Source organism: Myxine glutinosa, chromosome 5 (genome assembly GCF_964187855.1).
Source record: "Myxine glutinosa chromosome 5, kmMyxGlut1.1, whole genome shotgun sequence".
NCBI lineage: Eukaryota > Metazoa > Chordata > Myxini > Myxiniformes > Myxinidae > Myxine > Myxine glutinosa.
The window spans coordinates 163,592,410-163,664,498 of record NC_136265.1 but is presented as its reverse complement, the minus strand read 5'-3'; positions in this window follow the sequence as shown (position 1 = coordinate 163,664,498).

Below are 72,089 nucleotides of genomic sequence, written 5' to 3'. Positions count from 1 at the left end.
GACCTTGAGCAAATGAGAGTGTGAAGAGAACAGAGAGAGGGAGTGAAAGAGTGGAAGAACAAGATTTTAGGACCCGTGGGCTGATGCCGTCAGGTCCAGTTGCAGAATCAGAGTCGAGGGTTGACAGAAACTTTTCCACCTTGTCAGGAGGAAAGGACACAGAGTCCAGGAGCAGCTGGGTACGACTGGGTACGGTGGGTACAGAGAGGGATGGGTTTGGGACACCTCCGCTTTGGTGGCGGAGGTAATAAGTAGCTGATACCCTAGAACCCCCTGTCTTTTGGGTGGTATGAGAAACACATCTGTGCAATATGAAAGCTAAATCTTGAACGGTTTATGAAATATCGCCTGCACAAGCCAAGTTACCGAGATGGTTGCTAGGGCAGCTTCGGGACTAAGCTCACTTTTTGCACCTGGTACAAAGCGGAGCCCACACCACTTCGGACAGACAAGCACGCCGCCATCTATGTGCGATTAGCCAAACAAAAAAAGAGCATCAATAATATGTCATTCACCAAACAGCCCAAACCAGACCCGCCTGGATCGGTGTGATTATATCCGTGTCGGTTACGTGAAACAATAGGGGGTAAATAAATAAATAAATATTTATAAATATCGGGCGGGAAACACGTGCATTCGAGCGCAGCCCGAACGGGACCTTTTAATTAGCGAGTGCTCCCAACGACATCTGTGAAATTTCCCTCGCACCCCTGAAATAACACCCACGGGAGCGGCGCAACGCATTGTTATTATTCGTTCGTGTGTTTGATCGTTACAGCCGCGCCGCCAAGTCCAGGGCTCGGACCAACCAACCTTTCTGTTTGGTCATCATTAAGTCTTTGAACAATTTAACATCCACGTCCACCAAGCACGAAATACGGACACGTGCAAAAGCGCCACTTTAGGTTTCCATGGTGGTGTAGCGACTTGTAGTTTTACTTGCATAATTTTCTACACTAGTACACCCGCTAACTACGGGAGGGGCAGGAAGGGTCATTCCTCTTTGGGGTATATAGATTACAATAGATCTATGGTCGGGTCTCAAGAACATTGGGTGTGTTCATTTACCAAGATTCTTGTGAAGAGATCGCCAAGTGGTTTAAGCATTCGAGCAAGCACTCCATTCAAACCCGTTAAGGAACGGATGGCTTGGCAAGCACTAGCTAGCATCTTGGCAAATGAGCACAACCCGGGCTTCCTCCCTTTCAGTTTCGTGTTAAACAGCAGGAGCGAGTTTCAAAAAGCCGCCAGGAAGCACGCCATGTTAGCGCCAGGAGGGGTCATGCTATTAACCCAACCCTTGTGGGATTACATAGAGCAAAGTAGATCTTCGCTCAGTTCTGTAAGTAAAACATACCTCACAGATGTCGGGATTCCTCCAAATTTCTTTATTTAGTGTTACCAGCAATGGTACCCGCCCTATGGGCGGGGCTTCAATTGGGAAACCCAAATGAAAAGGTAAAATATCAGAAATTGAAGGCTTTATTTATTTTAAATGATTTATATCACACGCAAATCATCAAAATCTAAACAGTATCTTTAGAATTTCAATAAAAGCCACATCACTGTTCATATCGGTAAATATTATTCCATCGTGTTTCAAATCGTGATATCAACTGTACGCTTTTCTTGAAAGGAAAAAAAATGGAATGATTTTGTAACTCTTCTTCAGCTTAGAACTTCAGGATCGACGACATTGCTGATAAAAGTTCCTTTTCTCTCTTTGAAGTTCTTGGCAAACATTTTTATATTGTCGCTGCTGCCAACGCGACTCATGGCGACATAAAGCTGTCCACGGCTGAAGAAATCTGTCTTTAGGTAGATGCCTACCTTTTCCAATGTCTGACCTTGAGCCTTGTTACTGGTCATTGCAAAGCAGAGTCGGACAGGGAATTGTTTTCGCTGCATCTGGAAGGGGAACAGGTTTTCGGATGGAATGATTGGAATCCTCGGTATAAAGATCTTGTTTCCAGCATGAGGCCCAGTAGCTAGTGTCGCATCAATGAGATTCGGCATCAGGTTGTCCACGATGTAACGACTCCCATTGCAGTGGCCATTTTTAGCGTAAAAGTTTCGCAGCAGCATGATCGGAGCTCCCTTCTTGAGGCAGAGTTTGTGAGGAGGCATTCCTGATGCGCATATCGAGTTAAGGAATTCTACTGGATATTGGTGTCTGTTCTCTACTTCCATTATCTTGTCGCTGCTCAAGTAGACAGACTCCTTCCCAGGGTATTGCCACAGTACGATCGCATTCACTTCATCAACCGCCTCATTCGTAGGACAGAGGATGGATGGTTCGGCTGCAAAGCCAGTTCCTGTCAGCATGCAAGGTGCTCAGGTTGCTGAATATGATGTCAGTGAGGCTCTTGACGTTTTCTCCTTGGGTCAGGTCGTCCTCCTTGACTTCAACTTTGAACTCGCCGATTTCTGCATCAATGGGTAGCCTTCCCTCTCCAATTCGCAAAAGTTCATTGGCAAACTCTTCATCTCCACCCACTTCCTGTGTTATGCACCCGCATGTTCTTTGTCAGCCGATGCACCTGGACTTGACTCTAGAGGGGGGACTGCTTCAGGGTTGCAGCAACCGTGTCAGCACGGCCTCCTCTTCGGATGACAGGCAGGATCTGTCTCCAGTCTCCAGAGAAGATGATGGTGATACCTCCAAAAGACCGATCTGTCTCACGGATATCACGGAATGTCCGGTCCAATGCTTCGATGATACGCCTGTCACACATGGAGCCTTCGTCAATGACCAAGAGATGACATTGCTTGATCAATTGCCCTGTACTGTCTCTCTTGGTGATGTTGCACACCGAGTCCTCCTTGATTGACAGTGGTACTTTGCAGCGAGAGTAAAGTGTACGACCTTCCGGGTTGCTGCAATTCCACTCATTGCTGTGGCGAACGCAACTTTCTTCTCAGAGCGAACTTGAGCCAGCAGTATACAGATGAGAAAGGTTTTTCCATTACCTCCAGGAGCATCCAAGCTGAACAACTGACCCTTCTCATTCCTCACCGAGTCGATGACTGCTTCATATAACAGTTGGTGCTCCTCATTCAGCTTTAGCTGATTCTCAGTGACGCACCCTTCCAGTTCTTGCACATTGTAGTTGGTCTCTTCTTCGATGATTCTCGCCTGCTCAAGATGCTCCGCAAGGGCCCTGTTCGGTTTAGGAAGCTGGAAGTCTTTCTCCAGATCAAGCCCATGTCACTGAACAATCATTTGAATCTGCAGCAGGGTGGTATGCACTGCAGCTTCTGTTGGTTCCGGCAGGTTGTGCTTGTGAAGGAGATCTTCCATCAGTATCCCCTTGTGGCGGTTCCAGAAATCCAACGGATTCGCAGGTCGCACAAAGATCAGGATGTGAGCGAAGACCTCACGCAGTGCGGATCCACATCTGATGGAGACAGCTTCTTCCATCGCTCGGTCAATTTCAGAGTCATCATCGAGGAGGCCCATGGCAAGGCAGGCAGCTTGGTAGGTGGGTTGCTCCACTCCATTGTAGGCTCTCAGGTCTCTGTAGGACTTTGGTCTGGCCACCGTGTGAAGCAACATCCGCATGTAGAAAAGCTCGCTCTGCCTTGCAGTCAGGTTTATGACTGGAATCCTTCCAATCATGTCTGAACAGGCTTGGTTGGCATCCTCATCACTGCGATTCAGTTTCGTCACATGAGCCTGCTTCTTCCAGGTATTCTGCACCCACCTGAAGTGCTTAAATACATCAGGGTAGGTGATCTTCACTTCGGTATTCTGGTTCAGCTTGAAGAATTCTGTGAGCTTTGTTTTCGGTAGACCATTGTCGACGATGTCATGCAGATCTCCTGGTTGGAACAGGATGAGTTGCTCATCTTCCAAGTGGATTGGAAGCTTCTGCACGGGAGGCTTCATCTGCTGGATAGGGAATTCGTACAGGCACCAGTAAGCTGCAGAGGCACTGATGTATCTCGCATCCACGAAGCACTGTATTTCGTCATTGATGATATATCTTTCTTCTCCATTGGCCAGCTTTATGGTAACACGGTCGCTGCCCTTGGTCACATATTTATATATGTATTTGACACTGGATACTGAGTTCACAACCTCGACGTTTATGTGGGCGTTGTATTTCAAAGACAGCAGCGGGTTGAAGGGCACAATCCATTGGTTGTTGATCTCGACATCCTATCCTCGCACCTTATTCTTGTGTGTCTGACCACCTTGGGCTGGTGAACGGCACCGATAGATTGGTTACGTAGAGTCCGTCACCATGGTATGCTCTACAAAGCGTTTTGGGAAGTTTTTCTCGCGTCCCGTTGTGGAGATATGCATGGTGAACTTTGGTTTAGAGCACCGCACGGCCCATGGATGTTGTTGTGTGTGATTATATCATGTAGTTTTGGGTTGATATGAGGATCAGGAATCTCGGCTGACACGATGCGATCAATGTCCTTGGGCTCACGTGGCTTGTCTTCACGTGGGAGTCCACATTTCTGATCCTCCTTCATGCCGAAGTAGCCCACCACTTCTCTAAGCATTCCGCTCTTCAGATCCGCCATGAGAGATTTAAGCTTGATACTGAAGACACATGCAGTTAGGTCAGGCCGGTCGCAGGGCTGCTCTTCTGGGAAAAGTGAATTTGTGATCTCTGGCCACTGTGGGTTGCAAGTAAACATCACAAACAGATCAGGTTTCCCAAGGGATCGGACAATGGCCATAGCATCTTGAAAGGCTTCAGCGTACCATCGAGGATAGCCATAGATGGATGGTGGTAGGATAATCTTTGTTCCAGCCTGCATCTCTTCTTGGTGATCTATAGCATCCATCAGGCCTTGGTACTTGTCTGCATGGATCGTCTTCTGGTTGTTCCTTGCCCACCGAAGTCTTGACGCTACAGCCTTGGCATACTGATCGCATGCGTACTGCTGAGTAAGTCGTCGACACCTCATGACCTGATTGAAATTTTGATCTCTGATCTGAAGGTGGAAACTTGCGAACTCACTTGGGGATATAGTGCCTCGGCCTTTTGCATGAAGGATGTCGATCTTGAATCCTTCTTCACCATGGGGGAACATCAGCACATAGTGAAGAGGATTGTAGCTCCGGTGCAGCTCCGTGATGGTTTGAAGTCTACCTCCGCGCTTATAGAGGATGACGTTCAAATGGTCCACATGCTCACCGGGTATGATGATGGCTACCTCGCTTGCCTGCGGGAGGTTGTTACGTCGAGCATGCTCACCCAAAGGCCGCTTTATTGCATCCAGAACCATGGTGATGTTGTTGTCTGCTTCCATCAACTCAAGGGCAGATTTCAGAGACTGGATGTAGGGATTGTTCTGATGCAGCCAGTCTTGGAGAGTCTTCAGAATGTCAATATTACCATTGAGCTGTTCATTAAATCGCATTCGGTTTTCCAGTTCATCACTGTCATGGAACCATATTTGAGCGAACGTTGGATGCGATTGATCACTTTCTGGCTGGAGTGGTCCAATGCGATGGTAGACTTTACCTTGAAGCTTCACCATGGGGCTGAATCCTGGCATGAAGTGCTCCTTGATTCCGATGAATGCCATGGCCAAGGCATTGTTGAACTGGCGTATCTTCTCAATAAACTCCTTTCAGTCGAACAGAACTTTGAAAGCTTCAGAGTAGGTCTCGAACAGATTGATTGCAATTTTGCCCTTCTCACAGCAGAATCCAGGTAGTTCGTCATTCCAGCAGTGGGCCTTGCAGAAGGGGCACTTACGTCCTGTATCATACAGACTTGGCAGCTTGTGACCCTGCTGCTTTGCTGGATAGGCAGCTTCTTCAAAGTGCTGGACATCAAACACTGCTCCAATCCTCCTCTTTTGCATTAGAGCCACTTTAAGCTGGACTTTCCTAGCGCTCTGGTGTGCAGCTGTGTTACGATCTTGTTCAGCAGATCTGTATTCCTCGGACTGCCCCCGAGACTGGTGTGCAGCTGTGTTCCATCCTTGTTCCTGCTTCCGATAGTCCTCGTCTAGGCGAGCCTTCTTTCTTGCAACAGCTTCCTTGGACGTTTTCGTTAATGAGGCTTTCCGTTTGGTAGGAATTTTAACGGTTTATCTGAAACAGTACCCGCCCAGAAACACGTACCAGAGAAAACAAATCGTTTGGGCAATGGCCTCTCCAATATTCGATGTGTTCACGGTTTGAATTACGCTGAGGTAATGTGAAGGCGTTTATAAACGTAATTTCGTAATGTTTTTCGTTTTTATTTTCGTAATCGTTTGATGAACGTTTAATGTGTAATGAACGTTTAATGAATGTAAGAATAATGTTTAATGGTCATTAAATGAATGAATAAATGAATGAATGTCATGAATGTAATGAATAATGCCATCGCGTCGCGTTGGCAGCAGCGACAACATAAAAATGTTTGCCAAGAACTTCAAAGAGAGAAAAGGACCTTTTAGAGAGAAAAGGAACTATTATGAGCAATGTCGTCTATCCTGAAGTTCTAAGATGAAGAAGAGGAACAACATCATTCCATTTTTTTCCTAAAGAATTTTCCTAAAGAAAAGCGTACAGTTGATATCACGATTTGAAACACGATGGAAGAATATTTATCGATATGAACAGTGATGTGGTTTTTTAAAATTGAAATTCTAAAAATACTGTTTAGATTTTGATGATTTGCGTGTGATATGATTTAACGGATGTTTATATAAATCGTTAAAATGATCATTTGCTCCTCCCAATTTAAGCCCCGCCCTTAGGGCATGTACCGTTGCCAGCGGGCGGGTGGGTACAGATCATTGGACTCCCCAACATTTGCTGTGTTCATGGTTTTAATTACGCTGAGGTAATATAAAACACGTATGATGCATTATGCCTATTTTACTGCAGTGGTTCCAGGAATACTCACAAAAAATCGTTACGATCGGTGCAGTCGCACGTTTATGTAACATTTGAGAGCAGGGACCGAGAGACATGGAGACATCGAGAGCGTATAAGAGATTGAATTTCTTTTTTTTGACGTGGAATGAGTTGGAGAGGAAATTGAGAAGAGCCTTTTAAATAGGAAGAAAAACAGCGTGTTGTAATATACCACTGAATAAAACACTGAAGGGGAATGGTTAAACATATTTAAATAATATTTAAACAGAACCGTGAACAATCTTATATGCACAAAACACCAACGGGGGGTCGGTTTGTCTTTCTGTGTGATCAATGTTCGCTCTTTCACGAGCCTCGATCTTGTATACAAAAAAACAAAAACAAACAAAAAAAAATGTGTGAAGATTGCGCCCCGAATCTAACACGGAAGTGGCCGCTACAACTGTTTCGCAGTCGCTTTGCACAAGCTGACGTGTTTCTTTCGTTTTTGTTTTTTGTTTTCGGAGCCGCACGTTTATATAGGAAGAGTTCGTCAGGAGTCGATATACTCTCTCCTGGTACGTATAATTTCAACAAAAGCCACATCACAGTTAATATCGGTAAATATTATTCCATCGTGTTTGGAAAAACTGGAAAATTTGAAAACTTGGAAAACCTGGAAAAACAATATACGATATAGCCTATTTTACTCCCAGGGGTCCCAGGAATACCCACCCAAAATATCGTTGCGATCGGCAGAGCCGTTTTTGCGGTACCTTCGAACGGACGGATGGACATTTGGTGAATTATAATAAGAAGTAAGATATATGTATACATAAATAAATATATAAAAATATATACACACTTTATAACTCGTCAAAATGTTATTACACCACTCTAACGTGCTGGCCCAATGGATAAAGCATCAGACTGGGCTGGGGATTGTGGGTTCAAATCTGTCTGGATTGAATATTTTTCCCTTACTTTTTCAAGTTTTTTATATCGACTTGAATAATGAGCAAATAAACATCTTGTACGATGAGCAAATGCATTTTGTTCGTATTTAAAACGTAAGTATTCTTAAACCTGAATTTCAGCGTCATTATGAGCATTGTACCATATCAAATTGCTTATTTTATGGAAATCAAGGGAGGAGGCGCAAAGTGCCTTCCTTTTTTTGCGATGGTTTCTCTGTATGCAACTTTAACATGGGGACTGAAAATTCGTTTCTCGGCTTCTACTGGTATATTGTATAAATAAATATACATATATGTATACACACTTTATACCCCTTTAAAATATAAAAATAAAATAATTTTTTTATTATAATATGCTGCCTCAATGACCTAACGGATAAAGCATCAGACTCCTAAGCTGGGGATTGTGGTTTCAATATCCCATCTGGGTTGAATATTTTTTCCCCTTACTTTTTCAAGTCTTTTATATCGTCTTGAATAAAGTCTTGTACGATGAACAAATGCATTTTGTTCGTATTTAAAATGTATCTTGTGAAAAATGCCAGGGGCATAGAATAGGCCCCTTTAAATGGGATGTGCCATGTGGCAAACTATATGAAAGAAGGGACATTCTTGGGTAAAATGCCAAGGGCATAGAAATGGCCCCTTTGTATAAGGGTATGTGCCATCTGGCAAAGTATAGAAAAGAAGGGACATTCCATTGCTTGTAGAAAATGCCAAACAATACAAAATAAGGGCCATTCAAAAAATCTCGTGTGCATGCTGGACTACCCTTGTGTTCTGAGGAGGAACCAAGTAATGCTCTAGAAAAGTTCATATAAAGGGGCGCCCTACATCTGGCAAATAAAATATATTTACTTCTTCATGCAGGTGTATGAATCAAATTGGCGCTTAATATCCTGTGCATGTTAGAGATTCAACAAGTCAGAAATAAACGTATAAGTTTATTCAAACAACACAAACATTGAACATGTGGCAAGAGACTGGTGGCCAATGGCCACTGGCCATGACAGGACGACCCTGGTTTCCCAGACCCGGAATGGTACGTAATACATCATGGATAATTCCGGAAATGGTTATGTAACTTCTCACACGTGTTAAACATGTTCAATTAACAAAACAAACGGATTACCCACTTCATTTATTTCCCTCCAAGGGTATTCAAGTGAACAAATCGGTCAGCGTGGGAAAGTTGGCAGCGACCAAGCACATACGCATTATTTGCTAATACATAAATAATTTAATTGAGACGAGACACCTGACACTTAATTGCAAACACAAAGACACAATTAATAAAGTGCTACACTCAATACATGCAGAGTAATCAACCTCCCACTAAGCCTCACCCCTCTGCACACGTGCACGCACACACACACACTCAGTCATGCACGCAGAACCAGGTGAGATAATTAGGGGGCTGTGTAGTTCATCCCAGAATGATTCTGGAGGTACTGGCAAAGTCCACTAAAAGTAGCTGGAAACATAGTGTACCTCTGTTAGTGCGAGGTAAAAGTTAGCAAGCGAGTGCGTCTATTAAAACGCGGGCCTTAGAAAGTGTGGGTAGGTGGGAGGGTAGAAATAAGCTCCAGACATCTGACCTCCGGTGAGTCTTATAAACTGGGCGGCGAGAAAGACAAAGATGTCACAGCGCACCATCCTTTTTAGGACCACCCCTTCTCCAACTTTAAGATGATGATGCCGGTCAATGGCGTGCCATGTTCGTGCATAGCTACAGTCTCAGTGAATCGATGGCGGCGATGTCGCCAAGCAGCACTGGCCAATCGTGTGGCACTCTGATCACTGCCACTTTGGGTTATCCATCCTGGAAGGCCCGCCCTTCACTCGCTGAAGGTCAGATGGCTTGAACTTCTTTCTACCCTCCACCCTAACCCCACTCCAGCTGTGTGCGGCAACAATGTACCACAGCACACGCTGTGAGCCACTGGGCAGCCGTGATGGTGTGGGTGATGCCAATAGTGCCTCCCTTTTGCCAAGCTACTGCCTGGTCAGACTCGAGAGACACAAGAGATAATCTTCCCCTAACTACTATAAAATGACTCAGGCCCAACAGCCCACTTTACCCTTACACACGTCCTTTGTACAGTCTTCAAAATTTCCTATTAAGAACCCCGTGAAACACGTCCTTTGCTAAAGCCTTAAACTAACTACAACCCCCTCCCTTAACCTCAACTACGAAGTTTTCCTTTTTAACGGATAACATAAAACCGCTTTCACCTCTGGAGGTGTACCTCACCTATGGAGTTGTGGACAGTACTTTTTGAAAAGATTAGGCCATTGCCCACCAGTACCCTGTCCAACTTCCTGCTGTGGTTGTGGTGAACAGCCCCAATGCATGTCCTGATGTACAATGCAATAACAGGAACACAGAGGACTGCAATTGCAAGAGAATAAACAGGACTGCGACCACCCTCCTCAGCCCCACTCTGAGTCACCACCGACCCAATATAATTACTAGATGTTACGGGGTCCTCCCCTATCCCCTGGTCTCGGTAAACCTCCGAACCCCGAGAGGGTCCCCGGCAGAAAGATATGTTATCCTTGGTTGAAATCAATCAATAATGAAACCCTCAATGAAACCATCAAATGAAACAATCAAATCAATAATGAAACCACACCAAGGGTTATGAACAAACAATAATATATTATAAATCACACCGGAATCACGACACAAATAATAATAGTAATTCACCCTACAATCCCTATCTTAAGATGGTACCACCTTATCTAGTCCTTCAACCCAAACTCACGGCACTCCCCCAATGTCTCTGTACCCCTCCAAGGCGAAGTCGATTCGCTCCAGCGATCATTGGATCAATGTCCGATCAAAATCAATTGAGGCGTGGACGATCGAAGCAACCCAGAGGTCACGTGGTCCAACACCCAGCAAAATAGCGGTGGAATGGAAAACCTCCCAAAAACGCGCTCCGATGTACACGTTTGCGGTTCAATCAGCGAGTCTCCTTATAATCCTCCAAAAGCCACTTTCTGGCACAGCCGTCCCCGGCAACCCACCGGGGAATAATGCCCGACCGACGCGACAAAAACCTCCTTTACTGAAGGCAGCGCGCGTGGTGAAATGGCGGACGGCTTTCACTCGAGCCGGGGCTTCGAGGCAAGGATACTCCGGAACCTCAATGCAGATACCCGACTACGCAGGCTCCACAGCACTCCGGCGATATCACCTATCGTAAGAACTTCCTTTCAATGACTCAAAGTTCACTCGCACTGTACGCTTGACCGCTCGGTACGGAGCTTCAACCAAGATCGTCTTTTTTCTTCTCTCCACGCCTCTTCCTCTTCGCTCCCTCCGTCTTCCGGCTCACCATCCGATTTCCGGCCACATTTTTACCAGGAGCGCTTTTTAACCTTTTCACCACAATAACCATTTCCTTTAAACAATAATAACCGCTGTTTCCTTTCCAACCCCGATAAGAATAATACGACATCACTAGCAAGGTTATAAGTGGATGACAACCACACCCACGGAAGGGCCGAATCCGTAACACTTCCCCCCCCCTCAAGAAAGAAAGTTCGAACACCGCGAAAACTTTCTTTGTAGACAAATTCTTGAAACCCACACAAGTAAATTCACAACCCAAATCCTCAATTCCCATGAGCAACAATAATCAATGTTTCCCCAAAAATAAAGCAACAAACTTTCACACAACCCACAGAGCTTTCCCAAAATTAATTCACTCTGGACAAAGCGTCAGCCATGACATTGTCCCGGCCCTTTACATGTTCAATTTCCAAGTTGAACCCCTGGAAAGCCAAACTCCATCTCATCACCCTCTGATTTTACTTTTCGTTTCTTTTGAATGAAGGTTAAGGGGTAGTACTCAAAAACCCAAAGTCAAACAAATCTACAGCACTTTTCCCAGGAGGCCAAGCTGAAAGCCAGGTTCCATGGTGGTTGGGTGGTGAGGCCTGGAAGTATTCACTACATGGACGCCTTTAGGAACGTGGAGTTCACGGTTAGTCCATGCAGGAAAGTTCACTACATGGACGCCTTTAGGAACGTGGAGTTCACGGTTAATCCGTGTAGGGAATTTCACTACATGGACGCCTTTAGGAACGTGGCGTTCACGGTTAATCCGTGTATGAATCTTGGCTCGGCTGCTCTGCAGCATTCAGTGCTTCAACTCTTTCTAACTTTCCTAACAATCACGGTTGGACCACTTGTCACTGTAGTCACATGAATGGCGGTCTCCTTCTCGGCCACTGCTCTGATAATCCTTCCTTCGGGAGCTGCCATAACTCTGGAAGCCTCCATAATAATATCGATTGCGGCCACCACCACAACTACTCCGTGGTCCTCCTCTGTAGCCCCCTCGACCCCTAGGAAATGCCTTCCCTACTGTGATGGTCCGACCATCCAACTCCTTGCTATTCAGATCCTTTTCTGCAACTCTGGCGTCCTTTGAGTTTTCCAACGTGACAAAGCCAAACCCTCTTGACTTTTGTGTCTCCCTGTCTTTTATCAGCAGCACTTCCAAAAGCGGTCCATATTTGCTGAAGGCAGACTTCAGAACATCTTCCTTTGTTTTGGAAGTTCAGTCCCCCTACAAATAACTTGCTACATTTGTCGCCATCCCGAACTGGGGTGGTGTTATTTTCCCTACTGGGCTTTTTAACAACCATCGGGTTACCATAAACTTGACCACCGGCCAAATCATTCCCGATAACAACAGATACTCCCTCTACAGGAAGAGTGGCTTGTAAACCTACGGTGACCAGTCCTGACACCAAATCGGACTCCAAATGGATGGCATGAAGTGGAGCTCTAACACAGCCACCAAATCCCCTGTAAATGAACACTATCACCAGTTGCCGTCTCCTCTGGCAATGGCAAGATGCCTTCAAGCATTAAAGATTGATGTGCTCCTGTGTCCCTCAACACCCTAACAGGTCTCCGGTTAGTCGAGGCTCCATCCAGTGACACAAACCCCTCTGAAATAAATGGTTGGTAACCCTTTTGAGGGAGATTTCTCACAATGGCCATTGCATTTGGAGTCGTACTAGTCGAACTCCGCTCCTGATTTTCCTTTCCCAGAGCATAACAGTGGGACATCAAGTGTCCAGGTTTATGGCAAAAAGCGCAAGTAGGCCCGGAGGAGAACCTCGTGGTCTGCCAAGGCATGGGGGCGGCGGTCTGCCTCGAGCCCCCCGGACGATAGGTCTGTCTTGGAACCGCAGTCTTCTGATTTCTAGAAGTCGTGGTATCAGAGTGGTCCTCATTTTCATCTCGAGGCCGCCCCCATGAATTTTCGTTCTCCGCCCCTGATGTACCATAGCTCCCCTGGCTAGGTCTGGGCGAGAAGTTCGGTTTGTGTAACCCCATCCTGTGTGTTAAGGCATAGTCATCTGCCATGGTTGCTGCCTCATACAGCTTTGGTACTTTCCTTTCCTCCAGATGAACTTTAATGTCCTCGTGGACACACTGTTGGAATTCCTCCACCAGGATCAATTGTCGCAATAGTTCGAAGTCTTTCCCAACTCCTTTTGAATCACACCACCTATCAAACATGGTTTCTTTCAATCTGGCAAACTCCACATGGGTCTCACTCTCCCTCCTCCTGACATTCCGGAATTTTTGCCGGTAAGCTTCCGGGACCAATTCATAGGCTTTGAGAATGTGTTTCTTCAATACCTCATAATCTGCACGTTGGTCAATCGGTAAAGCGAATAAATATCTTGAGCTTTACCCACCAGAACACTTTGCACTAGTATGGACCAGTACTCCTCAGGCCCGTTTAACAGTCGAGCCACTTTCTCAAAGTGTGGAAAAAACTTGGCGACCTCCTTTTCATTGAAGGGTGGAACCAGCCTCACATGTCTGCCAACATCCCAGGTGTTCTGGCTCGGTGTCGAACCAGTCAGCAGGGATGGTACCTCTACCCGTTCTCTCCTTAACTCCAGCTCCTTGACTTTAATTTCCTGCTGACGCGCCAATTCACGGTCTTTTAACTCCCTGTCGGCTTTTCTCTCCTCTGCTTTGAGTTCCCTTGCAGCTCTCCTTTCCTCTGCTTGTTCCTTTTCTCTTCTCTCTTCTGCTTTCCTTTCCTCTGCTTTTAATCTTTCCTGGAGTTCTCGTTCCACTCTCCTTTCCTCTGCTTGTTTCTCTTCTCTTCTCTCTTCTGCTTTCCTTTCCTCTGCTTTTAACCTTTCCTGGAGTTCTCGTCCCTGTGCGGCTCTTCTTTCCTCGCTCTGCAATTGCAACTCCAGTTTCCAGAGCTCCACCTCTTCTGGTTCCTCGGGTAACCAATCCCAGGCTACCCCTTCCCATGTTCCTAATCCCACCATAGATTGTATCACCACTGTCTGCATCTCTGCCTTCCTCATATTAGTTCGGACCTCCAAGCTAAAATGTTTGGCCAATTTCAAGAGGTCTGATTTTCCTAACGCTCTGAACTGTCCTTCACTATGGGTCACTGTAAACTTCTCTACGTCAAACTCCATGGTGACTACTGTTAACACCTGTTAACCTTCACACAAGAATTATTATTTTTGGAAAAATTTGGGAATGTTGGAAAAAGTTCCAAATTTGGGAATTCTGGGAATGTTAGGGAATTCTTTCCCGGACTAAATTTAGGAAATTTTATATCCCGGACGCAGACCCAATTTCGAGCCCACGAATATCAATTGGACGAGCCCCCAATTTCTGTTACGGTGTCCTCCCCTATCCCCTGGTCTCGGTAAACCTCCGAACCCCGAGAGGCCCCGGCAGAAAGATATGTTATCCTTGGTTGAAATCAATCAATAATGAAACCCTCAATGAAACCATCAAATGAAACAATCAAATCAATAATGAAACCACACCAAGGGTTATGAACAAACAATAATATGTTATAAATCACACCGGAATCACGACACAAATAATAATAGCAATTCACCCTACAATCCCTATCTTAAGATGGTACCACCTTATCTAGTCCTTTAACCCAAACTCACGGCACTCCCCCAATGTCTCTGTACCCCTCCAAGGCGAAGTCGATTCGCTCCAGCGATCGTTGGATCAATGTCCGATCAAAATCAATTGAGGCGTGGATGATCGAAGCAACCCAGAGGTAACGTGGTCCAACACCCAGCAAAATAGCGGTGGAATGGAAAACCTCCCAAAGACGCACTCCGACGTACACGTTTGCGGTTCAATCAGCGAGTCTCCTTATAATCCTCCAAAAGCCACTTTCTGGCACAGCCGTCCCCGGCAACCCACCAGGGAATAATGCCAGGCCGACGCGACAAAAAACCTCCTTCACTGAAGGCAGCGCGCGTGGCAAAATGGCGGACGGCTTTCACTCGAGCCGGGGCTTCGAGGCAAGGATACTCCAGAACCTCAATGCAGATACCCGATTACGCAGGCTCCACAGCACTCCGGCGATATCACCTATCGCACGAACTTCCTTTCAAGGACTCAAATTTCACTCGCACTGTACGCTCGACCGCTCGGTACGGAGCTTCAACCAAGATCGTCTTTTTTCTTCTCTCCACGCCTCTTCCTCTTCGCTCCCTCCGTCTTCCGGCTCACCATCCGATTTCCGGCCACATTTTTACCAGGAGCACTTTTTAACCTTTTCACCACAATAACCATTTCCTTTAAACAATAATAACCGCCGTTTCCTTTCCAACCCCGATAAGAATAATACTACATCACCAGCAAGGTTATAAGTGGATGACAACCACACCCACGGAAGGGCCGAATCCGTAACATAGACCAAGGCAAGAAGGATGCACCATTGCACCAATCGAAACCACCTCGAGATAAAACACGGACATTCAGCAAGCTCATTTGGAAACATTTCAAGGAGGCGTGAAACCAAAGAGTGATTGGCAGGAGCAACTCCAGACATCGATGTTACCCCTTCCCAGGGTCATGTGACCTTCAATTGGTGCCACAATAGATCATCTGTCCTGTCCTGGGTTACTCGAGATACGTCATTTTCAGAATCAATTTTGTATTGAATGTAATGCCATGAATGAACAAATATGATATTTATGAATCGAAATAATTTTTTTAAATGTGAATTCATCTCACCTCGATGTATTAAATTCTCCCACCCCTGCAGTCAAAGGTCGGGGACATATTACAAATGATTACGTCACTGGTGGTTCCAACGTCAAAATTGATAAAAAGAGCAAAAGTGCATGTATTTCAACTTGGAAACAAACTGGATTTCCGGACTTTTGCTGCATTTCTTAAAAAGGTAAAAACATTTTTTAAATCTTTCATCCTTTCCACTGGATATTAGTTTGGGTTTAATTTTGACCAGCAATGACATCATCACACAAGCCCAAATGTTTGGAACTTTCCTGCATGTTTCATGAAACATGTGTCTGTTCAGTGCAAGGGTTTCATACATATACTTTCAATGATATACTCACAGTGGGGAGTAGGCAGATACAGACATACCACAAAGCCTGTAGTGGGGATGTTTGGGAAGAGAATGAACATGGTGGATTAGTAAGGGAAGCAATGCTCATGGGTGAGGTTGCAAGATATAAAATAGTATCACCTTGAAACTTAGAAGAGAAGAACAGCATTGGATCAACGGAGGCAATTCCACAGACGGGAGAAAAGAGCCACAAAGGAGCACCGGTGTGCAGGAAGATTGGACTTGGGAAGGTTAACAAGGAGGGATTGTAGGAGGAACGCGAGTTTGCTGGAAGGGGAGGGGTGGAGGGATGAAAGGGCCGGGGACGTGAGACAAGTTGACAGACGGGAGAAACCCAAGAGGCCGCTGACCTGTTTTGCAATGTGAGAGCAACAGACCTTGAGCATCAGCTTCCTGATGTATGATGTGCATGGCTTTGCTCTCCACTGTGTCAATGGGTGAGAGACAGGTGGTGCGAGGCCACAGAAGAGAGCAACACTCGATATTGTAGACGACATAAAAATGCCTCGTACAGGGTGTTTCACAAAAAACGCAACCCTGCGTTCTGTTCTGTGAAATTTTAATTTTTTAATCCAATTTTTTTTTCTATTGTATGTTTTTGCATGAACCATCGTTTGGAGGAAAAACTGCAAGCATCTGAGTTATACTGTTAATTTCAAAGATGGCATGGACAATTGAACAAAGGATCTTCATTGTGGAGTCTTACTTTGCCACAAAGTCATTTAAACAGACTCAAACATGATTCAGAAAGAAGTTGAAGACCAGATTAGCCGTTCTTTTTGACGAGGGAGATACCCGTGCTACTCACGGGTGGGAGGCCAGCAGCAAACAGGCAATGCAGATACGGCGAATGCTAAAGCATGAAACCAATAAATTCCACATTCCTGTAACACCTTCAGTCGCACGTCAGACATGGACAGCAAGTTCGTGAAGGACTTCCATGAAAAACGTACCCGTTCGCAAACAAACGGGTACGTTCACGTATAGAAACGTCGATCATGGGACCGTGGCGAATCTGCATATGGCGATCCACGAAGTTCACGTTCAGAAAGTAGAAACCATCGCGGCATGTCGTCATTCACTTGAACTCGATATCTCTTTTTTTATTCCAAACAACATAACTCCAATTAATCACAAAATAAACTTTTAACAACATCGTTAATGTTTCATTCATTGTAAAAACTACCAAATCAACAGTTAAAAGGATTTTGAGCTGATAGGTGTTACGGCCTTGGCAAGATCGATGGAGACAGCGATCTGTTAGCGTATTCACTGCCCAAATAGCTATGTGGAATTCTCTCATGTAGAGATTAAATGTCGTTTGAACTTTGGCCGAGGTCATTATTTACTTTTAATGATGTGTATATACGAATGATGTTTAATGATGTTTATATTGGTTTTGGGTCGTCCTTTCCACATATCTCGTGGGATTGTAAGTTCGAGAGACGGCCGCGATGGCGGGGAGCGGGGGGGGGGGGGGGGGGGGTTGGAATTTTCTCAAGCACGGATTCAACCCGTGTCCTTGTAAAAAGGTCTTTGTCCAAAGTCACCGAGTCCAATCAGTGCAGCTATGCAGCGATCGGTGCAGCCGTTTGTGCGGCACCCGGGAAAACAACATCGTCACAATGAAAACATTGTCACAATGAACGTTATGCGAACGCGAATGTTATGCGGGAGTCCAAACCTGAGAATGCTGGAGACCAAAGCTGAAATTGGGAAAACTAAATAGCCTATTTTACTCCTGGAGATCCCAGGATTATCCACCCAAAATATCGTTGCGATCGGTTCAGCAGTTTTTACGGTACCTTCGAATGGACAGACAGACAGACAGACGGACGGACATATGGTGAATTATATTAAGATTCAGTTAATGTTGGCTACCTTCCAGGTAGATCAGAGATGTCCCAGTGTTGAGGACGTAATGAAGAGGACAGACAGAGGAAATGCCAATTCTGTGGAGGATGATTTGACAACATGGGCACTGATATCATCTAGGCGAATTGCAGAGGTGATGTGAAGGTCAGCCAATAACTTCTCAATATACAGTATTATCAGAAGGAAGGCTTAGTGTGCAGGTGGAATTTTGAAAAATGGGACGGGGAGGGATAGGTTGGAGACTCACCACCATCATGGCAAAAACAGAGCTTAAACACTCTGTCTTGACCCAAGCAGATTCTACTGTGATTGGATCTGTATTGAGGGAGGAAATTGTGGTACAGTATAATCACTCCTGTTGATAGCAGGAAGGTTACTGTCTCATATTCTCACCAACAGACTGATACCATTTGCGGAAGAATTTCTACCGGGATTTCAGTGTGGTTTTAGAACTAATCGTGGAATCTCGTCCAAAATTCATTTTTATAGCTTGGCCTATACAAGAGAAAAGCAGAAAACACCATGAAGATTGGTACATAGCTTCTGCCAGGTGATTTAAAACTTTCAACTCCATTAACCAAAATGCCTTGTGGGGGACACACAAGTGGTACAGTATAATCATTCAACTGCTCCTGAATTTTTTTACTTCAACATTTCAGCTGCTCCTGAAAATACATAGTCATCCTCAAATAATTTCATGATGATGTGGAGAGGAAAGTTGTGGAAACCAATACGAACCCTTTCCCATTGCGACCGACGTAAAGCAGGGATGCGTGGTAGCGCCAACCTTGTTTTAAATTATTATGGCTGGTTTTTATTACTCAAGTCACCTCGGACGATATAGAAATACAATATCGAATAGATGGCAAACTATTAAATTTGGGACTTCAATCAAAAACTAAATTCTCTCTCCACAATATCCGAACTGCGGTACGCAGTCGACTGTGCCATTTTGCTCAGTGTCCTGCCAATATTTCAGTAAATATATTGTATTGAGGCCAAAACAAAACCATTCTTTTGGCCTCAATATAAATGTTGCGAAGACCAAGGTTCTTTTGCAACCGGTTTCAAACTCCAGCGCCCGCTCCCACTTCAACCATTACAATAAATGGCACGACATTAGAATCAGTTGAGCATTTTCCATTCCTTGGTACTATTATCTCAAGAAATGCCAACACTGACGGAGATGTCCAGGCTCATATAAAATTTGCCTATGCAGTGTATCGTTGTTGGAAATCTGGCGTTTTCAATAATAAAGATTTGAAAACGACAACAAAAAACAGGTTTACAAGTGGTAATAACACAACTCTCTTATATGGCTGTGAGACCTGAATTATCTACCGACAACATATAAAGTCACTTGAGCGAGTCCATCAACCCATCAACGCTTTCTCCGCTCGATTCTCTGTATTTGATTGGAAGACAATGTTGCTGTTTCCTCCTTGGCTAATAGTGGCAGTTTAGAGTCCTTGGAAATAAAAGGCCAGCTGCGATGGACCGGTAATCTGTGTCGTATGCCAGAATCGAAACTACCCAAACATGTCCTACACTCCCAGCTACCGAAGCAGAGAAAAGCCGGTGGACAATGGAAACGATTCAAAGATGTTTTGAAGACTAATATATGAAGAATTGTGGAATAAGTGTGAACACTAGGGAAGAAACCACTGCTGATTGTACTGGATGGAAGACAATGCGTTCACAAAGAGTTTAAAAGTTTGAATGTGAAATAATGCAGCATTAGGATGAAAAATGCAAGCAACGGATGGAGTGTCAACTACATCCCACAACGACGGCATCATTTGACTATGCACTGTGGGCGCACCCGCAGCTCCTGCATTTGTCTCAGCAGTGATCTAAGAGTGCATCAACATGGAGGTCATTTATGACTGCTGCCCATTGACTTGTTTGAAGGCCATGATTCATGGAGGTCTGCAATGAGGCAGCTACATTGAAGCAATTTCATTTGTTAACTTGGAAGGCAAACACCATAAAAGTGTTTGTGTTCTGAAACAAGCAATACATTTTTAGCAGTTACAAATGAAAGCTGAGATTTCTCTTTCTCTCTCCTTTCTCCATCTCCCTCCTCCAAAGCCCAGTGACATTTTCTCAGGTCTGTCACTTGGTGTATGCTCATCTTCCATCTCCTCCCTCAATAATGGCTATCCTTTGAGGTCTGAGGATGATGTCTGTCCAGCAAAAGTGATGTCGAACATGATGATGGAATGGTGATCATATTGATTAAGACCAGAAGGATAGATGCAGCTAAGAAGGGATGCACCTGTGCATCAACTATAGTACAGCAACACTTGAAAAACTCCAAAGAGGAATCATTGTCTTGGCAGATTAGATGTGACACCAATCGCACTCTTCATGGTAGAACACAAACCATGCCAGCCAGGGGATGAGCGACCCCATGATTGTGTATTTGTGCAATGACTGTTGAACGCGTACGAGTACAATGAAGAACTTGTATTGATCGTGAAGGTTAGTGTCGTTCTGCATCAGTGGACAGGTAAACAATGTATGCCATCAACAGAATGTTGGTCGACGAATGCTAACCGTGTGGGAACCAAGGATAAGGTGACATTTGGGGTGCGAACCATCCGTACTTCTTTTTTGCTCAGAAGGCTTTTTTAAAATGCACACCTAGATCAATTTTCTGTTGATTCCATCCATAATTATTAAATACTAAAATTGTATTTGCCTTTATTATGTCTCCTTTTTGCCTACATCTTCATCTATCTTTATGACATGAGTCTAAGTTTCTATTTCTCTTTCTGCTTTTATTTCTCCCTTTGCTTCTTTATATTTCTACCATTTTAAAAGTTTTGGTAATTTTGGATTGATGGTGTCCTTTGTGCAAAGTTATAAACTTCCTTCCCTGTACATCTTGTCTACACACTGGCTTGAAATACCCTCTCCCCTAAACCGAAATCACAAATACCTTTTTTTTTTCTTGCTGATGAAGCCTTGACAATTCAGAAAGCTATTAAACAAAAGTGAATATTGGTGGTATAAGATCTGGAAATTCCAATAAGAACTAGCAAGTTAGGAAGATACAGGGGGGTAGTCATTACCTCGTGCATGCGAAGCGAAAAGCGGGGTTAAGCAATTGGTTAATGTCTGTCCGTCCGTCCGGCCGTCCATCAGAAATATCAGTTTATGACCGAGGAACAACTTCATTTAAATTGAATGCTTTATTTTGAACACAAATTGGAACATGAATCGGAAAATTAACTTGTAGGTTAGCAGTATTTTGGCTCTGAATTTGTCCCGATCTCGCATGTGCAGAGAGGAGTGAGATAAAAAAAATACTCTGTCTGGCAGTCAACCAACAACAATAACAACAACAACAAGTCAACCAAAACTGGAAATCATTCCAAACAGAAAAACTTACTGTTTTTAAGGATGTCATAAAGGATACAAATAACAGGCACAAAGAACTAATGTAACGTATTACAAAAGGTGGTGTAATAGACACTCTGTAAAATGGTGGCAAACTTCCAGAATTAATGTTTTTAGATGATCCTTACAATCTTCATTCTATTTCAATTTAATTACAAACTTGAACACTGCAGAACACAAATCGCCTTCTTATTGCTTCCAAAACCTCCACTTTTGCAGTAACATGGACATGTTAAATAAGGTGGTGTATAAGACTGCAGCAACGGTGCTAAACCTCCAGAATTTTTTTATACAACCTTTAAAATCATTATTTACTTTTATTATTTATTTTTAAAAACTTTCCACACCAACACGAGAAGTTCAAATGTTAAGATGGGAGAGCTTGATGCCAAAGTAGATAGTGAGGAATATAATATAGTTACATTAAGTGAGACTTGGTTTAATGAAGAGTAATTGGTGGACGGGAGGGTACAAGATGTATCGGTGTGATAGGACAGAGGAACTTGGAGGTGGTGTAGCAATCTGGTACGTATTGCATCTAGAGAAAGGGATAGCATGAAGGAAATAAATAATGTAGAGGTTTTTGTGTGGATTGAGATTTGCGATCGTAAGAACAGCAAGATACTTGTAAGATGCTTTTATTGGACTCCTGGTGTGAAGGAAGAGCAGGAAGGAAGGGTTAATGAATAATTCAGCAAGATATGTAATAAGGCAAGAGTATGGATTTTGGGGGATTTTAACTTGCCAGGGATAAATTGGGTCCAGGAACAGGGAAAGGACAGAGTAGATGATGATTTCCTAGATCTAGTCCAGGATTGCTTTTTATCCCAGTTTGTATGTAGGCCCACTCGGGGGAGTGCAGTGTTCGATTAACGATCATTGGCGATCATTGAGGTGGCGAAGGGTTTTTAGAGGATATCTAAGTAGGAATGGAGGAAGTAAAAGAAGAAGCTAATAAAAGGGAAAAGAAGATAAAGCTCCAGGGCTAGATAATATACATCCAAAGGATTTTGAGGGAGGTGGCATAGCAGATAACCATGGTGATAGCGGATATATTTACCTGCTCATTGGAGTCAGGACAGGTACCAAAGGATGAGGAGTAGCAAATGTAACACCGTTATTACAGCGTGCGCGAAGCGAAAAGTGGGGTGAAGAAATTCACTTTGTCTGTCTGTCTGCAGACGTCGGTCTATGATAGAGGAACTACTTGATTCCAGTTGAATGTTGTATAGTTTGAACACTGTAGAACACAAATCGGAAGATGAACTGGAACATGAACCTGCAGTTGAGCAGTACTTTGGCTCTGAATTTGGCAAATTGTATGGAATCTCGTCCTGATTGCACGTGTGCACAAAGGAGTGACGTAATTGTTTTACTACGTCTGTCTGTCTGGCAGTGAAAACAAAATTGAAAATAATTCCAAACAGGAAACTTACTGTTTTTAAGGACGTCAAAAAGGACACAAATAACACGCACCATTAACTAATTTAACATGTTCAATAAGGTTGTGTAAAATTAACGGCCGACTACATCAACGGCCGTAAACTTCAGAAAAAGTTTTTTCCCCTTGAGCTTTAAAAACTTTTATTTTATTTCAATTGAATTATATATTTGAACACTGCGGAACACAAATGGCTTTCTTTCCACTTCCAAAAACCTCCGGTTTAGTCGAATTTGGATAAAATATTACACCATTTTACACCATCTCGACCAAACAAATTTGCTGCTCGCTCTCTCAGCGTTGGGGAATATTGAGATTCAGCCAAAATTGCGGTTTGTAGGGAATATCAATAGTGCTCGGAAAGGCAAAGCAAGAGTTGAAAAGACCCTTCCCATGTCCTTTTTTCCAACTATGTGGGGTAAAGTGTTCTATGAACTCTCTAGTTTAAGAAGGGATCCAGAGAGGATTTGGGGAACCACAGACATGTTTGTTTAACTTCAGTTGTGGGGAAGATGTTGGAGATGTTAATTATGGATCGGAAGGGGAACCTTTGAAATATGTTCAAAACTAATTAAATGTCAGCACAGATTTAAAAAGAGAGCTCATGTTTGACAAATTCATTGGAGTTCTATATAGCAGTTTCTGCTTGGGTGGATGAAGGAAGTGCAGTGGATATAGTGTATGTAGATTTTCAAAAGGCCTTTGATGAGGTACCACATATGCTAAAGATTGTGGGCTGGCTGGTCGGATAAGTAACTGGAATGGAAACTGGAGTAGTGATAGGAAGCGAAGAGTGGCTGTGAGTGGGAGGCTGTTTGACTGTGAGGATGTAAGTAGGGAGATTCCTCAGGAATAAGAAATGGGACCATTATCTACATCTATAAAAGTCAAAAATCGCTGTATGTGTTCTTTGCACGGCCACATCTTTTAAGTTGCAGACTCTAAACTCGGGGTACAAATATAACTTTGTGTGGGGGGCTAACATAGGCTATGTGGTCATGGCCTCACACAGGGGTGTGAAAAGTGGAGGGGGGGAGGTGAGGGGTGTGAGGGGAAGGAATAATTCTCTATGCAAATTTGTACCGTGTAGCGCCACCTGGTGGTGGTGGCAGAGGGTATTACTATTCCCTTTATAACTGGGCAACACTGACGTTAAATCACTCTTCACAAACTTCATTGATTATGGCAAACAGGACGACTAATTGGTATGCACTCTGCTCTACCAAATTCTATTCTGGTTTTAAAAGGTTTCTGCTGTCGTAGAATAATAAAAATGTAACAGTTGGAACTGCTGCATTATGTCCTTATCCCATTATGTCCTTATCCCATTATGTCCTTACTGGAAAGACGTGCTTTTAAAACATTTATCCATATCATTAAATCGATAAAAAAAATTTGTCCCAAGTAGTATCGATTATTAGCTTTCAAACCAAGTAAATCGATTATTAGCTTTCCAACCAAGTAGTATCGATTATTAGCTTTCCAACCAAATAAATCGATTATTAGCTTTCCAACCAAGTAAATCGATTATTAGCTTTCCAACCAAGTAAATCGATTATTAGCTTTCCAACCAAGTAAATCGATTATTAGCTTTCCAACCAAGTAAATCGATTATTAGCTTTCCAACCAAGTAAATCGATTATTAGCTTTCCAACCAAGTAAATCGATTATTAGCTTTCCAACCAAGTAAATCGATTATTAGCTTTCCAACCAAGTAAATCGATTATTAGCTTTCCAACCAAGTAAATCGATTATTAGCTTTCCAACCAAGTAAATCGATTATTAGCTTTCCAACCAAGTAGTATCGATTTTTAGCTTTCCAACCAAGTGAATCGATTATTAGCTTTCCAACCAAGTAAATCGATTATTAGCTTTCCAACCAAGTAAATCGATTATTAGCTTTCCAACCAAGTAAATCGATTATTAGCTTTCCAACCAAGTAGTATCGATTATTAGCTTTCCAACCAAGTAAATCGATTATTAGCTTTCCAACCAAGTAAATCGATTATTAGCTTTCCAACCAAGTAAATCGATTATTAGCTTTCCAACCAAGTAAATCGATTATTAGCTTTCAAACCAAGTAAATCGATTATTAGCTTTCCAACCAAGTAGTATCGATTATTAGCTTTCCAACCAAGTGAATCGATTATTAGCTTTCCAACCAAGTAAATCGATTATTAGCTTTCCAACCAAGTAAATCGATTATTAGCTTTCCAACCAAGTAAATCGATTATTAGCTTTCCAACCAAGTAAATCGATTATTAGCTTTCCAACCAAGTAGTATCGATTATTAGCTTTCCAACCAAGTAAATCGATTATTAGCTTTCCAACTAAGTAAATCGATTATTAGCTTTCCAACCAAGTAAATCGATTATTAGCTTTCCAACCAAGTAAATCGATTATTAGCTTTCCAACCAAGTAGTATCGATTATTAGCTTTCCAACCAAGTGAATCGATTATTAGCTTTTCAACCAAGTAAATCGATTATTAGCTTTCCAACCAAGTAAATCGATTATTAGCTTTCCAACCAAGTAAATCGATTATTAGCTTTCCAACCAAGTAAATCGATTATTAGCTTTCCAACCAAGTAAATCGATTATTAGCTTTCCAACCAAGTAAATCGATTATTAGCTTTTCAACCAAGTAAATCGATTATTAGCTTTCCAACCAAGTAAATCGATTATTAGCTTTCCAACCAAGTAAATCGATTATTAGCTTTCCAACCAAGTAAATCGATTATTAGCTTTCCAACCAAGTAAATCGATTATTAGCTTTCCAACCAAGTAAATCGATTATTAGCTTTTCAACCAAGTAAATCGATTATTAGCTTTCCAACCAAGTAAATCGATTATTAGCTTTCCAAGCAAGTAAATCGATTATTAGCTTTCCAACCAAGTAAATCGATTATTAGCTTTCCAACCAAGTAAATCGATTATTAGCTTTCCAACCAAGTAAATCGATTATTAGCTTTCCAACCAAGTAAATCGATTAATTAGCTTTCCAACCAAGTAAATCGATTATTAGCTTTCCAACCAAGTAAATCGATTATTAGCTTTCCAACCAAGTAAATCGATTATTAGCTTTCCAACCAAGTAAATCGATTATTAGCTTTCCAACCAAGTAAATCGATTATTAGCTTTCCAACCAAGTAAATCGATTATTAACTTTCCAACCAAGTAAATCGATTATTAGCTTTCCAACCAAGTAAATCGATTATTAGCTTTCCAACCAAGTAAATCGATTATTAGCTTTCCAACCAAGTAATTCGATTATTAACTTTCCAACCAAGTAAATCGATTATTAGCTTTCCAACCAAGTAAATCGATTATTAGCTTTCCAACCAAGTAAATCGATTATTAGCTTTCCAACCAAGTAAATCGATTATTAGCTTTCCAACCAAGGAAATCGATTATTAGCTTTCCAACCAAGTAAATCGATTATTAGCTTTCCAACCAAGTAAATCGATTATTAGCTTTCCAACCAAGTAAATCGATTATTAACTTTCCAACCAAGTAAATCGATTATTAGCTTTCCAACCAAGTAAATCGATTATTAGCTTTCCAACCAAGTAAATCGATTATTAGCTTTCCAACCAAGTAAATCGATTATTAGCTTTCCAACCAAGTAAATCGATTATTAGCTTTCCAACCAAGTAAATCGATTATTAGCTTTCCAACCAAGTAAATCGATTATTAGCTTTCCAACCAAGTAAATCGATTATTAGCTTTCCAACCAAGTAAATCGATTATTAGCTTTCCAACCAAGGAAATCGATTATTAGCTTTCCAACCAAGTAAATCGATTATTAGCTTTCCACCGGTACCATTTGTATTATTCTACGACTTATGAGCCATTACTATCAGCCATGAGCTTTCTTGCACAAACCACATTTCAAAGTTGGCCTCGAAAGCCAGTCGCTGACTGGGCATCCTCCATCATACAAAGACCTTCCTTGGCACACCTGGGCACGTATTCATAAACGTTCTTATGTTAAGTACACTTAAACTCCAAGTGTGACACTTAACTCGGACGAAATTCATAAATGACCTTAAGTGTTACACCTCACTCAGTGTGACACCTAAATATAGGCATAACACCTAACCGTTTTGACTGGCCGTTGCTAGGGTTAATGATCACATTTCTTGCACGATTGTGTCAGATTCTGTGTTTTGGCTGAGTACGGGACTACATAACTGGGTTCAAAACCAAATGCTATTATTTAATGCTGTTGTCGGTCGCTAAGAAGACCTTAGGCATTCTTTCCACCCTTCATCATGGCAGGGAACACTACCTCTACGAAGCGAAAGAAAAATTTCACTGATGCTGAAAAATTTCGGCTGTGCGAAGAGTATGAAAAGCATATTGGTGTCATCGTATCGAAGTTTTCTGCCGCCGTTTCAAACAGAAAGAAGCATGACGCATGGGTTAAGATAACTGAGGCCATGAATAGAAGAAATCCTACTGTGGTAAGGAATGACAAGGACTACCAGAAAAAATGGCAGAACATGTGCTCAGTTATGAAGGATGAATAACTTCCGCGCGTACAGAAAATAACTTTCCAAAACCTTAAGTTCCCTTGGCAATGCGTGGTTTCGCAATGTCAATGGATCAAGATTATCACCAATAACATCAATAACATCCAAAAATCGTTTGCTGGTCAAGGCGGTATCGTTGGTATAGTTCGACATCATCGTACTCATCTAGCGGATGAAGTCGGTCACGAAGTACTCGTTCTCGACGAATTGCACGCCGTCGAACCAGCCGTTCTTGTGCTATCAGAAGCAATGCAGCCATTCCTCTTCGCTGTCTGGTCGAAAGTGGACAGAATATACAGTGTGTGGCCAACTTACGTTCACTTAAGACACCCCTGGAGGTGTCTCAAATATAAGCATGAAGTTGAGTGTAATACATTAGGTAAGTAGCATATTGAATACCACTTGTTCGTAAAACCTAAGTTAGGAGGTACTAAAGTGTAATACTTAGACTTAAGTACGTTTATGAATACGGGCCCTCAACTCCTATCCATCTACAAGGCCTTCATCGGCAGCTTAATGGAGTACTGTTCTGTCTTATGGGTTGGCACCCCTACCTCACATCTTACTCAGCTTGACACTGTGGAAACCAAGGCCTTCAGGATTATTGGAATCTTCCATGATGAAGCTGAATCTACCCCCTTCTGGTGAAACTCCCAAAATCTAGAATCGCTGTTCACCTCCACTTCCTTTATTTTATTTCTTCCCGTGGAAACCAACTTCCACATTCTCTTCAATCTCACTTTTCCCTCCAGGTCTTCAAGACAGCTGTTCACCACCATCTCAGATTATCCCCCATCCAAAGCCATGATCTTTTCTACCCCCATTAATCTTCACTCACCCCAAAACCCACTTTACAAATTCCAGTTTATCCTTCCTGAATATGTTTCTGTATCGATCTTGTCCACCCCATGAGTTATCCCCTACCATGCATTCTTCCACACACCAATCGTTTGTCCAAGTCTCCCTCTATTCCAGTGGTTCCAAACCTTTTTTCTGTCGTTTCCCCCTTCAACCAGTTCAACCATCCGGATTTCCCCCCCACTCCTCCCCCCCTTATGTGTATATATATATATATATATATATATAAATATATATATATATATATATATATATTGTTGCGGTTTTTAGAACCCTCCACTTTGTAAATATCTGTAATATTCCCTTATAAATAACCCCCTGTAAATATTCCCATTTTTGGTGTAAAGGTCAAAGGTTGCACCCTAGTTAGGCCACGAGCAACATGTAGCACACCTTAGGCTTCTTCTTTTGTTATTTCATTAGTATGTGTTTCGGGTAAGGATCTGTTTCCAATAGTTGAATCTGCATTGTATTAATCAAATAACCTAGGCCCCTTCTCAAATTCCCATTCCATTCATTTTGCGGCGTAATCTGCCCTCCAAATCATATTGTGCTACTCTACCAGCCGCAGCCACCTCAGCGTTCGCTGCCTTTTGGTTTGTTCCTGCCCGCCGCCATAAGCCACGTGGCAGAGTGGGAGAAGAAGGGAGGAGCGGCCAGGAACATAGGTGTGGCCCCATCAACGCGTCATGAGGGGAGGTACCAATGAACCCTCGTGACCAATCCGGGCCGAGGTGTGTTCACCGGTAGGCAGAGCGAAGCGGACGCGGCTTGATACGCGAGGCAGGTAATAAAAGCGCCGCCGCGAACTACTTCAAGACAGAGAGGGATGATCGGCAGACGAGCAAATGATCGGCAGACGAGGAGAGAACAGCGCAGAGACGTGGATGATAAGAACACTGCGCAGAGGATCGCTTGGAACGATCGTTTGATACGAACTACCGTTTGGTTTTGAGAGCGTTCGGCACGCTATACGTATGCAGCATTCCAGCCCCTCGCATATGTAAGGTCCGGTCGCGCGCCAACGTTACGCGAAGCTGCCTGCCGTTCTTCGCCCGCGGACCCGGAGCCTGGACGGATCCCATCGCCTGACACCATCTGCCTGGACCTTCCTCCCCTACCAGCTACCATTCCATGTGAGTCTGTCTGTTTGTCCTGGGGTCGTGATAAGTTAAGACTGTTTAGATAAGCTTGCCCTATGTCATTTTATTTCCTTCTTCATGTATATTCCCTTCTTTAGTTTCCTCTTTTAGTGTAGTTAGTAAATCATATTTGTTCTTCCTTCACCCTTCTTATTCTTTGGGTTTTCCTCTCATCCGATCGCTTGCGTCCTGTCCCCAATTGAATATCGGTGGCACGATATAGGAACCGCTATAATCGGGTTTAGACTGCCGCTAACGGCTCGAGCTTCGGATTGCTAAACCGCTCGGCAATCTTCCATCTTGTCCGTGGCTCGAGCAGAAGTATCATCCTGCTTTGCGGAGAGGTTGGCGAAGGTATCTGGGACTCCATTGACCAGTCACCCTGGTCAACCTCAACCCCGCAAAGGAGCGCGATATCTTCTAGGACTCGGATGGCCAGTGTAATAGACGAGGGGTTTAAACCCCCCTCGGTAAGGGGAGCGCCATAAACCGAGATCCGCAACAATATATATATATATATATATATATATATATATATATATATATATATATATATATATATATATATATATATATATACACAAGGAAAAAAGTAGCCAAAACACAAAATTTATTCCCTTAATAACATAAATAACATAATAAATAACATAGAAATATAGCAACATACACACACCCACACACTCCTACACATACATACAAACCTACACACACACACAGACACATACACACTCACACATATAAATTTGATAAAAATTTTTATTGTATATAACTTTTTATTATTGTATTTTCCTTGGAATAAGTTTTCCCCCCTGGAATCCTAAAATTTCCCCCCAGGGAGGGAATTTCCCCTAGGTTTGGAAATTCTGCTCTATTCTGTCTTTCAATTTTGTTGTTGGTGTTTCTCCCCTCTCTCGAACTGTTCCTTTTGTCGTATCCTAGCTCTTCCATGAGCCTCGACTCTGTATACAAATATATATATATAAATGCCCTTTGTTTCAACACTATTTTGTTTGCATATGTGCCACCTTCCCCCTATCCACATTGAGAATAAGTCTGTTCTGTGAGACAGATTTGTTTGTTCTGGTGTTGGTGTAGCGCAGGCATGGTGGGCCGAATGGCCTCCTCCTGCATCAAAGTTCCTTCTTGTTCCTTGTTAAGATTTTTGTGAAGAAGCGGGAAGTTGAAAGCTTTACGACATGAGAAAAAGTGTGATGTACAGGAGATAGGGCAGTAGGAGGAGATTGACACGAAAGGATCATGTGTTAAAGAGCTCATCATGGTGTATTGCCATTCTCAAACAGGGTTCATTAAACATGGCGCCATACCCATTCCTCAATGCTTTAAAACCTCACATTTTCTACGGCTTTGCTCCTTGCCAGAATTATGAGCCTTTTCATCTCTTTCGCATTTTCGACCATTTCCATGAGACCACCCGCTGAGGTTTCCCCTTCTGAGGTTGAGCATTTTCAAAGATATGTGATGTAACGATGCGGTCCTTCGGTCATGAGACCACACGACCATGGTTGTGGTCCGGTTTCGAGTAAAAACAGGTGGTGGCACTCATTATTTGAGAAGGAGGTAACACTGAGGTTTACTGTAAGCGAAGAAGACAGGCTATGTGAAATAGCAGAAATGACCTTCTGCCGAGTTGGGATCCTGAAATAGAATCCACATAAATATGTTTGGCACATCAATAAGCCCCAGCAATGTTGCAGACAAACCAATGTGCCATGCTTTGAGTTTGCAATGTTTTCATGCAGCACACAAGGTCACAACTTGCACAAATGCATTGACAAGAAGTGGAATTTTGCTAGTTTTTGTGGTCATGGCCTTGGATATGAGCTCTCGATCTTGTTGCTCAGATAACTTTTCTTTATTCAAGTCAATAACAGCATGGCACCCTCATGCAGTTATGTCAGTTACAGTTTGAACCATCATCATGAACAACCGGTGGTTGACGTCAGCCGAAAACTGTTGGTGGAGTTGGCAAACAAACATACCATTCAAGCATAATGTGTGGATACACAGGTACCATTGCAAAGGTGCCAGCATAAGCAGCCCCAGTGGCGGAATGGCTGGAGTGTAACTGGGGCTGGGATGTTGGTGGTTTGAACCCCGGTTGGGTATTTAAAAAGAGTATGTGCTGCTTCCTTGCTTGACTTGCAGCATTTACAAAGAATAGAGCATGAACCATCAACCTTATGTTGGAAATAATACTGCAGGCCTTGATGGGCCTAATGGCCTCTTCCTGCTCAAAGTTCCTTGTAAGGGAACTCGTATTATTATTCTACTCGTGAAAAGCCCATCAGAAATGACGGGTTGGACCAGTTTATCCGATGGTGCAGCCTCGTGAGCGTGCCAAAGTCTGAATCCTCGGCCCAGTGTCAGGTGTTATGTCTTCTTTATTTATTAGACATCATGGATGTAAATAAACAGTCGTTTTACTCTGGGCGTGTTGCACATCACGTGTGGCAAATTTCACCTCCCTGCACCTTGTTTTTATTGTTATATAAAAAAACGCTTCTGTACACCGCTCTTGAGGATCGGTTTGCCACCGTCTACAGTTCCAATAGAAGAGACATAATTACTCTTTTATGGAAAATGTTTTTCGAGTTTGTTTCATCCTCATAAAATACACCATAGTGAACACACATTCGTGTGAAAAGATTGGCTTCTTAAAATCTACCCTTATGAAGGGGGACAGACATCTGTACAGACACACAAACTGACATTGTGTTTTATATGGTAGATTATTATAGTATTAATATTATTATTATTATTACCGCTTTATCGTCTACTAGCACGGGTACCTGGTGTTGCCCGGTGCTGTTCCAATCCTGTTGACATTTTGAAGAAATAAATTTTTCTTTTTTTCTATTCTTTTTGTGGGGGTCTAAAACACTCCCCTACACTCACTAAAGAAAGGGGTCGGAGATTATTTAATAGGGTGGTTCTTAAAAATTAAAGTTAGAAAAGTCATGCTCCAAACGCTTAAAATTTTGTATGTATGAAAAAACCCGTGTGGTGAAACTTTAAGCCATTTGGACTAAATTTATGGTTTGCACACAGAGTTTGTAATCTATCTTCTTATTATATTATATTATTTATATTTTAAATATTATATATATAAAAAAAGTTTTTGTTTGTTTGTCTGCACGCGCTAATCTCCTGAACGGTGAAAGATAGGAGGAAACCTCTGAAACAAAAAATGTCGGGACGGGCCCCGGGAAGGTTATAGGCTAGGTGGCGAGGCCGGTCGAGGCCACTTCGGCCGGGCTGGGCCCATTTCGCAATTAAAAGCTGAGCTGAATTATAGTAGTCAATCTTCTAAGGCCGCGAGTAAAAGCTGAATTATAGTAGTAAATTCATTCAAAAAGAACCAGGGCAACGCCGGGTGCATTTGGCTCGTTTCACATATTTGGCTTGCCTAAATGTTTGGAGTTGATTATTTATTCTCCACTGCTATACTTGTGATTTTGACCATTACAGTTGACCGTAGTGAGTGCACTCTGGTGTATGCAGTTGTTCTTATTGAAGAGTACAATCGTCTCCTGACAAGAGATGAACAGCAAACCCAGTATCTGCTTCAAGTTGTGACAGAACATCGCAAGAGGTTTCCCGATTGCAGGAGATCAACACTTATCGGGCACAACGCTTATCGGGCACAAACATTGAGTGGCTGGCAACCATGAGTCACTGTGCAACCCCTAAAACTTGATGTATTAAAAAAATATTTCAGAGGCAGAAGTTTACCTCAATACCCAAAAAATGAAAGGTTAGGAGTAAAACTATTCAAATTATTTTTTTTGCCTTATGTAGCTAAGAATCACCCTATTATTTAATATCATCTTCACGTAGGTACAAAGGCTTAGGCAAGAAAGAGCGATTCAAAAAAAGTCCAACTTTTAGAGTTTTAGAAACTTTTAGAAAACCCGGAACACAGAAACCGAGAAATCGAAAGCGGAAGCCCATGGTGAAAATAATACGATAGAAAAAAAAAAAGTAACTTTTTATTGTTGTGTTGAATGAAAGAGCACAATAGGAGGTTCAATGAGGAATGTCTGTAGTTGTAATTGTATGCAACTGATGCTGAACGAAAGGAAGAGAGAAAAAAGAGTTTAACAAATCATTGATTTATTCAAAACATTCGATCGGGTAAAACTCGGTTCTCAATGATGCACTATGTGCACTTTATATGTGTAAAGGTTCAATCTCTTGTGCACAACTTTGTTTTTAACATTATTTATTTATTTCCCCCTTAGGTTTGCATTAATATGAAGCAACTTTTACTCAATTGTTTCTCTCCAAGGAGCATTTCCTTGTTTCGGGTGGGGGTGTAGAAGGGAATGGACAGACAATATTAGTCGATTACATATACCTGGCAGGGACCTGTGGAACATCCGCGCAATGCAATGTGACTTCAAGACCTCAACTCCACCCCCACCCTCTCACAAACACCAAGTCAACACCCATCCCTCCAAAATCCCCTGTCCTCAACTTCACCCTCCCAAACCCAAGGGAGCTGGGGGGGCAGGGGCGGTGAGAGGGTGTACCAGCACGTTGCACAGCCGGCTCAGACGTTCCACCGAAGCATGGTAGCATTTTGCCTCAGTGACTTGCTTTATACACATTGTTAAAAGTAAATAATGAAATGAATCTCACAATGTCACGAGATTCCTAGAATTACTCAGACAAAGACCTTGTTTTAATGACATAGGTTTTCTGGTGTGCTCCTTTGTCGAGGTTTTCTTTAAAAGTGAAAATAGTCGGAAACAGACAGCTGCCGAGCTATCACTTCAAAAAAAACCGTGTTTGAAGCAAAAACATGTTTGCTGCCCATTATAAAATCGTAGTTATATATCTCAGATAGATTACAATTGCACTTAACAAAGGCCCATGATGCCTATCAGCTCCAACCTTTCGATATTGGATGATCCTTTAAACAGTCCCATTGGACGTTTTACACTGAAGGTGAAACTTGTAAGGAGGACATGGCAACTGTGATTATGACATCTCCGACGAGGTATTTGGCTTCGCATGGGACCAAAATCGCATAGGACCTTTGCATGGGACCTTCGCGGCCGAATGATGTTGTTTGATGGGTGGAACGGAAAGTTACACACAAACGGATAGACGAATCGGTGTATTATATTTTAGATAAATGTAAAGAGTGGTGTCATATTTCAAAATAATCATATGTCTTGACAGCATATTATCGTGTTGACCCTGTAGTGAACACCTCAGGGTGACGGATGGCCAAAACGAGCTTTACTCCGAGGCATATAAGCCGAACCTGGCGGGATTATCTCTTTAGCACGCGGGGGAGGACCCGAGGCCTTACCTGAACGGGCGGCCGCGACGGGGGTTTATTCCTCACCACACAAACGAATAAACGAACAAGACAGGCACAGGGAAGGTGAGGTGAGGTAAACTAAAAGTTCTAAATGAGGGTCCCTCCATAGGGACTCAAAGACACGAACAAGGGGAAAATAAATGAAAATAAATGTTCAGTGTTGTGCAGCCACTTAGCTTCGGTCTAAACAAGGGTTTGGTGTGGTTCACAGGTCCCGCGTCCCTGCGTGGGAAAACACGCGTTGGCGCGAAGTCGCGTCCACAGCCAGCCGCCGGTGCGTGGCAAACAGGCAAGAGCTCCTCCCTTTGTCCTTCTCGTTCGGCTGCACCGAGCTCTGCCCGTCTCTTAGGCACATCCAGCACAAAGAGCAGCACGATCACGTCCTCCTTTATCGGCAACCAGGCAAGAAGAGACCGCCCGACCAAAACCAGACCAAAAAGAGAGCGATTCAGGTGGAATCTTCCTCTTATCCTTTCCAGCCCGAGCTGCCTGACGTCACATCACCAATCACCGAGCGCAATTGAATCACCCCATCGTTCCTCAACCACCCATGAAGCTCGGGGTATGGTTTCCTTTTACACGCGTCATCGAGGCGGAGCCTAGTCCTTCATCGAGAAGGTTCGTGTGACATCGGTTGTAGGATGGGCAGGGATTAGTCCTATCGGGCAGCTGTGGGGTTTTTGCTAGCCCTGCCGGTGTTGTGGATGAATGGATCATTCGTGGCATGGCTTTTTGATGAATATAAAAACGAAGGACAAAATTACAAGAGCCCTACCTAAATTATTACCCATAAGCCCTACCTAAATAACACAACTCCTCTCCTCCATGTGGAGACCCATAAACGCTCTTACCTGGACAGTCAGCCAAACTTAATTTACATCGAGGTGGGTTCTTCTTCTTTGTGACACTCGTAGCATACTAATCTACACATTCTGAACTTCACTAAGGTATTTCATCCATACACCAAAAACAACAATATTTTTTAATCGCAGAATATTTCTTAACAGAGAAAATAAATTGGTAGAAATCGAGGCAGCGGTCTTTTACTTTACGCACCGCCCGGGTTCAATTTTTTATGTTTGATTAAAATGATCATAATTTTCACGTAAGTTTGGTTTAATTTGAAGCAATTTTTATGAATTTTTTTTCTCTCTGAGAATCGTTTCCGTGTTTCATGATGAGACAGACAGACAGTAATAGCCTAATATATATATATATATGCTATAAAAAAAAAATCAATGGCCCTAGATGTTTTGATAAGAAGAAGAGAAGATATAAGAATGTCTGTATGAAAACCTTCATAGAATAATCCGCTGGACAGAATAACTCAAAAACTGGATGTTATCGCTAAATAATAAATCAAACTCCCCGAAGTTGAACAACTTGTCCGGGAGAAAAAAAACCCGCTCCCTTAAGGGGTGTTTCCAATAGATTGTAGTAGATCAACTCAGCAGATTTCAGTCGATGTAGATCATAGTAGATCACCGTAGCAGATTTCAGTCAATTGCCGACTGTGATGACCGCGACATGAAAATCGAAATATCGCGCTCTGTAGCGAGTGAGGTCCCCAGTCCATTTGGACGGGTTACGGCGGGAGAAAGGCAGCTGGAAGGGAGTTTATTTTGGTTAACTGCGCACTTTTTGCGTATTATTATATAGGATAGGATATATATATATATATATATATATACAGTATATATATATATATACACATATATTTAAGATAACGTGTATAGTGCATGACACTATAGATGCTTCTTGTGACATAATTATGGGCAGTGTTTCAGGTGCAACACGTATACTGGGTGGATATTAGGAATGCATAAATCATCGCATATTTTGAAAAAAAAAAGAAAAAAGACCATCAAAACATCCAATATAAAGAAGAGAATGAGTGAAAGACAATTTCGTTTTCCTGCTCCGTTGGAGAGATTGTGAATGAAGCTGACATATTGATGGCAGGGCTTCGGGGCAAGGCTACTTTGAATTGCCGCATAATTTAGAGTGAAGAAATGAAAGGGAGGAGTAGGACGATGAGGACGTTGGAGGAAGATATAAAGGAATGGAAGACTCAAAATGGCCTGTATGCAATTTGCTTCCCTGATGGCTTGAAGGAAAATATTCCTGTCAATCGCAAGTGATGAACATGTGGTATTGTTGTAAAACCTTTGGCGTTCTTCACAAAACTGTATGGATTTCATCCTCTTCCAGCGAGGATCAGCATGATTATTTCAGGAATTTCAGAAACAAATGAAGTGATACATCACTTCGAGAATGTGCAGAGCATTAATGTTTAATCGCAATATTGAGGGACCACAATACAATATAATCGCTCAATTCTTATCAGAAGATCATCTGGTTGAACGAAGACGATGTCAAATTATGTCTCATGTGGAATCGATATAATGTGTACCATTGAATTAAAAGTGGGCATTAAAATCCGGTTATATTGTCCGACAGGATGGTGCAGAGGTAGTGTACCTAACTTACCTTTGGGCGTGCGTACAAGGAATAACAAGCAAATTTGATGCAGGAGGAGGCAATTTGGCCTGCGCTATACCAACACCAGATTAAACTTTAAAAAACCATCTAAAATGCAAAGCCTGTCTGCATCCACTTTGTACTCAAACTAAAGTTGACAAAAACGACAGTTTAAAAAAATTGTACATTTAATTAATTTGTGTTCTCCATATTCTCATAATAAAGGTCTGTTGAAGATTTGATGACAAAAGCTCAGTTGGTAAAAATATTATGGCCTGGACAGACACACAGACGCTCAATGGTAAATAAACACGGAAGCGATTATAAAAAGAAAACAAAAAACAAACAAAAAAACGGGCCGCCTCTTGCTTGACGAGCTGCAGGGGCTAATAAGGGATATTTCTAGTCACAAAGACTTCACAGTTTCACATTTTGACCCAATTTTAAATTATTTTCTCCATATTCTCATAATAAAGCATTGTTGAAAATTTGTTGACAAAAGGTCAAAAGTTTTGGCCTGGACACGCGAGCGCGCGCACACACACATGAATCGTGATTTACATTTAATATTTAAATATATAAAACCTAGCTATTTACTATGTCTGCACAGAGGATGCACCCCGGCTTCTGCTTGCAGTCTGCAAACATGCCCCACTAGTAATATCCAGTATATACAGTCGTGGCCAAAAATATTAGCACCCTTGCACTTTTTTCAAATAACTCACAATTTTCTCGAAAAAAAAGTTGAAATTGACAAACCTATTTGGTCTCTACAATTCTTTATTTCACTGATGATATTGCAGAATCGTTGTCTCTGAATCAAAACTAAATATATCCTTTTAAATCAGAAAATCAAAATAAATGGCAATGACAATATTATTGACATGCTCGACTTAATATTTGGTAGCGCAGCCTTTGGACAAAATAACTGCAGTCAAGTGCTTCCTATAGCCATGATTGAGCTTCCTACACCTCTTTACTGGCAGTTTGGCTATTCTATCCTTGTGCAAACTGCTCCAGTTCTCCAAGATTTGAAGGGTGCCTTCTCCCAACTGCTGTTTAATGGGATTTAGATCTGGACTCATTGCTGGTCACTTCAGAACAGTCCAGCGTTTTGTCTTGAACCATTCCTGGGTGCTTTTTGAAGTGTGTTTGGGGGTCATTGTCCTGCTGCAAGAACCATGACCTTTGACGGAGACCCAGCTTTCTGACACTGGGTTGAACATTGTGCTCCAAAATGCCTTGGTAATCTCCTGATTTCATGATGCCATGCACACATTCAAGGCACCCAGTGCCAAAGTCAGCACAGCAACCCCAAAATATCACTGAACTTCCTCCATGTTTGACTGTAGGGAATGTATTGTTTTCTTTTAAGGCTTCATTTTGTTTTCTGTAAACATAGAGATGATGTGCTTTACCAAAAAGCTCGAATTTCTTCTCATCTGTCCACAGGACATTCTCCCAAAAGGATTTTGGCTTGTTCAGGTGTGTTTTGGCAAACTCCAGTCAGGCTTTCTCTGCGGTGGGGTCCTTCTGGGTCTCTTACCATAGAATCCCCTTTTACTGAGTTGGCAACAGATGGTGTGAGTTGAAACTGTCATACCTTGTGTCTGAAGGTCTGCTTGAATCTGTTCGGCAGTTGATCGAGGTGCTACACCCACCCTCCCCCCCCCCCCCTTGTGGTGAACATTTAGGCAACTTAAGTTACAGTTTCCCAACTTACTGTACATCGAGATTCCTTCGACGCGTCACACGGTCCATGCTATTAATTATCCAATCCTATCTCTCCTACGGTATTCTTTCACCTACCCCCATGAATGTAACAATATTTTACACACATAAGCACACACACACACAATTGCAAAAACCCGGGCAAACCTCCTCCTCTCCCCTCCTCCCCCCCCCCCCCCCCAATTTTTTTTTTAGCTCATAAATCCGTTAAACTAACGATTTCATTTCTTTGGGGGAGGTGGCAGGGGTGGGGAAGGAGTGGGTATGAGAAAAGTGTGCCAGGCTCAGGGACATCACCGGCATGTTAAATCCAAAAATGTGAAAAAAAAATTTTGTTTTTCAAAATATATTTGAGCTAGAAAAATGGAACTTGTCACGCTTTTCCCATATAGCCTGGGTTTGATTACCAACCCGACTGCAAACTGTCAGATTAGTGTTTCGCACACCGGGCATCACATCGGAAAGTGTGAGGTCTCTCCGGTGGGTAGACCATACACCTGGCGTCCCATCTTTCAGGCATTACCTTGTGAACGTTAAAGATCCGATGGTGTCTTTAACGAAAAGTATACCCTGAATAAATGACAAATTCCTCACCATGCCTGACTATCAGGTTCGTGAAAGCCTAGGATTAAAACCAGACTATCATTTGGTGGCACACATTACCGATTCAACACGAGCCAGTTGATTTGACATTTTTTTTACATTCTGCTCGCATCCGAATTGTCTGGTTCAACAGAACACGATGGAATCTCAGTGTTTACAGTTCGGTCTCTGACATGATCAAATCCTACTGAAACATTGCCACTAGTGGTGTGATACTGGGGTAGTGGTGCTGGCAGGTGCCCTCTGCATCATGGAGCAAAAGTTGTCCTTTTATTTTTTTTTCCAACCTCTATTTGACACGTGCGTATAAATGTACCATTGCACGTTTCTCGTACGATGCCCCAAGTAGCAGCGTTTGATTTAATAAACTAGAGGGCCGGGTTGGTCCATTGGACCAAATTTTCATTGGTCTTCACTGCTTTGTAGCATACCTAACTGCCAGCTCAGGGAGGTCTTTTGGGTCCTCTGGGTCTTTTGGGTCCTCTGGGTTTTTTTGGTCCTCGAGGTCTTTTGAATCGTCGGGGTCTTTTGTGCCGTCGGGGTATTTTGTGCCATCGGGGTCTTTTGTGCCAATGGGGTCTTTTGTGCCGATGGGGTCTTTTGTGCCGATGGGGTCTTTTGTGCCATGGGGTATTTTGTGACGTCGGGGGTCTTTTGGGTCGTCGGGGGTCTTTTGGGTCGTCGGGGGTCTTTTGGGTCGCCGGGGGTCTTTTGGGTCGTCGGGGTTCTTTTGGGTTGTCGGGGTCTTTTGGGTCGTAAGGGAATTTTATGTTTTCTGGTTATTTTGGGTCATATGGGTCCTCAGGGCCTTTTTTTTTTTTTTTTTTTTTTGGGATACAAGATCGAGCCTCGTGTAAGAGCTAACATTAAATCATATAAAACAAGCTGACACATAAAACGTATGATAAATGGAGCGGGAGACAAGATGGGGAGAGAGAGGGAAGCACACAAGTACAACAGTAAAGAACAGGGACAACGGGAGATCTGTGGGAGGGAGAGGGCTTGGGGGGAAGGGGCATAGGAAGGGGAGGGAGAGAGGGGAAGGGGGGGGGGGGTTGGAAGAGGCATAAAACACATGGACACTGCTCGGACTTCCAGGAAAGAAGTCGGTATTTCAAAAAAGTGGATCTGGGGTGAATTAACGGGGGTAGGAAAGATGAAGGTTTTGGATGGGGGAAGATAAGAGATGGTGATGAACAGCTGTTTTAAAGACCTGGAGGGAGGAGTGGGATTGAAGGGAGTGAGGGAGTTTGTTCCAGAGGAGGGAGAAAAGAGGAATGAAAGAGTCAAGGTGAGCAGAAAGTCTTGATTTTGGCAGTTTCACCAGAAGATTGCTGGCAGATCTTGTGCGACCTGCAGGAATATTTGGGGGACAGAGCACAGACAGAGCTGGGGGAGCTAGGCCGGAGAGGAGTCGGTGGAAGACAGAAAGACCACTAGCTGCCTTGCGGAGAGTGAGTGAAAGGCCCTCGGAGTTAGCTTCATCGCAGGAGATTCCAATGATTGTGAAAGCTTTGGTTTCAACAGCGTGAAGCCGAGCTCGGTGTGAGGCAGGAGCACCAGCCCAGAAGGGAGAGCAGTATTCCATTGAGCTGCGGATGAAAGCCTTTTATGTGGTGAGGAGCTCAGGTGTGCCAAGGAAGGACGTCGCACGACGGAGGATGCCCAGTCGGTGACTGGCTTTGGTGGCCAGCTTGGAAATGTGGTTTTCCCAGGAAATATCATGGCAGATAGTGAGACCCAAAAGCAAAAGCAAAAGTGACAGAACTTCTTGGAGAGGATTGTTGAGAAAGTATATAGGAGGGTTGTCTCGTCGATCTTTTCGGAGAGACATAGTGAGAGTGTGAGATTTGTCAGGATTGAAAGACATGTTCCACTTGTTTGACCAGTCTGTGATTTTGTCCAGGGCTGCAGAGAGGGAGGAGGCTGCAGACTGCCGATCTGAGGGATGAGGAATGGAGTGGCAGAGGGTGGAGTAATCAGCAAAGAGATAGAGAGGATTTTCCAGAGAGTGAGAAAGATCATTGATGAAGACCAGAAAGATTGATTGATGAAGAAGATTGACGAAGACTTTTTGGGTCTTCTGGGTCTTTTGGTTCCTCTAGGTGTTTGGTGTCTTAAAGGGTCTTCAAAGGTTGAAGGGATGTCAGCAGTTTAAAGAGTTATAAGGTACATTTCAATAGTACGTAATACGTAATTAATTAGTAGACGTATGTAATTAATAGACACAAAAAGTATGCCGCACATATGCTTGCACACACAAACATGCAAACACACACAGTAGCTGGGATGTCGTGAGTTAAGCAGAATACGATGTATATGTGAAAGCAGAGTTTAATTTTGACATAAACTAGATGGTAATCACATGTAAGTTGAGTAAAGTAGATACCGATCAAACTGTTCATCCAAATTGAAGAAGGAAGAATGAAGAACTGGTCTTGCTCGTGTGGGCTAGTGTCGCTCTCTGCGTCGGCGGACAGGTAGATCGATGGATGAAACCAACAGTGAGTTGGGTTTTAACCCCTAGTTTTTGCTCCAATGAAGGGTTCATGTCCAAAACGTCAGCTTCTCCTTGCTTCCCACGGCTGTTGACATACCTCAATCAACCTTTTCTTGATTTCATCCATCGAGAAGGAAGAACTCGCTCCATGTATTCTCTAATTACAAAAGGCTGCCGGTGCTGAATTAAGGAGCAGGTTTAGTCGGATCAGATTTTTCCAGGAGCAGGAGAAGAGCGGACAGCAGGAAAGCGAAGAAACCACCATTGTGGGCTATCGTGCCACCTATCCCTGTAATCAATAGAGCTACCGTACTTGGCAGATAGAGCACACATCACCAACGACACTTGCGTTTTTTTCAAAAAGTTTTTTGATGTTGTATCAGAATTTCATTATGCAGTCGGAGCAAGGTGGAAGCTCCAAGCGAAATATCTGCCATTTGGAAGCCCCATTTATACGACCGATGTTCAAATGGTTCATTTTCAGCCGGATGGGGTCCCACTGGTAATTTGTGTAACATATGACAGCGAGAATGTTATGGTAATAAAATTTTATATGTCATTTGAGTGTGTGTTGGAAGCGACAAAGACGTCTTTTTTCTCTCTTCCAAATAGTGGTTATTGCCTACCATTGTTGACAGTCGGGCCAGTCGTAGCGATGATTGCAAGTGATGTGAATGCTGATTCTCCGACTGGGTGCCCTCAAACCCTTCTCACATCCAACGCACAACATTATTTGCTCCCCCTGAACTGCTGTTCGGTAATGAGTTTAGCCTTTATCGGCGTGGCTACATCTTGACCCGAATACCTTATTGTAACTCATAATGTGAATGTTAAAGTGCTATTAGAACGTGCCATGAACACACCGTTTCACACAACACGCGGGTGTACATGCAACACGATACGGTGCCAAACAATATGGCCACAACCCATGTAGCATTCTCATCTCAGCCGATGGAACCCAGGTTCAAATGTTGTATACTGTATGGTTTGTCCATTAATTGTTTGCGACAATGTCCTTTTAATTCACATTAAAGTCTACCCACAAAGTTTCTCAAGGATGTGCATCAACCCCATTCTGGTGAAACTTCCTAAATCCAGGATCGCTGCTCATCTCCATTTATTCGCCCCTCTTTTCCCCTCCTGTGGAATCAACTTGCACATTCTCTTCAATCTCATTCCTCCCTCCAGGTCTTCAAGAGAGCTGTTCACCACCATTTCAGATCATCCCCAATCCAAAACCATGATCTTTTCTATCCTCATTAATCCCCACCCCAAGACCGTCTCCTTCTGAATTTCCAGTTTTCCCTTCCTGAGAGTTTCCTTCTGTATCCATCTTGTCCACCCCATGTGTCCTTTCCTGCCCCCATTCCTCCACACACTCATTGTTTGTCCAAGGCTCCCTCTATTCTATCCTTCACCTCCACTGTTGATGTCCCCTCTCTTTCTATGAGTCCTTTGATCCTATTGCGTCCTTTTCTGTTAAGTGTACTACCTCTTCCACGAGCCTTAACTCCTTCCTGAGAGTGTCCTGAGAGGTCAAAAGTTTTAGAACACCTCAATTTTTCCAGTTTTATTGAAATTTACACAGTTTAATGTCCAGTGAATAACCTGAAATGGTACAAAGGTAAGCAGTAAACTGCTCGAGGTTAAAAAAAAAGTTTAGGTCAGCAAAAACGGGAAAATAATGTAAATTGCACAGTTATATTGTAAAAAAAAGGCCTTCTTCAGGGAACAAGTAATGGGTTAACAACTTACAACTGTTCTGCAGCAATGTAAGTAAATTAAGCCTTGAAAGTTGATGCAAACAATTCCTACAGGTGTCCCAACCTCTGCTGATTACTTGATTACAAACCCCCTGTCTGTATAAAAGCAGTATTGGAACAGACTGTTATTACACCCTCTGAAGCATTATTTGGACAATATTGCACTGCAGGAAGTAGTATATTGGAAACTGGAGGAAACTCTGACAGGAAAAGGTCTGGCAGACCCAAAGCTACAACAGAATCAGAAGACAAGTTTATGAGAGTCAACAGCTTGCGTGATAGGCGGCTCACATGACCACAGCTTCAAGCACAGCTTAACACTGGTTGAAGTAAGCAAGTCTCAGTTTCAACTGTGAAGAGAAGACTTTGAGCTGCAGGTTTGACAGGTCGAGTGGCAGTAAGAAAGCCATTGCTAAGATGGCAAAATAAGAAAAAGAGGCTTGCCTGGGCCATGAAGCACCGTCAGTGGACTACTGAAGACTGGAAGAAGGTCTTATGGACCGATGAATCAAAATTTGAAATCTTTGGTTCATCACGCAGGGTTTTTGTACGTCGTCAAGTAGACAAAAGGATGGTTCCTCAGTGTGTGACACCAACTGTCAAACATGGAGGAGGAAGCGTGATGTTCTGGGGCTCTTTTGCTGGATCCAGAGTCGGCGACTTGCACAGAGTGACTGGCACCCTGAACCAAAAGGGCTGCCTTAGCATTTTGCAGCACCATGCAATACCCCTTGGTATACGCCTAGTTGGTCAGGGGTTCATCCTACAGCAAGATAATGACCCTAAACACACCTCCAGGCTATGTCAAAACTACCTTTGAGGAAAAGAACAAGACGGTAGGCTTCAAATCATGGAATGGCCAGCACAGTCTCCAGACTTAAACCCCATCGAGCTCGTTTGGGATAAACTGGACAGAAGGGTGAAAGCAAAGCAACCCACAAGTGCAACACATTTGTGGGAACTTCTGCAACAGTGTTGGGAAGAACTTCCCGAACAATATTTTATTTCCATTGTAGAAAGAATGCCACGAGTGTGTTCGGCGGTTGTACCTGCAAAAGGTGGCTACTTTGCCGAGTCAAACATGCAAATTAAATTTTGTTAAACAAAATGATTCCATGATTTCTTTTTTTATCTCCAATTGTTTATTTGTTCTATTCTTAATTTCAGAGTACATCGAGACATTAAACTGCGTAAATTCCAATAAAAACCGGAAAAATTGAGGTGTTCTAAAACTTTTGACCGGTAGTGTACAAAAAATTATGCTGATGTCAACGAATGTCTTTACCCGAACTGCATGTGATTTATGTATAAGCCCCACGATGATTGGTGTATCGATGTAGAAATCAAATCGAAATAGATTATAATGTAGGGCTGGCTGGATAAACTAGAGGTAGGCGTACGTACATTCACCTCTTAGCTGTTTAGCCCCAGTTTCAATCTTGATCCGGCTATCAAATTCCATCCTGGTGTTTCACGGGCAGGTCGATAAATGGATGTGTGCCATCCCTCGGTTGGGTAATAAACCGGGTGTTCCATCTGCCAGCAGTAGTTGGTGGACGTTAAACATCATTAGTTGGTGGTGTATTTCGTGAAGATTCAGCGAGATTTCTCCGGCCCCCTGAACAAATTCCCAAATTCCTGCACCCCCGGTCAGGTATCCTGCCTGTGTGCTGGCACTTCCAGGATTTTAAACCCCAGCCAAGAAACTGCTTCGGTAAGACAAACGCTCTGTATGGACTACGGTGCATCCAATCTATTAATACATCCTCTGTACCCACTGCCTGTCATTGCCTTAACATCTTGGCCTTGATGCCTTTTTGGAAATGTTCAGGATAATTACACAACAGCTCTGTAACTATCCCCACAATTCCTATGGTGGAAACAGTAATTATCTCAAAAAATTTCAGAGCAAATCTAAGGGTGCAATCAATTGATGGTGCAACATTGTGCGATGCGAAATGACTGATGCATCTTGAGTCCTGCATACTGATTTTATAATGTACGTTTACTTACCACCATATTTATTACAAGAATGGCTATCGATTCGATTGTCATTATTATCCCTGATTTTGTTGCAGAGAGTATTGTGTTATACTAGCAGGAGCTACACAGTGCTGCCCAGGGGATTGTAGATGGAGGCTCTCCGGTGTTGCCTGGGAGGGGAAGGGAGGTAGAACCCAGTGCTGCCCGGCAGAGTGACATTTTCCCGTCGGTGGTTTCGGAATGTGTTGAACATTGAAAAGCTATGGAGGTATTCGCCTCATGGAGGTTACCTTTTGCCTGCGGGCCAGTGGCAGCACTGCCTGACCCAACATCCCAATGTACACTCTATAGTGAGTGGCCTTAAAATGGACGGCAAGGCCAACGGACATCTAGTCAAATCTGTTTCTGGTGTTTGCTCCCACTACACCCCCACCCTCACATCAAATGGCTACACAGCTGATACTGCCCGCGAAAAGGCTGAATGCCTCAACTCTGTTTGCTTCTAAATCTTGTGTCCCAAACCCATCTATCTCTGTACCCACCGTACCCAGTCAAACCCAACTGCTCCAAGACTCTGTGTCCTTCTCTCCTGACAAGGTGGAGAAGTTTCTGTCAAACCTCGACTCTGATTCTGCAACTGGACCAGACGGCATCAGCCCACGGGTCCTAAAATCCTGTTCTTCCGCTCTATCTCACCCTCTCTCTGTTCTTTTCACCCTCTCTTTTGCTCAAGGTCATCTTCCACCTGCTTGGAAATCAGTCAACATTACTGCTTTACAAAAAATGTGCAAAAACAGATCCTCGCAACTACAGACCAATCAGCCTGCTCCCAATCATCAGCAAGGCCATGGAATCCATTGTCACTTCCAACATTAAAATCTTCTTCTTCTCCAATGGCTTGATCTCAAATCATCAATTTGGGTTCACACCAGGCCACTCTAATCTGAACATGTTGCTTCTGCTGTCTCAACAATGGATGATCTTCAAAACAACTGTCCTCCATCAACTCTTATCTTCCCCCATCCAAAACCTTGATCTTTTCTACCCCTATTAATCCACCCCCTACAAATTAAGTTTTCTTTCCTGAAAGTCCTTGTAGTGTCCATCTTGTTTATCCCACGACCCCACCCCAGCCCTCTCTCTCTCTCTCTCTCTCTCTCTCTCCAAAAGCTCTCCCAATGTCCTTGTTCCCTATTGTTGCTGTGCTTCCTCTCTCCCCCCTCTTGTTTCCCACTCCCTTTATTATACAGTAGTGGCCAAAAATAAAGGCACCCTTGCACTTTCTTTCAAGCAACTCACAATTTTCTCTAAAATACGTTGAAATTAACAAAAGTATTTTATCTCCACAATTCTTTATTTCACTGATAATAAATACAGAACCTTTGTTTTTGATTCAGAACTTAATATATCCTTTTAAATCAGAAAAAAAAGAAATGGCATTGACAAAATTATTGACACCCAAGACTAATATTTGGTATCACAGCCTTTGGACAAAATAACTGCAGTCAAGCGCTTCCTATAGCCATGAATGAGCTTCCTACACATCTCTACTGGCAGTTTGGCCCACTCTTCTTGTGTAAACTGCTCCAGTTCTCCCAGATTTGAAGTGTGCCTTCTCCCAACTGCTGTTTTCAGATCTCCCCACAGGTGATGAATGGGATTTAGATCTGGACTCATTGCTGGCCACTTCAGAAGAGTCGAGCGATTTGTCTTGAACCATTCTTGGATGCTTTTTGAAGTGTATTTGGGGTCATTGTCCTGCTGCAAGACCCATGACCTTCGACGGAGACCCAGCTTTCTGACGCTGGGTTGAACATTGCACTCCAAAACGCCTTGGTAATCTCCTGATTTCATGATACCACACACATTCAAGGCACCCAGTGCCAGAGGCAGCACAGCAACCCCAAACATCACTGAACCTCCTCCATGTTTGACTGTAGGGAAGGTGTTCTTTTCTTTGAAGGCTTCATTTTGTTTTCTGTAAACATAGAGATGATGTGCTTTACCAAAAAAACTAATTTAGTTTCATCTGTCCACAGGACATTCTCCCAGAAGGATTTTGGCTTGTTCAGGTGTGTTTTGGAAAACTCCAGTCAGGCTTTCTCTGCGGTGGGGTCCTTCTGGGTCTCTTACCATAGAATCCCCTTTCACTGAGTTGGCAACAGATGGAGCGAGTTGAAACTGTCATACCTTGTGTCTGAAGGTCAGTTTGAATCTGATTGGCAGTTGATCGAGGTGCTTTCTCCACCATTCAAATAATCCTTCGCTGCAATCTTCGATCAAGTTTTCTCTTGTGGCCACGTCCAGGGAGGTTGGCTGCAGTGACATGGGCCTTAAACTTCCTGATATCATTGCGTGCGGTGGACACAGGAACATCAGGGTCTCTGGAGATGGACTTGGAGCCTTGACATTGTCCATGCTTGGCTACAATCTTGTGTCTGACCTCCTCAGACAATTCTCTGTTTTTTTTTCTTTCTCCATGCTCATTGCGGTACACACAGTGACACAAAACAGCAGAATGACTCCTTTTCTCCATTAAAACTGGTTGATTGAGTGATTTTTATAATGCAGGCACCTGCAACTCGCCATAGGTGAGTTCAATTCCAAAGTGAAGGAGAATCACCTGCTTGAAATCAAATTATTTCTAACAACTTCTAAAAGGTGCCAATAATATTGTCTGTGCCATTTTAGGATTTCTGTGTGGAATACGCTAAGATTTAATAATTTTTTCAGCTTTTTGGTTTTGTTTCACTGCAAACAAAATAAATACATATGTGGATACCAATTTTTTTTTTAATTTCAACAATTTTCTGGAAGAAATGATGCATTATTTGAAAAAAGTGCAAGGGCACCAATATTTTTGGCCACTACTGTATGTTTCTACATGTTAGCTGTTAAATGAGCCTTGACTCATTATACAAAAATACCAAAAAACAGGCAGTAGCTTAAAACCTTGGTCACATTCTGAGGTACAAACCCCCAAATTTTGGGATCTCTCGGTGCTACAAAAGGTGCTAGGCCGTGAAAGAATAACACAAACAAACACCCAAACAAACACTTGCAAAATATGTATTGTAGGTTGGTGCTGTATTATTATTATTGTTGTTTGTAATACCAAGTATTAGAGTGTACACGTATCATCGTGGTAATAGCCTCTTCAGTCTTCATGTGTCATCATTACTTCTCTAACACCACCCACCTCCTCCTCACTCGGACAACCTTGTGCCCTCTGTCTATTATCATCCTCCTGTGTGAGGTTTTAGTCTGCAGTGACTCAGCGACGGAAAAAACGTTGTGCTTATGCATTCATAATTTTTGGAAAAGAACGTCTGCTTATCCAAAAAAGTATTTTTCAACATCCTTTCTCTCACTCATTGAAAATACATCTCATAGAAAAAAGACTTTCAACGTAGATCCAACCATTAATTTGCATTGTTAAGACAAGACTTCCAGGCTATATGCGCCTCTATTTTTACATTAATTTATTTTCCTCCTTTTATCATTGGAATCTCCCATGATGAAGCTGATTCTGAGGGCCTTTCTCTCTCTCACCGCAGACAGGTTGGTGGTCTTCCTGTCTTCTACCGACTCCTCTCCAGCCTTGCTCCCCCAGCTCTCTCTGTGCTTTGTCACCTTAATATTCTATCAGGACGCACAAGATCTGCCAGAAACCCTCCTCTGGTGAAACTACCAAAATCAAGACTCTCTGCTCACCTTCACTCTTTCATTCCTCTTTTTTCCTGCCTCTCGAACAAACTCCCACATTCTCTTCAATCCCACTCCCCACCTCCAGGTCTTTAACCCTTTGAGTACGGATGACGTCCAGTGCCGCAACCCGCGAAAAAGTTTTGTGTACGGATGACGTTACTACACGTCATCGACTATACCTATTAGTCTAGTAGGAAGACTAGGTCCCCCTGCACCCCCCGGAGATATACTTCTAATCAGTGTTTCTAGATTGTAAAAAATGTGTAGAAAATGACTAGCTATGGCCCCAAGCTGAAAAAATGTCCCACATACCATTGTTATGCAAATTACTGCTGCCATTATCAAAAAAAGACTAGGTCCCCCTGCACCCCCCGGAGATATACTTCTAATCAGTGTTTCTAGATTGGAAAAAATGTGTAGAAAATGACTAGCTATGGCCCCAAGCTGAAAAAATGTCCCACATACCATTTTTATGCAAATTACTGCTGCCATTATCAAAAAAAGACTAGGTCCCCCTGCACCCCCCGGAGATATACTGAAACTGGCAGTGACTGGTGATTGAAATGCGGTGCCTTTTTGTGTTTCAGGTCGAGGTACGTGAACTCCCCACGATCTACAGCAACCAGGAAGAGACTGATACCAGGGTGGTTCTGTACCTCCATCATGCTGCTACCATCGGATACAAGAACGCTGTAGTCAGAACACCGGACACAGACATCCTCCTGATCCTGCTCCACCATGCCCACAACATCAAGCTGACGGTGTACCTGGATACAGGGTCAGGGAAGCATCGCCAACTTGTCAACGTCTCTGAGCTGGCAGAATCCCTGGGAGAGGACTACTGTGCCACTCTCCTGGGGTACTATGTGTTCAGCGGAGAAGACTGCACCAGTGCCTTCAAAGGGAAGGGAAAAGTCGGGCCCTTGAAAAAGCTGGAGAAGAATCCCAGGTTTCACAGGGCATTCGGTGAATTTCACAGGGTATTTAGAAAAATAAAACTTTGTGTTAACGTCTGTGTAGACGGACCTTAATATGAGTCTATTATTTCGTAAAACTGTGATTATTTTGTAAATAAAGCACTAATTAGCATACTAGTATACCATAGACACATGTAATCATGTTATGAATAGTTCTATCATGATCTATGCCCTTCAAAACATGGGTCTAGACACCTTCATTTTTCAATTATCTGCAATATTGGCTGAGATATGTCAAAAATCGTTTTTTTGATAATGGCAGCAGTAATTTGCATAAAAATGGTATGTGGGACATTTTTTCAGCTTGGGGCCATAGCTAGTCATTTTCTACACATTTTTTCCAATCTAGAAACACTGATTAGAAGTATATCTCCGGGGGGTGCAGGGGGACCTAGTCTTTTTTTGATAATGGCAGCAGTAATTTGCATAAAAATGGTATGTGGGACATTTTTTCAGCTTGGGGCCATAGCTAGTCATTTTCTACACATTTTTTCCAATCTAGAAACACTGATTAGAAGTATATCTCCGGGGGGTGCAGTGGGACCTAGTCTTCCTACTAGACTACTATAAATATATCGTCAGTAGGTGGTTGCATTCCCGTAATGCCAAATTAATCCCGTACCGGGGGTATTTTTTATCAAAAAAAAATCCCGTACTTAAAGGGTTAAAACAGCTGTTCACCAACATCTCTTATCTTCCCCCATCCAAAACCTTGATCTTTTCTCCCCCCATTCATTCACCCCAAATCCACCTCTATCAATCTCCAACTTCATTCCTAAAATTCCTATTAGTGTCCATTTGTTTCATACCTTGCCCCCCCTCCCCCTCCCCACCAGCCCTATACCTACCACAGATCAACCGATGTCCCTGTCCTCTACTGTTGTTGTGCTTCTGTGCTTCCCTCTCTCTCTCCCCCTCTTGTCTCCTGCTCCCTTTATTATATGTTTTATGTGTCCGTTTATGTTTTTTGTGTTTAATGTGTTAGCTCTTACACGAGCCTCGACTTTGTATACATTTAAAAAAAACTTCTTCTCATGGCAATTGATTTCTGGTCATAACTTGTGATATACATTGTCTACATAACATTAATCCACGACTCTATGTAGTCAAAGGATTAACTATGTAGATCAGTGTAAACCAGCTGATTCCATTTCCTGAGTTGGTCCATGACAGACTCATTACCTCTGCCACTGAAGATGGATGGAAGATATGTTTTCACCCCTGTTTATTTGTTTGTGAATAAGATATCTCAAAAAATTATGGACGGATTCAGCCGAAATTTGGTTGAGATGTTGGGTGTGTGACAAGGAATCATTAATTAGATTTTGATGAAGATTCAAATCGGGATCTGGATCAGAGAAATTTTTAAACGGTTTCTTCACCATTGAGTGATCGTGTCAAACATGATATGTAGCATGATGTTTCAAAAAGTTGTGGATGACTTGTAACAAAACTTGGTGGATGTGTTGGTTAGGTGACAAGAACAAGCGAATTAGATTTCAGTTCCGGTCCGAATCCAGATCCGGCCTATCAATGGGATACAAAACGTAAACTGTTCAGCCTGGCGGAGGTATACACTCTACCGAGTGCCGTTCTATTTTAATATCTAACCATCACTGTTTTTAACAGGTATTCATTCATTTTCAGACCTCAATTTTATAATCATGGTATTCCAATTATAACCTGACAATGGCTGCTCAGATGTTGAAGCTTCCAGTGATGCCTTAATTCGTGGCTGAGCATTAATAAGCATACTCTGGCATCATAAACCATGCAACAAGATGGAAGGAAAGTAATAACTTTGCTTTGGCAATGAGCTCTTTTGATTGTGAAGAATGTGACATTTTTGATGTTGTAACAACTTGTACGATCAAATAAATGAGTGATTTTGCATTTGGGTGATGAAGAGCCTCAGAAAAATTGAGAATTTTTTCCAACAGTATATATATACGGTCAAACTGGTCAAAGTGGAACAAAGAAGTGACTGGTCAAACAAGTGAAACATGTCTTTCAATCCTGACAAATCTCACACTCTTACGATGTCTCTCCGAAAAGACAGACTGGACAACCCTCCCATCTACTTTCTCAACAATCCTCTCCAAGAAGTTCTGTCACTCAAGCTTTTGGGTCTCACTAGCTGCCATGATCTTTCTTGGGAAAACCACATTTCAAATCTGGTCTCCAAAGCCAGTCGCTGACTGGGCATCCTCCGTCGTGCGAAGTCCTTCCTTGGCACATCTGAGCTCCTCACCACATACAAGGCTTTCATCCGCAGCTCAATGGAGTACTGCTCTCCCCTCTGGGCTGGAGCTCCTGCCTCACACCGAGCTCGGCTTCACGCTGTTGAAACCAAAGCTTTCAGAATCATTGGAATCTCCTGCGATGAAGCTAACACCGAGGGCCTCTCACTCACTCACCGCAGGCAGGTTGGTGGTCTTTCTGTCTTCTACCGACTCCTCTCTGGCCTTGCTCCCCCAACTCTCTCTGTGCTCTGTCCCCCAAATATTCCTGCAGGTCGCACAAGATCTGCCAGCAACCCTCTTATGGTTAAATTGCCAAAATCTAGACTCTCTGCTCACCTTCACTCTTTCATTCCTCTTTTCTCCCACCTCTGAAACAAACTCCCTCACTCTCTTCAATCCCACTCCTCCCTCCAGGTCTTTATAACAGCTGTTCACCACCATCTCTTGTCGTCCCCCATCCAAAACCTTGATTTTTCTACCTCCAAAAATTCCATTTTTTTGAAATTCCAACTTCTTTCCTGGAAGTCCTTGCAGTGTCCATATGTTTTATACCTCTCCCACCTCCCCCCAAGCCCTCTCCCTCCCACAGTTCTCTCGATGTCCCTGCTCTCAAATGTTGTGTTTGTGTCCTTCCCCCTCTCTCCCCATCTTGTCAACCGCTCCCCTTATTTTGTGTTTTATGTGTCGGTTTGACTTTTTGTGTGATTAATGTTAGCTCTTTCACGAGCCTCGATGTTGTATACAAAAAAAGGAAAAGAAAAATAAAAAGAAAAAAAATGAAAAAAAGTGCATTCAGAAAGTATTCAGACGCCTTTACTTTTTTCACATTTTGTTATGTTGCAGCCTTATGCTGAAATCGTTTAAATTCATTTTTCCCTCATGAATCTACACTCAATACCCCATAATGACAAAGAGAAAACAGGATTTTAGAAAGTTTTGCAAATTTATTAAAAGAAAAAACTGAAATATCGCATTGACATAAGTATTCATACCCTTAACTCAGTACTTAGTTGAAGCACCTTTGGCAGCGATTACAGCCTCCAGTCTTCTTGAGTATGACGCGACAAGCTTTGCACACCTGGATTTGGGGATTTTCTGCCATTCTTCTCTGCAGATCCTCTCAAGCTCTGTCAGGTTGGATGGGGACCGTTGGTGGACAGCCATTTTCAGGTCTCTCCGGAGATGTTCGATTGGGTTCAAGTCAGGGCTCTGGCTGGGCCACTCAAGAACCTTCACAGAGTTGTCCCTAAGCCACTCCTGCATTGTCTTGACTGTGTGCTTAGGGTCATTGTCCTGTTGGAAGGTGAACCTTCGGCCCAGTCTGAGGTCCTGAGCGCTCTGTTTCAGGTTTTCATTAAGGATATCTCTGTACTTTGCTCCGTTCATTGTTCCCTCAACCCTGACCAGTCCCCCAGTCCCTGCTCCTGAAAAACACCCCCACAGCATGATGCTGCCACCACCATGCTTCACCGTTGGGATGGTATTGGGCAGATGATGAGTGGTGCCTGGTTTCCTCCAGACATGACGCTTAGAATTGAGGCCAAACAGTTCAATCTTGGTTTCATCAGACCACAGAATATTGTTTCTCACAGTCTGAGTGTCATTTAGGTGCTTTTTTGCAAACTCCAAGCGGGCTTTCATGTGTCTTTCACTGAGGAGAGGCTTCCGTCTGGCCACTCTGCCATAAAGCCCAGATCGGTGGAGTGTTGCAGTGATGGTTGTCCTTCTGGAAGTTTCTCCCATCTCCACACAGGATCTCTGGAGCTCAGCCAGAGTGACCATCGGGTTCTTGGTCACTTCTCTTAAGGTGGGTTTTCACGGGACACGCGAACGGTTCGCGAAGGATGCGAATGTCGAAAAAATGGCGAAGTCCAACATTCGTATTTTAGGCTCCAAAAGGTCGCCAAACATGCGCGGGGGTTCGGAAGCGTCGGCCACTGTGCCACTGTGCTCTTGGGAACCTTCAATGCAGCAGAATTTTTTTTGTAGGCTTCGCCAGATCTGTGCCTCGACACAATCCTGTCTCTGAGCTCTGCAGGCAGTTCCTTCGACATCATGTCTTGGTTTTTGCTCTGATATGCCTTGTCAGCTGTGAGACCTTATATAGACAGGTGTGTGCCTTTCCAAATCATGTCCAATCAATTGAATTTACCACAGGTGGACTCCAATCAAGGTGTAGAAACATCTCAAAGATGATCAAGAGAAATGGGAGGCACCTGAGCTAAATTTCAAGTGTCATCGCAAAGGGTCTGAATACTTATGTCAATGTGATATTTCAGTTTTTTCTTTTTAAATAAATTTGCAAAGCTTTCTAAAATCCCGTTCTCTCTTTGTCATTATGGGGTATTGAGTGTAGACTGATGAGTGAAAAAATGAATTTAAACGATTTCAGCATAAGGCTGCAACATAACAAAATGAAAAAAGTGAAGGGGTCTGAATACTTTCTGAATGCACTGTATACAGTCGGAACCCGCTATTTGCGGGGGATACGTTCCTGGAAAAAAAATATAGTCGACGCATATCCGGCACTGGTCTTGCCCTTGGGAGTCATTATTGAACGATGAGCAGAGCGAGAGTCAAAAACACAGGTCGAAGCAACGGGACGGGAACAACGATCGAGATCGAGGACACAATCTGTATATATTGTGAGATTGCGAGCATTGGGGGTATTGAGCCTATCTGCTAATTTCAATAATAGATTTAATGAAGTATTTGCATTCTATAAGTCGTGGAGGATGACTTGTTTTAGTCGCTGATGGAACATCCCCCGAAGCGTTCTCATTGTGTAACATCTGATGATGCTTTCCCGTAAACTGCAAACTGTAATCTATTTAATGAAGCGTTTGCATTCTATAATTCGCGGAGGATGACTTGTTTACACATCTGGTGGGATATCCCGCGAAGCTCGCTTATAGTTTGGCTAAAATTTGCGCCCTCGAAAGCCATGAAAACACACAGCAGTGAATGTACGGTACTGTACTGTACTGTACTGTACTGTATAAGCAGGTCATGCTCGCAGCTCGTAGAAGAAGTTTTTTTGCGTACGTCCAGCTGTTTTATGCATGGCTGGTAAAAGATGGGTTTTATAAACTAGTGAGATACCCGTGCAATACATACATACATACATACATACATACAAACACGTTCCCGGGGTTAACACCCCAAGAGGACAAATGACCGAAACGAGCTTTAACTCTGAGAAGTATTTCAAATTTGGCGGGATTATCTTTTCGCACGTGCAGGAAGGTTCGAAGGCTTATCTGATCGGAAACACATGGGGTTATTCCGAACCCACAAAACAAAGAAACGAACCAGGACAAGAAAAGTAAAATTTAACAAATAATGAATTTATTCAAAGTAATTGTAAACCAAATAAAATGAATGTGAGGTAAAAACCATTTCCTAATTTGAGAAGTCTCCACTCAGACTCAATGATTTGGTAATCAAACAAGGGACAAGGGAATGATAAAATACTAAAATACTAAACAAGGGAATACAAACAAGTGAATGATAAAAGAAAATAAAATGATTTGGTAATCGGCCAGCACTCAGCTCTGCGTCGCCAAATGGCTGGTAAGGCTTGCTGGTCATTTGTCACCTCCAAACCACCGTGCCGGAAACTTACAAAATGGCGCGGAGTTGCGGTCCTCGACGTCCCAACGTGAGGTACTTCTCGCGATGCCGACTGCCTCGAACCTCTCTTGTTCAGTCTCTTTCCACAAGCACACATGAGCCAAAGATGCGCCGCCGCCCGTGACCAAGCCTGAACAAAGAGGAAGAGGCAAACACAGCCGTTCTCTTGAAAGCCAACACACAAGAGAAATGCGACCGCCTCCAACGAACGCCAGGATCAGATGAGAGACAGCGCGACCGCCTTCGATGAATGTCAGGACAAAGAGGAAGCGAAATGCGGGACCGTGTCTTTTTCCTCCAGCTCTCAAATGTTCCATGCTGACATCACAATATGTCCAATCATCGAGCGCTACTCAATAATCCCATCGCGCCTCCACCAATCACAAAGGCCAGGGCATGGCCTCTTCGTTACGAGTTGTTGGGGGGAAGAGTGTCATCTCTGTTCGGGAATATTCGGATGACGTCGTTCCTTTGCCGATCTGCAAATGCTGTTTCTGTCGGCGCCGTGAGCGCATGAGTCCCATTACAGTGCGATCGTTGCTTTACTGAGCCCTCAATTTCCTGGCTGAAATGTAATCTAACCGAAAGGAAGACCAAAGGAGGCAAATTACATTCTGGGGAATTAATCTTTAAGCCCTAGAATTAATTAGCACAAAGCCACGCCCCTTATGGCGACATGCAAACGCTCTTACCCAGACTGGCGGCCTACTTGTGTATATCGAGATGGCTTCGCGGCATACGGAGCATGCTAATCGACACGATTCTAACTTTCCTCTGAGGTATTTCATGCATACCCCCACAAATGTAACAATACAGTAGACCCTTCATATTCACAAGTTTCACACATTTGTGTATTGGTAAATGTATACCAATTCTTTATTCACAACCCATTGACCTCCAGTATTAATGAGTTTGTGAGCTCTCATCATCCTACCTACCCCACCATCAACTCCAACTCCCACACAACCACAAACATCAGGGACATGAGAGGGGGGAGGGGGGTGCACAGATGTTGATACTGTACACTGGACAGTACTGTATTTGGTTCCCAAACCATAAACACCTCTCTGCACCTCTCGACTCCCTATCGTGCACCCTTGCACGTTTTTCAAATAACTCACAATTTTCTCGAAAAGTAAGTTGAAATTGACAAATATATTTGGTATCCACAATTCTTTATTTCACTGTTAATATTACAGAACCTTTGTTTTTTAATCAGAACATAATATATCCTTTAAAAAAAAAAATGGCAATGACAAAATTATTGACACCCCGAGACTAAATATTTGGTAGCACAGACTTTGGACAAAATAATGCAGTCAAGTGCTTCCTCTAGTCATGAATGAGCTTCCTACACCTCTCTACAGGCAGTTTGGCCCACTCTTCTTGTGAAAACTGCTCCAGTTCTCTCAGATTTTAAGGGTGCCTTCTCCCAACTACTGTTTTCAGATCTCCCCACAGGTGTTCAATGGGATTTCGATCTGGACTCATTGCTGGCCACTTCAGCACAGTCCAGCGTTTTGTCTTGAACCAATCCTGGGTGCTTTTTTAAGTGTGTTTGGGGTCATTGTCCTGCTGCAAGACCCATGACCTTTGACGGAGACCCAGCTTTCTGGCACTGGGTTGAACATTGCGCTCCAAAATGCTTAGGTAATCTCCTGATTTCATGATGCCATGCACACATTCAAGGCACCCAGTGCCAGAGGCAGCACAGTAACTCCAAAACATCACTGAACCTCCTCCATGTTTGACTATAGGGAAGGTGTTCTTACGTTGAAGGCTTCATTTTTTTCTTCTGTAAACATGGAGATGATGTGCTTTATCAAAAAAAACTCTAATTTGATCTCATTTGTCCACAGGATATTCTCCCAGAAGGATGTTGGCTTGTTCAGGTGTGTTTTGACAAACTTCCATAGGTCTCCTACCACAGAACCCCTTTTCATTGAGTTGGCGACGGATGGTGCGAGTTGAAACTGTCCTACCTTGTGCCCGAAGGTCAGCTTGAATCTGTTTGGCAGTTGATCGAGGTGCTTTCTCCATCATTCAAACAATCTTTCACTGCAATTTTCGATCAAGTTTTCTCTTGTGGCCACGTCCAGGGAGGTTGGCTACAGTGCCATGGGCCTTAAACTTCCTGATAACATTGCATACGGTGGACACAGGAACATCAAGGTCTGTGGAGATGGACTTGTAGCCTTGAGGCTGTCAATGCTTGGCTACAATCTTGTGTCTGACCTCCTCAGGCAATTCTCTGGTTTTCTTTCTTTTCTCCATGCTCATTGCGTATACACCGTGACACAAAACAGCAGAATGACTCCTTTTCGCCGTTCAAACTGTTTGAATGAGTGATTTTTATATTGCAGGCACCTGCAACTCATCACAGGTGAGTTCAATTCCAAACTAAAGGAGAATCATCTGCTTGAAATCTAATTATTTCTAACAACTTCTAAAAGGTGCCAATAATATTGTCCGGGCCATTTAAAGATTTCTGTGTGGAATCAGATAAGATTTAGTAATTGTTTCAGCTTTTTTTTGTTTTGTGCCACTGCAAACCAAAGAAATACATATGTGGATACCAAAATATTTTTCTAATTTTCATCAATTTTCTGGAAGAAATGGTGCATTATTTGAAAAAAGTACGAGGGTGCTAATATTTTTGGCCACGACTGTAATTACTGGTAATCATGGCTTCGAAACATAATATGAGCGGCGCAAGTGAGTCTGCTAGTATGACGCAGAAGAAAGATGAGTTTAAGCACAAAAGTGAATGTGTGAGACAGGCTGGTTACTGGTGAGAATGCGACTGCAGTGGACATGAATCATCCTTCTGACTACACCACCACGACCACCATCGTCATCATATCGTCATCATCAAGTGACAATAAAAACACACTGTTCCATGTCCTGTACTATCATTTATTTATTTTAATCATTGTTCTTAAACGCATCAAGCCATAGATATGACACACGTAGATATGACACAAGACAGCATGGTGTAAGTCTCCAATGAATGTAATGTCAGGAAATTGCGTGGGCAACCCAAGACCGCTAAAGACCCCTGAGTGAAATCTAATTATTAAATTAGATGAGCGGGAGAGGGGGAGTTAGTTCCCTAATGGTGATTGACTGAATTGAGGATGTTATGTCCTATGTCTGAGCAACAACAAGCTAATGTTGTGTTTTCAAATCTGAAAGGCAGCTGCACGAGAGGAAATAAGGTATTAACCTTCCGATGTTCATTGTAGTCCTGAAGATATCTTTGAAGGTTTGCTAAATATTTTTGGGGTTGGTAGTTTTGTTTCATTCAATCATCTTCAAATATCTTCTTCTTTTTTTTTTTTTGGAAGAAACAGGGTCCTCATCTCTCTCAATCTCTGAGGAAGTCCTCATACTGTACCGGTCAGGAAGTGTATATAGGAAGCGAGATAGGAAGTGTGTGGCACCAGCACTGTGAGAGATGTGTCATGGCGAAGGCTTCAGATCCAGGAATGAAGACAGCCATGGGAAGTTTCTGAGTCAAACGTGCACTAGACCGATTGATTTTACGGTGATAGCATCAGCAGATGGCAAAGAGAATATTATTGCCATGGCCGACGCCTTTACGAAGTGTACCTGGGTTGTTGCATCAGCAAATCAAACCGCCAGGAAAATGGCATAGGTGCATGTCGGAGACTGGTTCCTTAGGTATGGAGTTCCCCCAACGCATCCACTCGGACCAAGGGAGGAATGTTGAATCTAATGTGATTCAGGAACTGTGCAAAATGAATTATATAAAAGAAGGCCAGGGGTGTGTTCAGTTACCAAGCAGCTAGCTGGCGCTTGCTAACGGTTTCAAATTGAGTGCTTGTTTGAGTCCTTAAGCCACTTGACGAGTGCTCCACAATAAACTTTGTAACTGAACCAACCTCAGGACAACCTCTTATAAGCCGCAAGGGAAGGGCCAGTGTGAGCGATTTGATCTCTCGTCAGATGATCTTCTGCGAACATTGACGCCCAACAAGAAAAATACATTGGCCACAACATTGACTTGATTTCCTCTTTCACTGCTTCAGCATTCTTGCCAAACTTCGTAGACATACACAATTAAACAATGTCCTACATTTCTACTTACAACTTCTGCTTTTATTGTGATTGGCCCAGTCGAAAGTAAACTTTTCTCAAAGCGTTCGCCATACTGTTTGACTTCATGGCATTCTCATGGGTAGTGCTTCCGATGCCATTCTGTTACGGGATTGCTGCTGCTATTCTACGGCGTTCCGATCCCATACAATCCCATACAATCCCATCACCTATCATTGATGGGTATATCACCACAGGTGCCCATTTACATAGAGAATTTTCATGGCCCAGCCTTGGGAACCGCCCCCCCCCCCGGAAGAGGAGGGGGGTAGGGGTGGAGGGGACCAAGTAGTTACATCTTTTGTCGTATGACCTTTTTTCCCCCTGTTAAATTTGCTTGAGATCAGGTAAGTGATGACCGAATGCATTGGCCACAGACAGACAGACAACAAATTGTGTATTTTAATATGACGAGTACAACCGTTCCCTTCGAGAGCGGCAGGAAGGGTAATTCCACTCTGGAGTATATGGATTACAGTCGATCTAGGGTCAGGCCTCAAGAACATGGAAGTGTTCATTTACCAAGTTTCTTGTGCAGCACTCGCCAAGTGGCTTAAGCATTCGAGCAAGCACTCCATTTGAAGCTGTCAAGTTAAGGAATGGCTGACTTGGCAAGCACTAGCTAGCGGCTTGGTAAATGAACACACCCAGAGTTTCCTCCCTTTCAATTTCGTATTAAACAGCAGTTTAGCAGGATATTATTAGTCTTCATATTATTGTTTTGTAATAACATTGATATTACGCTATTATATTAAGAGTTGTTTTTACTTTTGTTATTTGAAGCGGCCTTTTAAAAACGCCAAGATACCGCTATCTTAACACTGATATAATATACACCTCAACACGCAACCCCCTTGGCGCCCCTAGGGGTGGGGTGGAGGTTAAATCGCTCCACCTCCATCATGTAACCCTCAATGTCCCTGTCAAGTTTGATTGAGGTTGGATAAGTAACAAACAAATGTATCGCGGTCAAAAATTGTCGGACAGACAGACAGACACCAAATTGCGTATGTAAGTTTAGAAGTTTATCACTTTTTTCTTTTTTTTTTGTATACAGAATCGAGGCTCGTGAAAGGGCTAACATTAATCACACAAACAAATCAAACAGACAAACAAAATATATAAAAAGAGGGAGCGATAGACAAGATGGGGAGAGAAGGGGAAGCACACAAACACAACATTTGAGAGCAGGGACATCGGGAGATGTGTGGGAGGGAGAGGGCTTGGGGGGAGGAGGCGTGGGAAGGGGGGGGGGGGGGGGGGGGAAACACAAGGACACTGCAAGGACTTCCAGGAAAGAAATTGGTGTTTCTTTTTAAAGATATAATTTATTATTTTATATTGATATAATTTTATATATTATATTATTTTATTATATAATTTTATAATATTTTATTATATAATTTTATTTCATTATATTTTATTATTTCTTGTTAAAGATATATTACACTTAAAGTGTGCTGTACGAAGTTTACCTTTTGACTTTTACTTTGAGAGAAGAAATATGAAATACTTGGACATTATTGTCTTGGTGTCTTTGTAACATTTCCTATTAAAGACGACACCCACTACGCTGCCCGCTGCGCGTTGGCAGTTATGAAGTGTTTTACCAGTGAGCTGTCCTGCCACTGAATCATTGTAGGTAACTGGATTATTTTGGTAGCTGACTTTACATCAGTAGTTGTGGAGTCACAAAAAATGATTGGTGGTTCGTGTATTCGAAATAGCAGTTGGTGGAAGCATACGGAGAGCAAAAGAAACATGAAGCGAGCAAAAAACACCCCAAAATAGATCCACCAACTAATTGGTGACACACCAGAGGGTCATTACCACCTACCATGGCCTACATCCCACCAGCCTCTTATTAAAAGTGCTCCAATCCTTATGTGACTCTGATGTGAAATCAAACACCTCTGCTACTCTGCCATGCTAGGATAAGCATTCAATTCCTAATTGCTATCATGTAATTGTCAACTATAAACCGACAGTAAACAGATATTAATTGGTTGCGTGTTTTGTACATTTATTTTCTAAGTAATGGTACATGATGTAAAATAGGTTTATCGTGCAATAAATCATGTTGGGTATAATAGGGTTTTTCAAATTTTCTGATTCGCTGGTCTTACAGTTAAAATGTGGAAGTAAAGGAAATCAAAATAAAGTTCATTTTAACCTTTTTAACACATGAGTAGCTTGAGTAATGGAAAGTAAAGACTTTTCAAGGGCATATTTTAATTCAAAACCTACACAAACCTCGGTGTCCCCAGGAACTGCCATACCTGTCTGCTTATTTTGTACTCTGAAACACCCACCAGTGTTTTCAGGGAATGAAATCACACCTCCTCATCTTCCTGGTCTTGGCAAATGGAACCATTTTGGGAATTAATTGTGACTCAACTCCAACATCCTACATAATCTACACACACACACACACACACACACACACACACACACACACACACACACACACACACACACAGACGAACGAGTGATAATATAATAACAAGCATGCAATTTTCCCACATGTAGAATTGCCACTCTCTCACTCTCTTTCTGCCACTGCTTCCAGGTCACTCGCTGCCAATCACAGGAGCAACCAGAAGGGCACTCGGTCGAGCGCATACCTCCGCCAGGCTGAACAGTTTATGTTTTGTATCCCACTGATAGGTCGGATCCACCAAGTTTAGTCATAACTCGTCCATAACTTTTTGAGATATCCCGCTATGTATCGTTTTTAGCCCTTTCTCCCAATGGTGAAGAATCACTTTTAAAAATTAAAGAATTCTCGTATCCGAATCCATATTCAGATCTTGACCAAAATCGAATCGATTAGTCCTTGTCATACACACAACCTGTCCATCAAGTTTCGTCCAAATCCGTCTAAAACTTTTTGAGATATCCCGCTATGTATCGTTTTTGGCCCTATCTCCCTATACAATGGCCTAGAATTGGTTTTTGGCCTATATAATGGTGAAGAATCACTTTAAAAAGATTATATTATCCGGATTCCAAAATCGAAACATTTCGTCCTTGTCGCATACGCTACCTCTCTGCCAAATTTCGTTTGCATGCATCCACAACGTTTTGAGATATCTTGTTCACAGATGAACAGACAGACAGGGGTGAAAACATAACCTTCGTGCACCTTCGGCGGCGGAAGTAAAACTAAAATCGAGACAGTAAGTGTGAATTGGCCTCGAGTGCATAACTGCATAATGTGCCGAACTGCCAAAAGTGCAATACGAAGTGAATATCACCACACCCAGAACTAAGACAACATATCAATAGGTTAGCTCTGATAACACGATCTAGGAATCTTCTAGGAAAAACAGCAGATAACCTCTTAGTCTTCAAGAGGGAAAAACTGTTGTTTCGCTTTTCCCAGGCGTATCTGATCCCAAATTAATTGTCCCAGTCATCTTTTGTATTACTCAACGCTTTCTAACATCAGCCGAGGACCAACTTATGACTAGTTGAGCTAGAACTGGAACATGAATTCATTAGCTGACCTTTTTAGTAGTCGAATTTCTGGAGCCAATTACTGCAAATTTTGAGTTAGACCACATGTGAATATGATAGAATAATAGAAAGGAAATGCCCTTCTTTAAAGAGCTCTTGACAGCGAGGTCCACAATTATATGAGATCCAGGGAAAAACAAGCTCATGAGCAAAAGGAGCTCGTCGTTAAAGAGTTCATCACAGCTATATCGACAATAACGACGCAACACGCAGGCTCAACATAGGTTCTTGGCAGCTCGATTTTAGGTTCCAGAGATGCGCAGACAAACGATGCTGGGAAGGCAATGGCGAAGCACCCAGTATATCCCTTGCCAAGAAACTGTTTCACTAACAACACCGCTCTGTAAAGAGTACAATACATATAAATCAAAAACAAGTCGGGAGATCCACAACAGATCTGTGCCAACAAAGACAGAACTTTAAAAAGTGACAAACTGACATCTAGAGAATATCTTGCAGCTGTATTTCCTGAAAATCAATCAAGATTTCAAACCGTTAAAATGGATGAAGTCAATGGATCACTACTCACCTCCACTCATTTGTTGCTCTTTTTCTCACCTGTGGAGCCAACTTCCTCATCCTCCTCAATCTCATACTTCCTCCAGGTCTTCAAGAGAGCTGTTCGCCACCATCTCAGATCGCCCTAAATCCAAAACCATGATCTTTTCTACCCTTGTTAACCCCCAACCCTCCCACCCCCCCCCCCCCCCCACCCAACCCCAATCCCTCCTTCCAAATTTTCAGCTTATCCTCTTGAGAGTCCCCTTCTGTATCCATCTTCTCCACCCCATGCATCCTCTCCTTCCCCCCATGTTTGTCTGCCTCCCTCTGTCTTGGCCTTCATCTCTACTGTTCCTTTTATCCTGTTGCGTCCTGATCCGTTCATTACCCTCGCCTGAGGAAAGGGTATTGCATTTGAGTCCATTTGTCTGTCTGTCTGTTTGTCTGTCTGTTTGTTTGTCTGCACAGAATAAATATGATTTTCTCTGCAACTGTTGGTCCGATCGACAGGAAATTTTCACCATCAGTGCAACTCCACCTGTAGAATTTTTTTAATGATAATTATGATGTCATTGGTCATGTGGTTCGGCCGCCATCTTGAAAAAAATCGAAAAACTTTGCACCTCTATATCTCGAAAAGCGCAGAATATAATTAATTTTAAAGAAATGGCTCATTGTAAAGAACTCTCCATGGGGAATAAAATATGTTAATGATGATGTCATAGGTGCCTCCATTATGACGTCATAATTCGACAAGTACAAAACTTCATCCGATCAAGATGAAATTTATTGAGCGTCATGTAGAGATAAATTGGTGGAGAAAAAAATGATGACGTCATCGGTCACGTGGTTCGGCCGCCATATTTGTTTTAACACAAAAGCCTTAAAACCACTGAAAATATATCCCGGCGAGGGTTTGCAATCTCTGATTGCTCTTTCTAGTTGTACTTGTTGGGGAATAACTTTTCTTCTTATAACTATTATTTCTTCTTATAAATAAAATAATAAATAATAAATACTCATAACTCTTCCAAGAGCCTCGACAATTTTGATGGTGAACGGTTTGAAGATATGCCAACTGCCGTGGAAAGAAAGGAGAAGCTGACGTTTCAGACTGCAACCCTTCTTTGGAGTAAAAGAGACGGAGAGATAGACAGACAGGATAGGGATGAGGATTGATTATCGGGTGGGTGTGAGTCTGATTCAGAGGGCACGTGGGGATGAGCATGATTTTGACAAGACGGTCAGGGTAAAATGTCAAGGGGGCCGGAACATGGTGAAGAGTGAAAATAATAGAGACAAGTCAGGAGACGACGATGGTTCACGAGCGAGCGGTATTCAATGGCAATGCTCAATGAGCAATGTTATGAGGTTAGGTAGCTACACAATACCGAAAATTCGGTTCGATTCCGACAACTTTGAAATTTTGACCTTTGTGACCTTCAAAGGTCAAAGGTCGAAGATTCTGAAATTTGTTGGGAAACTTGTATTTCATGATGTATGTGATAATATAAGATCATGTACGACATTTCACCCTATCAGGAAGTGAACAATGTAATAAAACCATCAAAAATCGACTTTTCTAAATTTCGTGACCTTGTGACCTTGACCTTGTGGCGAAAATGAAAATTCGAGCTCCGTGGAGCTAGACACATGACATTGGCCTAACCAAATACCGAAACCCCCGTCAGATTCCACCAACTCCCTCGGAGATGATGTAGCTTGAACTCGATTACCCCCTAAAAAGACGTCTTTTTCGGGCGTCGCTCCACCCACAATGGGCGCAATACGCCCACTCTAGGCAGGACACAACTAGATCATGATATCAACCTCCCACCCAAGTTTCATCAAGATCGGATGATATCATCGGGTAGTTACGCTGCGGACGGACAGACAGACACACACACACCCATGACGAATATAGTGGTCACTCTGTTTGATAACTCGTGAACCCAAAAAAAAGTGACAGGACATTAGGTAAATAAACTAAAGCATAAAGTAATGTGAGCAGCCTGGTGTTGGCTTAGCGGTTAGGGTGCCGGCTTGGGATCCTAAGATCCTGGGTTCAAATCCTGGTCGATCACTGAATTAACGCCAGGGGGGTTGATTCAGCCTGTCATACCTTCCGACGTCGGCAAATTGAGTACCAGCTTGCTGGGATGAATGATCCCGGTGTGTACCCTGGCCTAGAATAGGTACACCGTATCCCTGCGCATCGTAAGAGGCGATCAAGGGTTGGCGTCAGGAAGGGCATCCGGCCATAAAACATTGCCTCAAACAGGGAACCATGATTGTCATGGGGCCCGCAAGGCTAACCCCCACTTTTGTGGGGAAAAATGGCCTAAAAACGATCATTCATAAAGTAATGTGAGCAAAAAAATTAAAATGAAAGTAAAAAAACAGTAAATAGAAGTTGTATATTAAAATATAAATAAATAAATGATAAGATTTAAATAGGACTGAAATAAATGGGAAGAGGAGAGGAGAAGTGAAGGAGAATGAGCAGAGAAAATGTTGGAGAGGTGAGATAGATAAAACGAAATATATTATAAAATCCAATGTGGAAAACAGAGGGACGAAACGGATTGAAAAGTTGACAGGTCTAAATGAATGAAAAGCGCGTGTTGATCCCATGAGGAGCCAATGTGTCGATCCTGTGGATAAGGCTGCTCTTTTGGCTGGTGACTGTCCATGGTGCTGAAATGGAGAAAAATACCAGAGATTGTCAGGTGATTGAACGAAAGTCCTGGAACTTTGAAGTGTTAAGCAACCGGCTTGCAGATGGTCGGACCGGAAGCGGTGAGTGCCTTGGAGTGATGTTTATGCATAAAGCAAGTGCTGTTTACCTGGTTTCACAGAATGTAGATTTTTGCAGAGAGTGCAGGTTATTCCATAGATCACATTCGCGGAGGTGCAGTCAAAGTGGTCCGTGACTTTAAGAGTCGGCCCTGCATCCTGAGAGTGAAGTCGTGGTCTTGATGAAAGGGCAGGTGTTACAGCGACTTGTCTGTTCCGAGTGGAAGGTCAGAGAGTATTGGTCCTTTAACCAGTGAATTTACCAAAATTCTGTCCTGCTTGAAGGAGATGAGAGGCAATTGTGGGGAAATCTCGGTGGTTTCAGGATCATGCTTTAATAGCTTAAAGTTCATTTGGATGATGTTCTTCTTCTTTTCTTTTTTGTATACAAGATGGAGGCTCGTGTAAGCGCTAACATTAATCACAAAAAAAAACCGACACAGAAGACAAAAAAAAGAGAGCGGGAGACAAGATGGGGAGAGATGGGGAAGCACACAAAGCACACCATTTGAGAGCAGGGACACCGGGAGATCTGTGGGAGGGAGCGGGCTGGGGGGAGTAGGCATGGGAATGAGGGTTGAGGTATAAAACACATGGACACTGCTAGGACTTCCAGTAAAGAGGTTGGTATTTCAAAAAATTGGAACAGGGGTGAATTAACGGGGGTAGAAAAGATCAAGGTTTTGGATGGGGGAAGATAAGAGATGGTGGTGAACAGCTGTTTTAAAGACCTGGAGGTAGGAGTGGGATTGAAGAGAGTGAGGGAGTTTGTTCCAGAGGCGGGAGAAAAGAGGAATGAAGGAGTGAAGGTGAATATAGAGTCTTGATTTTGGCAATTTAACCATGAGAGGGTTGCTGGCAGATCTTGTGCGACCTGTAGGAATATTTTGGGGACAGAGCACAGACAGAGCTGGGGAACAAGGCCGGAGAGGAGTCGGTGGAAGACAGAAAGACCACCTACCTGCCTGCGGTGAGTGAGTGAAAGGCCCTCAGAGATAGCTTCATCGCGGGAGATTCCAATGATTCTGAAAGCTTTGGTTTCAACAGCGTGAAGCCGAGCTAGGTGTGAGGCAGGAGCACCAGCCCAGATAAGAGGAGAGAAACGTTTTCCATTGAGCTGCGGATGAAAGCCTTGTATGTGGTGAGGAGCTCAGGTGTGCCAAGGAAGGACTTTGCACGACGGAGGATGCCCAGTCGCTGGGAAGGAAATGACGAACTGGCTTTGGAAGCCAGCTTGGAAATGTGGTTTTCCCAGGAAAGATCATGGCAGATAGTGAGACCCAAAAGCTTGAGTGACAGAACTTCTTGAAGAGGATTGTTCAGAAAGTAGATGGGAGGGTTGTCCAGTCGGTCTTTTCGGAGAGACATGGTAAGAGTGTGAGATTTGTCAGGATTGAAAGACATGTTCCACTTGTTTGACCAGTCTGTGATTTTGTCCAGGTCTGCAGAGAGTGAGGAGGCTGCAGACCACCGATCTGAGGGATGAGGAATGGAGCGGCAGAGAGTGGAGTCATCAGCAAAGAGATAGAGAGGATTTTCCAGAGAGTCAGAGATCATTGATGAAGACCAGAAAAAGCACAGGGCCCAGAACACGGCCTTGAGGAACTCCAGCCTGAACAGGAAGGGGAGATGAGAGAAATCCATTCAGGGCCACACGTTGACTACGACCAGAGAGGAAGTCCGCAAGCCATGCGTGGAGATTTCCATGGATACCACAGGAGGAGAGTTTGGTGAGCAGAGCGGGGTGCCAGACCGTATTGAAGGCACGTGATATGTCAAGGGAGACAGCTCTAATTTCCTGTTTGGCATTGAGGACCTCCATGCATTGTTGAGACAGCAGAAGCAGCATGTCCAGATTAGAGTGACCTGGTCTGAAACCAAATTGATGATCAGAGATCAAGACATTGGAGAAGAGGGAGGTTTTGATATCCGAAGCAATGATGGATTCCATGACTTTTCTGATAATTGGGAGCAGGCTGATTGGTCTGTAGATGCAAGGATCTGTTTTTGCACATTTTTTGTGTTAAGCGGTAATGTTGGCTGCTTTTCAAGCTGATGGGAGATGACCTTGAGCAAAAGAGAGGGTGAAGTGAACAGAGAGAGGGTGTGAAAGAGCGGCAGAGCAGAATGTTCTTGACCCTAAGGTTGATAGAATGCTCGATCAATGTGAACAGGATATTTTCTTAGTTTGTATTGTCAGAAGGTTTAAAGTCATCTGTGTCTGTCGGTGTTGAGACCACACCACACCACACCGCACTGCACTGGCCATAATGGAGGTGTGAAAGGCACACTCAGTGAAAAACTTGCATATCTCATTACCTCCTTGTCTGTTTGTCTGTGAGCAGGATATCGCAAAAGGTTATGGATGGATTCAGACAATACTCGTTGGACCGGTTAGGTGTGTGACAAGGACGAATTGATGAGATTTTAATGAAGATCTGGATACGATAATTTTGAAGTTGATTCTTCATCATTAAGAGATTTGGCCAAAAACGATATCTACTATATAAGAGAGATGTCTGTCTGTGTGTGTGTCTGTCTGTCTGTCTGTCTGTGTCGCCATTTTTCTCAGAGATGGCTGAACGGATCTTCGTCAAACTTTCAGAGGTTCATCAGTGAGTGCCTCGGAGTGTTTTAGGCGGAATTTTTTTTGTTTTTTAAAGATCGTTTTTTTTGAGTAAAAAAAATTTGCTCTATAGTGCCGAAGCTTTTTAAAATTAATGACAGTTATATACAAGTACACATTCACATAAATAAATACAAAACGATCACCAGACATTTGAATACAAATAAATCAAACAATTCCAGAACTGTACGAAGTTGGTAGTTCGGCTTCTTCTTCTTCCTGATCGGCATCACACTTAACTCAGAAACGTGATGAATGCCACATTCACCCCATTCACCCACCAGCATATAGCTATATGAACCCCCTTCATCTCTTTCGTCCCCCCTTACCCCCTCCACTCCCCTCCTCTCCGCCCCGCCCCTTCGCCCCTCCACCTCCCTTCCCCCTTCCCCCCTCCCCTAAGTAAAATAGGCCATATTGTTTTTCCAATTTTCCAAGTTTTCCAATTTTCCAGTTTTTCCAAACACGATGGAATACTATTTACCGATATGAACAGTGATGTGGCTTTTGTTGAAATTCTACAAATACTGTTTACTCTACGTACCAGGAGAGAGTAGATCGACTCCTGACGAACTCTTCCTATATAAACGTGCGGCTCCGAAGGAACACGGCAGCGTGTGCGAAGCGACTGAGAAACAGGTGCAGCGGCCGCTTCTGTTTTGCAGAATTCAATCTTTTTTTCAAAATGGGCGCCATGTACTGTTTAGATTTTGATGATTTGCGTGTGATATGATTCAACGGATGTTTATATGAATCGTTTAAAATAAAAAAAGCCTTCAATTTCTGATATTTTGCCTTTTCATTTGGGCCTCCCAATTGAAGCCCCGCCCATATGGCGGGTACCGTTGCTAGTCTTACTATAATTCACCAAATGTCCGTCTGTCCGTTCAAAGGTACCGCAAAAACGCCTCAACCGATCGCAACAATATTTTGGGTGGGTATTCCTGGGACCCCTGGGAGTAAAATAGGCTATATTGTTTTTCCAAGTTTTCCAATTTTCCAGTTTTTCCAGAACACAATGGAATAATATTTATGGATAATGGATATGAACAGTGATGCGGCTTTTATTGAAATTCTACAAATACTGTTTAGATTTTGATGAGAATTACGAACCTGCAGCGAATCCAGAAGTGGACAGATGACAGCAATGTGCGGTTTTCGATAATATCCAAATTCAACCGTCATTCAATCGTGATGTTAAATCGTTAAACGTTAATCGTGTTAGTCGTTTTGTTAAAGTATCAATTGATGATTGGAATTGAGTGAATACAATTACGATTTTGAATTCGTAATTGTATTCACCCAACCGTACGGAACTTCACATCAGGATTTTAATATTTGTTTATGTCAAGAATGTTGTTAAAAGCTTGTTTTTTATATTAATCTTATTTCATTTGTGATTGGAGTTATGCTGTTTGGAATAAAAAAAGGAGATATTGAGTTCAAGTGAATGACGAAATGCCATGACAGTTTCTACTTTCTAAACGTGAATTCACGGATCGCCATATGCAGATTCGCCATTGACTGGGTATGGAACAAACATACCCATTTGTTTGCCAACGGGTACGTTTTTCATGGAAGTCCTTCACGAACTTGCTGTCTATGTCTGACGTGCGACTGAAGGTGCTACAGGAATGTGGAATTTATTGGTTTCATGCTTTAGCATTCATCGTTTCTGCATTGTCTGTTTGCTTATGGCCGCCCACCCGTGCGAAGCACTGCGTAGCACGGGTACCTCACTAGTCATACTAAACACAAACGTGATCAACAGCACATTCAGCAGCATATGTTCAACGAAAAGGTAAAATTATGATTTGACATTTGTGATGGATTCTGATTTGGATGTAATTGCTTTTCCATTATATTTACCCTCATTTCAAATATGTTAATGGTTTTTTTTCCGCTTGAGCAACGCCGGGTACTCCTGATATGAACGCTTATGTACTTTACTCGGGGTACAAATACAAATACAAATACAACTTTGTCTGGGGGGGGAGGGAGGGTAACATAGGCTATGTGGCCGCGGCCTCATTCGGGGGTGTGGGGTACCGGGAGAGGGGCGTAATTCTCTTTGTAAATGTGTACTGTGT